Source organism: Lutjanus erythropterus, chromosome 19 (genome assembly GCF_056507025.1).
Source record: "Lutjanus erythropterus isolate fLutEry1 chromosome 19, fLutEry1.hap2, whole genome shotgun sequence".
Taxonomy (NCBI): domain Eukaryota; kingdom Metazoa; phylum Chordata; class Actinopteri; order Lutjaniformes; family Lutjanidae; genus Lutjanus; species Lutjanus erythropterus.
The window spans coordinates 8,053,091-8,110,213 of record NC_139335.1 but is presented as its reverse complement, the minus strand read 5'-3'; the positions used below and the strand labels follow the sequence as shown (position 1 = coordinate 8,110,213).

Sequence of the window (57,123 nt, the reverse complement as noted above, 5' to 3'; positions counted from 1 at the left end):
TCCTGTGTTTAATGATCATCCAGTTTAGGAAAAGATATTTGTGGGGGTAAAATTAATGAACTTTGAAAAAAATCTCTTCAGAGAATTTTTTCAGAATGGGCACAGAAATAAAAAAGCACATCTCCGGACGTTTTGTTATGCTTTTTTTATTAGTCCTGGAAAACATGTAAGGCATATGGTAACATTACACACTGAAGCGTTACAAGCTCTAGAGGCCATGTGGATAACATGGCACCACGCAGTAAACCCAGAGTCAAGCACAGAAGCAGCATCAATTCAAAGGGTTTAAAAAACAAAGTCGAGACGAGTGTTTGCAACCAGGAAGAAAAAATAAGAACAACACAAGGAAGGACAGAGTAGAGGAGAACTAGCTGAGAAATCAACCTGTTGGGTATGCCTTGTAGAAAATTACCAGTGGTGACTCAACTGAGGTGCGCAGTGGGATGGATGTGGAGTGAAGCATTCCCAGAGATAGGTTAAGGTGTTTCATGAATGTACCAGCTGGCCATGACCATGCCCATGCTGCAGGTGAGGACAGGGACTCAGGTGGCACAGGGGGGCAGTGGATTGGCTTCAGTTGGCAACTTGACACGACTGGAAGGGCATTCTCCTCCCTCACACCACGCCACTACACGACTACTAAACTACCGTGGAAAGAGAAGGTGAGCTGTACATAAACACATGCCTTATATTCTGGTCGACTACACATGCATCCTAGTACTGTACATGACAAGCCCAGCCAGGTTGTACTTCCGTAGCATCTCTGCAATGTTTCTGTGATGTTGCCGCATTGCAATACCTTCAAAACGACTGCTAAGGAAACAATAGCTGCAGGCAGATGTGGTTGTTTGGGTTCTCAGTGTGGATGAGTGAACACGGTGGCTCTGAAATTGGAAATAACCCACTGACGGAGCCTCTCCTTTTGACTTGGAATACTAAAGCTTACATCAAACATGGACGTGTGAAGGGAAATCGGTGTGACAGTTTGTGCAGTGAACTCAGTGAAACACAGTGAGACAGAATGATGCTGTGTGTGTTAGTAAATGCAAAATTAAGTGGTTTCCTCCATGAAGAAAACTGCTGTTTGGAATGACCTGAGAAACCAAAGGAAACAGAAAGAAATTCACCTCCAAGCTAAACAGTTGGCGTCTGTGAAGGACTTCGGCTATACAAGACGAGACAGACAGAAGAGTAGCTAGTGGAAATACTACACTCATTGTCTTAGTGCATTTCTCAGACCTAAAACTACGAGTGTTGATTAGTAATATCAAATCTATAACTGCAAATGTTCAGATTTTTTTTTGTTTATTTTCAGTTTGAAACACTGTTTTTCTCCTGTGCATCTCTGAGTTGCTAAGTACTCTTGCATAAGTGTCTGGAATGACTGGGAAACCATTTCAAGATGACAGACACGGCAGCTTCGCCGCGGTGGAAGTGCTCTCAGGCAGCAGGCCACCCGCCCAATTGATTGAGTTCATCTCAAAGGCATCTTAGCTCAAAAGAAGCAAGGGGGAAAATGTTGGAAGAAAGAAAAAGATCAAAATCTGTTTTCCACATGCTGATGCATGCATGCAGCTTCAAATTCCAGATGCTTTACTTGCCGTGAATGTGTATGGAGAGAGAAAGGGCTGATAATGGAGAGGCGTTTTTTTTGGCTGGCTGCTGCTGCTGCTGGACTGCGACTGTTGCACCAGCCAAGAGGCTGTGCGGATGCAGCACAGGAAAAAGAGGAACGTCTCTAATAATCCTTGAGTGAACTGAGATCGGTTGTAAAGCGGAAATGTTGTGTCTGGGACAGGCCGGGGCTGAGCTATGATCAGCCAATAAGCTGGGGTTTGGTGCAGCTGTGTTACACTATTGGCATCCCTGCACAGCTGTGTGAAAACATCTGCTCCCTCACTTGCTATACAAGCCGTTTGGAAACAAACTGAAAAAAAATCCATAGAGAGAAACACTGTGGAGCTTTGGATTTGGAAGGATTCTGCAGATTTCTGTGACTCTATATGTCTTTTGGTGGAGTTTTGAACCTTTAAATGCACCATGTCCGGCTCCTTTTCACTGTGATACTAATATTATGGTTGTAAACACTTTGATGGAATCGACCTGTTGTGGTCGACGTGATATGAGCTGGTAAAACACAGTGAAAAGGATTTAAATGCGGAGGGAGGCGCCTCGGATTGAGGTAAGCTGTGTGCAAGGAGAGAGGCACAGTGCAGGCCTACGCTGGAGCAAGACTGCAACCAATCAAAAACTACAAATTGTGTTAAACCTTTTGTAAACTGCAGCAAAAATTCTGTCAGCACCCATGAGCATTTTGGGATACAAATCTGTCACACTATGAGGACTCTTTTGCATTTTTCTTCAAGGTTGATGGAAATGCATCCAAAACCAGAATTTTCTTCTTCATATTTTTTATGCACTGTTAATATTCAAAGCATTGACAGAGGAATATACATACAATTTGGCACACATGGTTCGGACCAACAGAAAGACTTCATCACATTTAAAAGGAGTGCAGGTTGGCAGGTCCCCACATAAAGAGTATGAGCTTTGAACTTTAAACCCTTGGATAACAAAACAAAACAAACAAACGGAAATATAAAGGTAAAATTAAAATAACATATTAAGTAAAACATCCTTTTTTTCTTTTTTACTGAAGCGTTTGTTTCTCACATGGCACTCGGAACAGAAGCACCGTCCACAGGTTCACAAAGGGAGCCCAGCAGATTAGAACAGAACACTAACCAGAGGCTGACAGGACACAGTCACTCCCCACACCAGCGTGGCGGTCGCACTCCGGCCCAGTCCGCTTTCGCTCCTGCTCCACGTTTTACTTACCACGGTCGAGGATGGATGAATGCTTTGATTTTAGCTGCCACCCAGAAGAAGTTGGCCCGGGCAGGGACTGGCAAGCTTAAAATGAGGGGACCTTTACATGAGTGTGTGTTTGTGAGTGTGTGTGTCTGCGCCACCTGTGCTTTCACTGAGCCTCAGCAGATACACTGGGAGTAGATGATGGGAAACAGGCTGCAAACCTGGAGCAGAATCAAAGCCTGCGTGGGACTGGAGTGCGGCTGCCATGCTCGTAAGTGCATTAAGATCAGCGAGCAGAGTGCAAAATACTAATACCAACTGTCCTCATAACACAGGCCTCTTATCAGACAGGAGGGAGGAAGAAGGGAGGGTGGGGTTGGTGGGGGCTACATAATACTGTAGCTGCAGGAGTAGTGTGGGGGGGTATGTGACGGGGCAGGGGCAAGGGTGGGTGCTTTTAAAACCTGACAAACGACCTGAGGACACACACATCTTCACACACAATGGCACACCACACACAGCACATGAGGGAGGCCACTCATGCTAACACAACAACTTTTTTTCTTTTTTTTTTTGTTTTTTTTCAAACATTTTGTTTTCATTTTTTACAAAGTCACTAGTCACCATCTGAGTCTCAACACCGGGGCCGGGCTCACAGACAGGGCAGGTAGGCAGGTGGAGAAATGTCTAAGATCCTCCTACATGAAAGATTTAGAGTCCACCAAGTGGGATTTGTGATGAAATACTGAGGATTATGCTTGTTTGTCTTTATACCGGTGCAGAGATGGGCGGGTGATACTCAAGCCCTTGTGAGTTTGTGTCAAATGAAGAATATCACGTGGTATCATGTAGGGCTGTTCCCAACTAAGATTTCCCGGTTGAATCAGATTTGGCCGTTCAATATGAATATTCGAAGATATACATATATATATATGTCAAGTCATATCATGTATATATAAGCCTACATGAGCATGTTTTACCAGTAAGACTCATTTTAGTGCATTTGTTGTCATCTGTGATATGAAAACATCAGTTTTCCACACAGTAAAGTAAAAGTGCGCATCTTCTTAAAGTTCAGTGATAAATCAGTGTCCCACAGAGCATCTCTCTCCACGCTGCTTCACGCCATGAATTAAAGGCTTATTTCGACCAAACCAGAGTCAGCGATTGCTGGAATGGAGGAAGGGCGAACCAAGATGTTTTTTGTGAGTTTTATTTAATTTCTGTCGAGTTTGACAACGATGATGTCACAGTTTTTCAAAAGGAGTTTGGTTAGTTTGGCAAAAGCAATAAAACTGCTGTTTCTGGTTAAACAAAATGTATCTAACTCTTAAAAAAAAGGACTGTCTCTGTAGGGATCCTTGCCATAAAGTTGTCAAACTCTTAGAATAACAATCTGAACCTGTCAGTGGCAAATACAAGCACAAGCAAACAAGCAAGTGTCACCTGTTCTGCACGCTCCACTGGTGCGCTCTGGTGACGTGGCTGACAGCGTGTCACCTGCACTCCTTTTCTATCACTCTTCGCCGCTTCCATCACAGTTAGTTTTGTGGTTGTGTTACAAGCTGTGAACTTAGCTTGTAAAGTTTGCAGCCTGTCATGCTCTTGCATGTACAATCTTTCTAGTAGATAGAAAGTAGTTCTGGTAGATTCTAATGCAAAAAGCAAGTATTTCCAACATGAAACTGCTCACAAAAAGATCAAAGGTAGAATCTACTGGAACCACTTTGCTCCTGCAGTAAAATCAACCACAACTACTTTTGTTCTACTGGAAAGAAAACAGTTCCTACGCGAAACTGCTCACAACAAAGTCTGTGGATTATCATGAGTAACCAGTTCATGATTTTTGGAAAGAGACACTGGTGTTGAATTTGTCAAATGCCTTTTTTTTTGACACTTTGAGGATCACAAACCGAGTGCCATTTAGTCCTATTATATTCTGGAGAAGGCAGATATCTTCACAGCAGACATCTCCAAAACCCTGCAACTCGCACCAAAATGGTTTAGTTGGATAAATAGCATTACAGGCCAGATGAAAACATGGAAACATGTATTTTTGATTCTTTGGGGTGAACTGTCTCTTTAATAGTACGCAGGCTTCTTGGACTTTTATTGCACACATAGGAGCCTAAAACAATGTCGGCAAGGTGTGGCGTTGTGCTGTCTTGAGGGGCTGCTATAACCCCTACAGACCACCAGATGTCACTGTTTTTGCTGAGTTTGAAGCTCCAAAGCTTCAAATCTTTTTTGGCACAAATGGAGAGAAAGCCCCTAAGTTTCACAAGGCTTCATCCGCCCATCACTACACCAGTGAGACAGAAGTCATACTGGCCATAGTGGTTTTAGCCAGAATACTGCGAATTGCACGAACCGTCAATACTTGGATTTCAGTCTGGTTTGAACGAGCTGTTTGATAGTGCAATACTAACCTCGCCTCCTCATTTGATCATCTGAAATCCTGAATACATTCTACACCTGTTGAAATACCGGTCGACAGCACCGACTGTTGGCAGATTTAGAGTTAGGGAGGCAGAGAAGAGGGAGTCAGAGAAACAGACCACAGTGCCTTCTCTGACGAGCCTGACGCCTGTTGCTATGCCGACCATAGAGAGGGAAATGGAAAGAGGAGGGAGCAGAGAGAGAAGGAGGGGAGGCGAAGTATGGACGCCAGCTTGAATTGAATTCTCCTCTCTCTCAGGTCAGGGTGATCGACAGGCCGGCGGTCGCTGTGAAAGGAGCAGAATGCCACGGAATGCCTCGAGGAGGATCAGGGGAGGAAGAAAAAAAAAAAACCCCGATCCTGAGGGGGAAAAGGGCCGGCATTCACCTTCTTAACTTGCTCATTTTCAGACGCTTCACTGTCTCAGCATGACAGTGCCTCTTTCATCACATTCAGAGCGTGTATGTTTGTGTGTGTGTGTGTGTGTGTGTGTGTGTGTGTGTGGCTTGTTTGAACAGAAACAAATTCTCTCTTAATTGGCACTGTGCACTTCTTGCCAACAGTTGGTCAGCTAGAAAAATCTGTAACTAAGGAGAAGGAAGCTGAGCAATGATTTCTGCCTCCCTATTCAACGCCGCACAGAAAGGCTCATTGTGGGGGAAATTCATATTCAGGCAAGTCAGTGTAACAAAGGGACAGTTTACCCCCAAATCAAAAATTAGCACTAAATGTCCACGTAGATTGTTTTGGAGGGATGTCTGCCTTCTCTTGAATATTATGGAACTTAATGGCACTCGGCTGGTGGAGCTCAAAGCGCGAAAAAAAACAAAAAAACAAAAACATTTGAAAAACCTAACACCAGCATCTCTTTCCAGAAATCATGACTCGGTTACTCAAGATAATCCACAGACCTTGTTTTGAGCAGTTTAATGTTGGAACTATTTTTTTCCACAGTCCAAATCCGGCGAAAGCTTGCAAAGAATATAATTTGCACAATACAATTCTATGCTTTTTTTTTTTTTTACACAAAAGTACACAGTCTAGAAATGACACATCCCAGAATGCATCCGGATTTTGTTATCCGTGCAAAGTAAAGTCTTACTTCTTTTGCTACTTTGTATATTTAACTAGGGATGGAGCTAACGATTACTTTCATTGTTGATTAATCTGTCTATTATTTTCTCGATTAATTGATTAGTTGTTTGGTCTATAAAATGTCTGATCTGCGGGAACTAATTTCTTCAGGATTGCTCTCTATTAAAAAGAAAGTAGTTCCTCCATGAAACTGCTCACAACAAGGTCTGTGGATTATAGAGTAACCAGGTCATGATTTCTGGAAAGAGACATTGCTGTTGAGTTTTTCAAATGTATTTTTTGGTGCTTTACGAACCACAAGTCAAGTGCCATCTAGCCAAAATTCAGGAACTCACACCAAAACTATCTAGATGGATAAATAGCTCTACTGGTGCAAGGAAAAATATGTATTTTTGATTTTGAGGTGAACTGTCCCTTTAACTTTGCTGAATTTTTGGTGGGAGCGCATGCATAACAGAGCTGTTTCTCTCGCCACTGATGAAGCTAAGGCCGTATAAATGATAACCAATCATAGGCCACTGTCAGAGCAGTCAAACATCATGATCAAATATCTCCAGGGGAGCTGCGGTGCATCAGCCAATCACAGGCGTCTCTGACTCATCCTCGGTGACATAACTAAGCGTTGGACACTCAAAGAGTGCAACGTGTGGGAGGGTGTGGTTCTCCGATTTTTTCCTGCCTGTCTTTGTGCCTGTCTGTGGGTCCGGCCCGTGGATGGGGCAGGGGTGGGGGTGGTGGTGTTGGTGGTGTGGGAGGTGGGCAGTGGGTGGAAGTGGGGGTGGAGGGGGACTCAGCACAGTGAGGGGAGGGAGGAAGAGGAGGCGGCAGGTGGAAGTCAGAGCAGAACAATTTAGCACAGTGGGAGTTGAGGTGCGGAGAGGAGAGCATGGGGGTCGAGGGCGGGGCGGGGATTACAGTTGTCAAGGAAACAGTAATTTGCCCCGGGCCTGGACCCTACCCACAATCCTCCACGGCTCTCTTGTCTCCGTCAGAAAAAATTTTGCTCTGTTTTCTCGAGAGCTTTCAAGATGTTACAAATTTTTTTTTTCTTAGATAAAAGCAAGACAGCATGATGGAGGGCAGTGGGTGGAGCCAGGCCGGAGCAATCACTGCCAGTGAGGACTCAAGAGGGTAAAGCGGAGGGGAGGTGGAAGAGATGAAAGATCGACAGTGGTGTGATAATATTGTAATCTACCCTCCTAACTCCATCCCCACCCTCCCCACCCCATCCATCCATCTCCATCCTCCCCCACCCCACCATCCCATCCCACACCCCTCCCGCTCCCAGGACACAAACTCCCTGCTGGTCTGCTTGACTATCCATCCCTCCCCCTTCTCACTTCTCCTCCTTCTTGACCTCTTCCTTCTTCTCCTCTTCCTTCTTCTCCTCCTTCTTGGGCTCCTCCTTCTTCTTGTCGTCCTTCTTCTCCTCCTTCTTGGCATCGTCCTTCTTCTTGTCGTCCTTCTTCTTGTCGTCCTTCTTCTTGTCCTCTTTCTTGTCCTCCTTCTTGGGCTCCTCCTTCTTCTCCTCCTCGGGCATGGGCTCCGTGGTGAGGATCACTTTGCCGATGTTGTTCCTCTCCTGCATCTTTCTCATGGCGTCGCCCACCTGGAGGGGGAGAGACGGAGGGAGAAAGACGGTTATGTAAGGCAAGATGAATGAGTGAGGGAGATTTTAAATACACCTGTCATTGAGAAAAATCTTTCCAGGGTTTACAGTAGTAGACAGCTTCTCCTCCACCAAACCACATGCACAGCAGCTTCCTCACACTCTGTGTCTCTAATCTTCTGTTTTGATACCACAGACAGACTGGAGACAAATCTTACAGCCTCCTCAAACATCACTTTAATATGCAGTATATGAGAAACTACATTTGTTTCGATGAGACTTTAATAATCTTTGAGGGGAAATGAAATTGTTGCAGCGACAAAAAGAAAAGGAGAAAAAAAAAGGATAAGAGAAGGATAACAAAATAAATGAGGGGAACAACAGGTACTTTCAGTATTAGAATTTATTAAGTACAAATATAATGAAATACAGAGAGTAAAAGCTTGTTTTTCTTGTTTGTTTGTTTTTTTTGCATCATTTTATGTAATATCTCAATGCAACCAAAGAACACATTTATCTTAATTAAACCACACACTCCCTAACTCTCCACATTAACTTTTAAGTTAAAGGGAAAAACAGTAATACATTTACTGTAATAAATCATTAAATGACCACGATATGTCATCAGAGATTCAGGAAAAATGCTAAGAGATGTGAAATATCTATTCCGGTCCATAATTTGTGTTCTTATTTGCCTGTTTCACTTTAAGCTCAAATTAATTGTGGATGTTCGCTGAATGAGTTAGTGTCTGTTTACGAGTTCTAAGAAATAATTAATAATCTTTTAGGAGGAGCAGGTGTTTATAACGGTTTAATTGAACTCCAACTCCGGAGTTTGTTTTCAGGTTAACAGGTCAAGTTTATTCATGGTTCTTATGTGTGAATTCAAATATCATAAAATGAAGCTGTGAAGTAGCGACAGAAGTAAGAGCAATGAAACCATTCATGTTTGCTGTATTCACTCTTTTTCCTCTGATGGAAGAGGCCACTGCAGAATCAATCGATAAACCACTGCTGTCAGATAGTGTTACATCATGTTATTAAAGGACAGCTTCACCCTTTTTCAAGTAAACCCTAAATGTCATCTAGAGTTTCGGTATGTCACGTATTTTTTTCACGTTACTTCTTTTAGCAAACAGACTGATCGTGCCAGCAGGATGACGCCTTTCTCTACAGTTTCATTGTCTTATTACTGATGCCTCTTTTTGACCTACATAAGTTAACAAGTTCCAAAGTTACAGATGTTAAGTGAAAAACTACCCATTTGTGTTATTATGTCAGCAAGGAATAAATGTCCAGGGAAACAAAGAGTGGAATTTGCATTAGGAATGCAGTTAGGAGTGCATTTTTTGCAGGAGGAGGACTGTGGAACTATGACTATAATTATGTGTCCAAAAATGAGTACAGCTGTCCAAATAGTGAGTTGGAACCACAGACTTGAGGAAGCTCAGGCAGGCTGCAGGAACACTGCAGGAGCGCAAGATGAGTGCAGCATTATAATTTGACAATAACCAGTGACTACGAGTCCAACACTGTAAGTTGATCAGCTGTCAGTGTGTAATTTGAACCCTTCACTTCACAACATGAAATGGGCAAACAGTAACACAAGTTGTGGACCAGAATAGAAATCTAAAAGGTCAGCACCTGGGCTGTAGTGTTTGCATTTTCTCTTAATTTCTGATGACATATCATGGTCATATTATGATTATTACAGTGAATATATTACAGATTTCTCCTTTAATGAAGTTACTTTTGGGGACAGACGCTAATCAGCCACACCCCCATCAAATGATGGACTGACTAACTGGTTCCCAGTGACTGTCAATCACACTGAGAGGAGGAGAATCCCTGCCGGACCGACCCCGCCTTCCTCTTGACCACCAAGCTCTGTCCACTGTCTGTTCCTGCCTCCATCGCTTCCCCTCTCCCTCCTTCCTCCAATCCCCCTCTTTCGTGCGAGGCAGGCAGACCACCTAACGACCAATGCCACGGCAACAGGGCCATCTCCTAGCAACGTAAAGCCTGGCTGAAACGTGGCCCTGACGACTCAGACACATGGGAAAGCGGGGGGAGTGTGGGAGTTCGAAGTGAGGGAGGGTGGGGATGAAGGGAGCAACTGGTGTCCTTCAGATGAGGAGCACGCCTTGCCGAAAACCGAAAGAGAGGGACGGAGGAGGGCAGGGAGGGAGGGGTGAGTCAGTGAATTATAAGAATCATCTTCAATGTGAATGAAAGTCACAGTGAGAGCGTCTGAGGCTCTTTTGACGACTCCACCCACTTCCACCCTTCACTCTCGAAGATCTGTCAACCCCTCTGACTCCCGGGCATCTTGGACTGGAGTGTGCTATTTGTGGCTGCAGACATGACCATCATCCTCCTGGGTATCAGCGCAGATGTAGATAACGAACCACAGGAGGGATGCTAATTTTCATATATTATCCAAGAACGTTTATTGATTATTGGAGCAAAGAAACGAGAAGGGACAAGTGAGGAATGGCTGTGACGGATGGGGTCAGGGCGTGGCATTTGCACCCAGCTTGTAATAACTGATCGTTTATTTGATTAACTACCGGCCAACAAGCTTTTTGTCTTTGATGATGCAGAGCCGCTGTTTGCAGACATACACTCGAAACTTTACACACCCAACCTCTTCAAACCAGACTGAGATATACCTCTTTTTCTCCATGCTCTTTCCATGTCTCTTTCTCATACATCAGGGCCCCTCCCTAAGACAGACGCACACACTGACTAAAGGATGTCACCATAGCAACAAGAGAGAAAAAGCAAAAAAGATGCACTGTGAGGAGGGAGAAAGAGAGAATACAGCGAGATGGAGAGAGACGGAGAGGGAGTCAATAACCTAAAGACAGTCTGATATAAAGAGCAGACAGATGGAGAGGCAGAGAAAGGGCGTCAGATGGCGGAGAAAGACAGCGGGTGTTTCTCTCCGGCTGCAGTCGCACAGGCCAAAATACTGACCAGCTCCGACTTTGACAACAGAAGATGTCAGCCTCAGACTCCCTCCTTCCCTCGCTGTTTTTTTCACACTCTCTCCATTCATATCTGTCAGCAGTGTTAATTTTGTCAGCAACAATCTGACTCTGTCTGGCTGACTGAGTTATGTTGGAGGAGACGCGTCGCTTCTTGTGGACAAACTTCGTCTGTTGAGTGTTGAGCCTTACTGAATCTGAGAGAGAGCCACACCCTGCAGCTCCTGCGGATCCCGCTGCAAACCTTGCACACGCACAAACCCACCTGGCATTCACATGAATTCTGGGTGACTGGGTTGCAAGCGCATGTCATAAAAAAAAAAAAGGATGCAATTCAGGTGTAAAAGCAGACATGTCACAGTGAATCATGTGGACATCCACACTGAGGTGCACAGGGATGCTTTCAGTCACACTAACAACCAGCCAGACAAGGATCTGATCCGAACAAAGGCGAGACAATGGAAGTATATCTTAAGTCTAAGAAGACATTGAAAAACAGCAAGAAATGTTAAGAAATGTTTTTATGTGGGTAATATATGTTTTTATTACAATAAAGATATAGTATACTGTGATATAATACCTTTAATGGATTAGGGTTAGGTGATGTAGCTGAAAAATGCATCACAATAAAATGTTTCATTTCAGTTGATATAGATAATTGCTGATACATTTCCAGAGTGTATATTTGCCCTCGGGCAAGAAAAGGCAAATGGCAGTTTTTCAGCTATTTACACTGCTCCCAAGTCATCTGGCAGATAATGATGCAGCAGCTGAATGGGTTAAGTACAAGAGTGTCCCGTGGGAGGACAGAGTTGAAGTCTCATCTGGTCAACCCAGTAGATAGTGGTAACACTTCATTGACTTGGCTTTGTTTATTGTTTTGAATAATCATTATCTTTATCATTTTCAGTTTTCAGTTTTCAAATTGGCCAGGTTGGGTAGGCTGCAAAACAAATTGGTTAGGTTTAGGCACAGGAACTACTTGGGTAGGTTTAGGCACAAAAAGTACTTACTTACATGTCGGCAAAATGACTATTTTGGTTAAGTTTAGGTAACAACATTACCTGGTTAGATTTTGGCAGACAAACTACTTGGTTAAGTTTAGACAACAAGAACATTTTGGTTAGGTTTTAGCAACAAAACTACTTGGTTTGGGTTAGACAACAAGACTATTTTGTTTAGGTTTAGGTAGTAAAACTACTTGGTTAGGTTTGGGAAAAGATCATAGTTGTACAAATTGTCACACTGGCTATTTTCATCCTGGGTGCAAATAGTATTGCTGGCTCTGGACACTTGAGTGCTTGTTAATGTCCTGCTAGGCATTGTCCGTGACTGACATGTGGGTGCAAAAAAGATCAGGAGAAAAAGGGGTGAATTTACCCACTTAATGTTGTATTTAAAGGAACAGTTCTCATATTTATCCACTGACCTGTAGTGCTATTTATCCATCAAGATTGTTTTAGTGTGAGTTTCAGAGATTTGGAGATATCAGCTGTGAAGATGTCTGCCTCCTCTCTAATATAATGGCTCTAGGTGGCACTCAGCTTGTGTTGCTAAAAGCACACATACATTTGAAAAACTCAACAGCAGTGTCTCTTTCCAGGAATCATGACCTGGTTACTAAAGATAATCCTCCGACGGATTGTGCAGTGTGAGCAGTTTCATGTAGGAGCTACTATGGTTGCAAATTTTGTGCATTTTCCCAGATGAAGAAACTAACAGTTGATTAACTGATTAATAATCAATATGATAGAAGACTCAGATTAAGTTTTCTTATTCAACAAATGGCTTCACAAGACAAAACAATGTCAGATGAGGCACAATTAAGGCCATTTCTAGTCCATCTTTTAATAATTGATTAATACATTTTTTATCTGTTAAATTCTTAAGGACAGTTAATTGAGTAATAATTAATAACTAACATCCCTAGCCAATACATGTTACTATTGTTTTATTATCCATGGTATAGTACAACCAGAGAGATCATCATATCACCCAAAACTACTTGCCCCTCAGGTAAACAGAGAATATAACCAAGAAACATGTTAATTCCAGGTGTAAGGAGCCACAGTCAAACACAAACCTGCTCAAGGTGCCAGGTGGAGTCGATGCGGGGCTTGATTTTGCCCTCCTTGTAGAGACCCAGGATGACGTTCATGGCCTGGCTGATGAGCTCCATCTCCCCGTCCAGGTAGCCCAGGTGGAAGCCGCACACCGACTTGTTACCCTGGATGAGGCTTAGCGTGTGGATGGAGAACTGATGGTACCAGTTCTTGGCCACGGCGAGCAGGTTCTTCTTCTGGCCCGCTAGCATGTTAGCCGCGCCTGACAGAGAAGGAGAGACAAAAGCCAGCGTGTTTTTTGGAGTATTCTCTGGTGTATTTTTTAAATCCTAGCTGTGTGCGACTGATTAACTGATGATGAATTGCTGAGAACGCTGGTTAATTTTTCACTTTCTGCCTTTTCCACTTTGTTTTATTCTGACTATGCCCACTTAGCCCTCACCTGCTGCTTTAGTGGTGAAACAATCACTCAGTTTTTTAATTGACAGAAAATGACTTAATCTTTCAAGTCATTTTTCTAGGAAAATGCCAAACATTTACTGAGTCCTGCTTCTCAAATTCTCAAATCTTTGGCTTGGGTGATGTTTGATCTTTTAATTTCTTTTTTAATTTCTGACATTTTATTGGCCGAACATTTAAGAACAAAAATAAGGGCCTGATTAAAGGGTAATTATAATAGTTGTAGTTAACAATGAACTGCTGTGGACAGGGTCAGCAGCAAAATGTATTTTAGCCATTTCTAAAAGGTCCACCTAAATAAGTCAATATCAGTTTATGTGTGTGTTTGTTTGCTGTATTGTGTGACTTCTGCACCTTCAAAGGTTTAGTTTGGATTCTCTGAAGTCACACAATAACATAAACAAGCTCACTGATCGAGGCAGTGGTAGACCAACAACTCCTGTGTTCTGCAAAGTAAAATTACTGACTTCACCTATGGAGTTTGGTTGGTTTGGCGATGGCTATATTTGACTTATATGACGGCGGTTTCTCTTAAAAAAGGCTGTCTGACGGCAAGGTATAGCTTTTATTAAGTGCTAAAACATGTTTTTAGGTGTGCCAACTGCCATCTACTGTAGCTAATACACTGATTATTGATAGGTATCTTATACAACCCCACTTCAAATAATCCGGACTATCCCTTTAATTATTTGGCAGCATGTCGGCTCATGACCAGTCCCGTCAGACGCTTCTGTTCATTTGGTTTGCATCTGTGCTTCACCTGCACACTCACACTCTCACCTACGCCTTCCACCCTGAAAACCTTTTTAGCACTGTAGCTCTCGCTGTCAACACATCCCTTTCTCATCGCCTCCCCCTGTGTTCACACAGCCTCCTATGCTCTCACTATCGCTGCCCCTCTCTCGGGGGAAACAGGGGACACAAAGCATGCTCTGAGAGAGGAGAGGGACCCGGCCTGCTACATTCAGACACATTCCAGGTTTTCGTGTGGATAGAACGCCCATTGTTCCGCCATGCATACTTCTGATAAGCTGGAAGAGGAGCAGCCAGCACCGAGGGACCGGGAGGGAGGGTGGGGTGGGGCTGGGGAGGGGGGAGGTTCTGTAGGGGTGAGAGAGAGGGTGAATTGGTGAGGGTGGGGGGGCACCATGCTGGCTAGTGGGTTTTTGTGTGCCATGCAAAGGCAAGGCCCTGTTCTCCATGGATGCCGACCCCGCCCACTGCTGCATGCATGCTGGTTCCAGATTGGCATCGCAACAGAACAAGCGTAAAGGCCTTCCCACGGATGACACACAGCACACTGAGGACATGGACCTCTACAGAGAGGTCACACTGCCCACCAAGAAGCGGCTTCATTCTGTGGCAAGTGTGGAAACCCACGACTGTTTCATGATCTGTATTCATCTGATTAACAGTTCTACTCCAGGATCTGTGGAGTGACTGAAAACAGCAGCAACTGCTTTACCTTTCTAGAGTGAAGTGGAGCAATATTTAAAAATAACAAGTAAGTAGGGCTTTGCAACATGGACAAACTCAAATATCACAATATCCTTGACCATATACCTTGATATAGATATTTATCAATATTGCAGCAGTATTGTAGGGATGACTGTTGGTGCATCTTCTTGGCACCTGTTTTTATGTTTTCCCATCAGGATTTCCACCACATCGCAGCACTGAGACTGCTCTTGATAAGGTCTTCAGTCACATCCTCTTAAACGCAGACAATGGCAGATTTTCAGTGTTGGCATTATCAGATCTTGGTGCCCGCATTTGACATAGTCAACACTAGACCGACTCAAAAACTGAGTGGGACTTTCTGGCACAGTACTAAACTGATTTGAATCCTACTTAAAGGACAAGGACCACTTTTTGTCTATATCTGATCCCTAATGCTCCTTTTTGGGGCCTCCTCTCTCTGACCAAATCACAGATTGGATGTGCCAGAATTTTCTTCAGTTAGACAAAGATAAGACTGAAATAACTGTTTTTGGAGCCAAGGAAGAATGATTAAAAGCCGGGGACAGCTTCAATCAGTTAAAATCTACAAATTAAGCACGCACTCTTTGTGTGATCATGGACTCAGACATGAATTTCAACAGCCACATTAAGATAATTATAAAGTCAGCCATCTACCACCTGAAGAATTTATCAAGCATTCATGTCTCTGCAGGATTTGGAAAAACTTGGCCATGCATTTATCTTCAATCGACTGGATTACAGTAACTGTGTCTTTACATGTCTCTCAAAAACTTATCAGAAAGCTGCAGCTGATTCAGAACGCTGCTGCTTGTGTCTTCACAAATGCCAAAGAAGTGGTTTACATCGCTCCAGTTCTGAGGTCTTAACACTGGCTTCTGCCAAAGAACTGATTTTAAAATACTACAAAATACATTTCTAATCTGCTGCTACGTTATGAACCATCCAGACCTCTCAGGTCGTCTGGGACACGTCTACTGTCTGTCCCCAGTGTCAAAACTAAACATGGGGATGCAGCATTCAGTTTTTATGCTTCACACATCTGGAACAAACTCCCAGAAAACTGCAGGTCTGCTACAACTCTCACTCTCATTTAAACTGTATCCTAACGGCATTGTAACTTTTAATTTAGTGTCGTTATCTAACTTTTATTTTCTATTTAACTCTTTAAATTGTACTGAAATGCCTTTTTTATATTGTCTGACATTTTGTCTTGATGCCTTTTACGTAAAGCACTTTGAAATGTTTTGTAGAAATGTGCTACACAAATAAACTTGCCTGGTCTTGCCTTGCCTCTTACAAAATATTAACACAATGAGCAATGAGATTTTTAATAAACAATCATTAGTAATGTGGTTATAATGACTAACGGCTAAAGGCAAACAATAAAACAGCAAGAATAGTCTGGTAAGTTCAGAAAATGACATCATTTTGCTGTAATGCAGCCTTTAAAACGAGTAAAAGACTTATGCCATCTGAAGAAATAATAATATCCGAAATCTAAGATGATATCTAGCATTACAATATCAATATAATATGAAGTAAAATATTATTGTATATATTGAGCAGCCTTACAAGCTATAAAATAGCTACTTCATAGAGAACTTCCAGATAATAACGATAATAATATAGCTAATGAGGTTCCGTAAGAGTAAAAACTAGTTTAGGAATACCCTGTTCATGTATTTTTGTGAGCTGCTAGTGCAGGTAGCTAGTCATGGAGTTCACTTAAAAGATGACCTTCGTGCAGCTACCGTGCCGTGCAGCGCTGCCAACAAGCCTAATAAAACACATTTGGTTTTAGGCATTACATAAGCAGTCCTGGTAAATTTAAAAATGGACAATCTGGAGAAGCTTGGTTGGAGAGATTCATGCAGCCTGGGGGCAAGTGCTGCGTGAGGAGCCTTTTTTCCACCACAGTAACAGGACGGTTGTTTGTGGAGGCTGAGGATTAATTTTTATTGGACTTTGGCTCATAAAAGTGGTTCTGAATTGGTTGGTTGGTGAAACTGGCAAACATTCTGCCGAATTTCAGCTAAATTTACTTGGATTAAAGGCGCACCATGTAACAATTGCACATAAAAAATGAGTACTGCAGTCCAAATAGTGAGTGGGAGCCATAGATGGTACAACACATTAAAGAGAGTGAATTCCTATTTTAATATACAGTCTATGGTCGATTTTACAATAACAAGCAGCAGTTAGTCCCACACTGTAAGTTCATAAGCTGTTTATAACTGACAATTGTCTGTTGATGTAAAGCTAAGCTCATTATTCTGAAAAATAACCCACGGCTCCAAAAATACACAATCTGGAGTTTGAGTTCAATGACTTCCTGCCTTAGTGCCTGCCAAACTCCATTAAAATACTGATCAATTTAACTGTTATAGACATCTACTCCCTATAAAAGCTTATTAATAATTTCTTTTGACTCATAAACAAACACTTATTCCTTTGGTGAACATTCGGCATTAATTTGAAGTCTAATTATCATGGTAATTTTATGATTTGTTACAGTAAATATACTACAGATTTCTACTTTAACTCTTGCCTATTTCTGCCTCACTAACTCCCGTCTTGTATCACTGACCCTAAACTTTTTTTTACTACTTACCATAGGTGATAAGTTTGCCCATAGGCTTCAGCAGGTTGTAGGCCTTATGGGTGTCTGATCCTCCGAGAGGGTCCAGGATTATGTCCAGACCTGGAGCAGGAGAGAGAAGAAGGGGGCAGTTATCAGTGAGAGCGGCCTGCCAAGTCTCCTCAGCGGCCCCCTCCGCATGCCAGAGTTCACTAGGAGTAGCGAGCGTAGCCAAGTTGTGCCATGTTTACACGGAGAGGAACCCGTACGTATGCCAAGAGAGGAGAGGAGGAGAGTGGGGTGAGATTGTTTTATGTTTTCTCATTCTTGTTACTGATAAGACGAGAGGAGTAAAATGTCTCGCCATCATTGTTCATTCCAGTTGTAGATGGAGAGATTAACGATCCGACTCTGAGCTGGTGATTATTAACATCTGGTCATGTACAGTCTTAAGGTCTTAAATAAGGTCTTAGAAAAAAGGGTTCTTCCTGTGAAGAACCCATTTCTGAAGAGAGGGTTCATCAAGCATTCTTTGTAAGACTTCGGGTTCTATTAAAGTTGTTTCAAGATTAAGACTTGAGATCCTTGAAGAACTTTTTTTGTCAAGGGTGCTTTGTACCATAATATTAAAGGGGTTTCAGTAGAACCCTCTAGATGACTTTAAGATGAAGCCCTTTAAGGTCGAACCCCCTAGATGGGTTCCAGACAAAACAGTTGGAATATAAAAGAATTCTTAGAAATACCCCATGGGTGGGTTCTTGATAAAATCCTTGGAATAATAAAGGATTTCAGTCGAACCCTCTGGGTGACTCTGAGGTGAAACCCTTGGAATATAAACAAGTTCTAGGAAGAACCCCTCTTCAAGGATTGTTGAGATCCCTGAAAAACTCTTTTGGCAAGGGTTCTTTGTACCATGATATAAAAGGTTTTCAGTAGAACCCTCTTGGTGTGTTTTAGATGAAATCCCTTGAATACAGAAAGATTCTTGGTAGAACCTCTTTGTTGGGCTCTAGATAAAAGCCTTGGAATATAACAGGGTTGCAATAGAACCCTCTTGGTGATGTAAAAGGGTTCTAGGTAAAACCCTCTAGGTGGGTTCTAGACAAAACCCTTGGAATCTTATAAGGGTTCTTGGTAGTAACCCCTGGGTGAGTTCTTGTTAGCACCCTTAGAAGGGGTTAAAGGTTGCGGAACCATTACACCACAGAAGGTTTTTTTTGTAGAACTTCTCATAGGAGGTTCTATATGAAACATTTCACAAATTGTAGTATATTATAAGTATAACCCTTTAAATTGGGTCCTCAGCAAAACTCTACGAAAGGGTTCCAATTGGGACCTTTATAAAAGGTTCTACCGGGACCCAAAAAGGGTTGTGAAGCTGCAGATCGCTTATTTCTCAGAGTGCAGTCTGTGCCTTAATGATGCCCCTTTGTGCCAGAGGGGACTCCTCAGACTGGGCTGCCCCTCTGTGCTCTGTTAAACCTGCCTCTATTGATCGAGGGGGCTCACAGCAGGACTCTGTCTTGACCACAGCACAGATGAATTGACGGAGCGCCAAAGACGGGGGGAAAGGTAGCGAGCAGGGCTGCGCATTGATCCAGGCCCCTAATTAGATACATTCTGTCTCAAGTGTCAGCTCTCACTCTCGTCCTATCTGTCTCTGTAATGTCTCTCTGTCTCGCTCCACGCTACAAAGAACAGAGACGGGTCGGAGAGGCGACTATGAAATGAGCCTCCAGCATAATAACAGTCTCCATCCTGCTAGGAGCACAGCGGTTGGCCAAAGAAAAAAACAGGAACTGGACGTTGTTTCATTTTGCTGAAAAGCAGCGTTTTTTTTTTTTGTGCCCCTCTTCGCCACATCTACATAAAACTCTGCAGATGCATTATTGATGGCGATGAGAGTCCAAACTCACAGCTTAGAGAAAAATGACTCCCTACATGCTGTCAGTCTAGTGGACATGGCAGCCAGCTCTGCTGAGAATTGTGTCAGGAGAAAAAAAAAAAAAAAAAGTGTATGAAAATGTCTCATCTCACCGTCTGCAGTTGGTTCAACAGTGATCAACAAAGGCTGCGGTCACATAGTATTGCTTTGTTCCAGTGGGAATAAATCGATCTGGACGATATTACTGTGAACCAGGGGTCTCAAACTCAAATTGGCTTGAGGCCACTGATGGTATATAACAACAATATTTCTGGAAAGTTTTTAACTATTATATAATTGGTGGTAAATCTAAATTTACTATCTGCGAGAAGATTCAGTCCATTTCTATAGCTGTTTTTAATGGCTGCCACAAATCAGATGAAACAAGCCTCTGTTTACATTTTCCCAGCCAGTGAGTAATATGTCAGCCAGCGTTAGCCAGTTAAAAAGAAGAAGGATAAGATTTTTATATAGATAATTTCATTTTTACACAATATTTTGTGGTTATTAAGGAGGGAACACTACCACTTTTGTCCACAGATGTCTCTAAAATCAACAAATTATGAAGGCTTCTTGTTGTAACTTTTAAAACAAAAGTGCAAAAAGCAGTTTCTTCACATTTTTGCATTGGACACACACTTCTCTCTTCTGCTTTCAATGCTCATTTTTTCCCAGTATTGATACTTTGTAACCAGCTGCACTTTTTCGCTCTCTCTCCTCTCGAACAGCGAGTTGACACAAACACTGCTGCAGTGCCCACATAGTCCCGCCTCCTCTCACTTACTCAAAATGCTGTCTTCTTCACATCATTCACCTTTTATATTTATCTTTTAATAACAATCCAGAATTGTGTGCCCTCAATGTGAGTTAATTTGAGTCAATTTCAAGGTTTTATATCGAAATTAGAAAATTCCGGTATTGTAACAACATTAAAGGGGGCATTTAATTGGTATGAAACAACTACAAGAAAAAACATCAAATAAATCATTTTGTGGGCTGAATGGAAGGGGCCAGAAATGACCTCCTGGAACCCAGTTTCAGATCCCTGCTGTAAACCTTCTGGACTGTTTGCACTGGTTCATTTATTCTAATCCCTGCGCACACAAACTCCAAATTTGGAGCACTCATCCCAGAGCGGACTGTCAATTTTCTCACCTTTCGGACTGATCTTGCGGACTTCCTCCACATAGTCCTTGGTGCGATAGTCGATGGGATGCGTGACTCCGCCCTCGCTGATAGTCTCGTGCTTGCTGGCTGATGCCGTGCCGAACACGGTCACGTCCGTCACTGTCTTGCACAGCTGAGTGGCAGCGATGCCCACACCACCTGCAGGAAGAGGGACAGAGTTAATGAATATGATTTATGATTTGGTGAAAAGTGTAGGAATGTGCGAAATGGAGTTTTTTCAGCCAGTACTAATAAGATAAACCCTCACTTCATGTTTTTGTATTTAAAAAGAAGTTCATATAACCTCTAGTTTATGCTTACCTGAGGGCAAGAAAGGCTAAGATGTAATGACAAAGATGGATGATTTGATATTCTGAATGCCTACTTGTACGTGAGCACGAATAGGTTTAGCCAACAAAACTTCTTCAGGAAAGATCATGGTTTATCTCTGTCATGAGCCACATTGGCTATTTATACCCTCATGGCTACCCTACGGACACCTAGGCACTTGTCTCCTATTTTTTTTTCCTAAAAAAAAAAAAAAAAAAAAAAAAAAAAAAAAATACTGTATATACTTGCATTTTGCCAAAGAATTCATTTTAAAAGTTTTGACATAATCTGTCAAATCAGATTATTATTAGCCAGTATATATTAATTTCCCATTATAGGCCAACAAATTATCGGGCCCGGTATTTATCATACATCACTAAAAAATGTAGTCATATCATAATTTGAGAACATGACTTGTAATGGATTCTACTGCAAAGACTACTGGCAATTAGAGTTAAATAATTAATAGAAATTTAATGGAAATTGCAAAAATGGCCTACAATTGCAGGAGGTGCAATATTTGTTAAATGCAAAATGTATGTCAAATTACCATTTTCAATTAAATATTGCTGTGCTGCAGAGATGTCCTGACCTACACAACATATTTTACAGACTTCTACAGATCCCTGCAAAAATAACACCATGATCATTTTAATGTTTTTCAGCGAAAATGAGACTAATGATGTAAAAGTTCTCATTCCCTCTAGCAGCATAAATCATATTGCAATTGCAATGTCAGTCAAAATAGTCACAATTAGATTTTGTCTCTAAATTGTTCAGTCCTACTGACAATCATTAAGGCTTAGCTGAATATGTTTGCTCAAAGGAACACAGAGACCACCGTGAAACAGAACAGAACAGTCGCTGAAGGCACCTAAGAATTCCCATTCCACAAGCATTTTCTATGGCAGGTAAATGTGATTTGCATTATTTATTGTCCAAAACAAGCAAAGTCAATAACAGCGTGGATGTGTTTTGCTCAGGGGTATGTAAAGAGCGCATTAAACACAATCACATTACTGCGACTGGCCTGGGGAGAATAGACGCCCACACACAGATGCACAGGCGCTGGAGAAAGTCGCCATTGTAGCTCAAGTGACACATCAAATTTTTTGGTTCCCTTATTCAAGACAACCTGTCTGAAATTCCACAGGGTGAAAAATGTAGCTGAGGTATCTGTTTTGTTGGGAACGGAGAGCTGGATGACATTCTATCGCAAATTACATAAACACAGCTCCTTCTAACCGTGCCAGCTGAAAACAAAAAGTGCACCGTTGTCCAAGATAACTTTTAAAGACAAAGTGCTGTGAGACTGTGTGCCTCGCTGGATGTTTCGGATATCTGTGTTTGTGTTCACTGTATTTGAAAGTGTGTACATAGTTGTGGCAAATGCCTCAGCCAATGTTTGCTAAGGCAGCCAGCGCAAGAAGTAATAGGTTACTGATAAGCAGTGCCTTGTTTGAAATGGAGGCTGACTTGAGGACTTGAACTGAAAGGCATCCGTAAAGGTCATCTACGGCTGACCAAGCAAAGAGCACGTCTTATCTGATAGCGCAGAATGAAGCCACACAAAGCAACATGTACATTTACATCCAGTTTTAATGACATAACTGAGCTGCTGCACTGCCGGACAGGTTTGGATTAAATGACTGATGAAATTATGATTTGCTTGCTTACACAGGCAACCAAACCCAAACATTTAATAAGCACACCCTGTAAGATAATCAGAAGGGCAGGAAGCAGTCACATGCTCAAAGGAGGCTTATGAACACTTGATTAGACTCGTGTAAAAGTAACCGCACAGGAAGATGTTTCTTATCATGTCTGATGCTATCAGGCGATTTTCTTCCTTTATTCCGTATAAACAGAAAACACACAAGTGACACATCTTATTAAAGATGGTTAGTTGCATTATAACTTAACTATGAAATGTCAGCTGTCACAAGCTAAGAAAAACAGCCCTGTTTTCAGCTGTGTCACAATGCATTTTGAGAAAATCCAATGGATTTTGAAAAAAAAAAAGTTCATTTCAGAGCCAATGAAATTCTTCCTTGCTTATGATGCAGCAGAACATGGAAAAATACAGCTGTTCAACCGAGCGAGTGGAGTCTGGATCATATTTTATGGCGAAAAATATTTTCTGGTTTCCCCTCTGATGTCCTACAGCTGCTTAGCTTCAACTCTCAGTGATCTAATTACAGAGTTTCCTGATGAACAGATGGCTTTAGCTCACTTGTTGCTAAAGTAGCTAACCGTAGCTGTTAGCTGCTATTAGTGGCCGACGGGACTCAGCAGCCTCCCGATGAATATGACACAGCCTCTGAGACTGATAGGGACTACAGCACCGAGGTCGTACCAAAGCGGTGTTCCTGCTGGGTTTGCCTCCAGAACCCCAGGGTTCACGTTACTTAAGCTTGGTTAGCCCCAGGTTGCTGTGAGCCAAATCCAGCAAGAAAACTTTGGTACTGTAGACCATTTCCTGTTGTCACACTGGCCTCCGTTGGTCAGGACAGGAAGGGTCTGCTAATAGGACCGCTCTCCCTCCAAGTGTTACGTGCATGGACCAGAAATGCATGGCGGGAGAGATGTAACGCACAGCTTTATTGGCTACTGTAAACACCAATCAAGGTCTGCAACAAGTCCCTCCCTAGCTGCTTGTTTTACAGGAAACACATAACCAATAAGCAGTCTATTAGCCTTTTTTGGGAACTTTAATGTTGTGAAACAGTAGCAGTTTGGTTAGTTTTAGGCACAAAAACTATGTGAGTAGGTTTAGGATAAAGACCTTAAGACTTTTAATAACATTTTGGTTTCATACAGGACACAAACCCTGGTCTCCTGGGTGAAAGTCCTGAGTGTGTTTTAGCCATCCAACCTCCTCAATGTGCAGACTTTCTCCCACTAATACCAAAAATCAGTACTTGAGAGTTGAGAGTGAGACTAGTCCAAAGATTAGGGACATCCAGGAGGGATGTATGCATCCAAGCATGTAGGAGAAGTTACAGTGGCTACAAAAACTGGCAATGCCAGATGCCAATAGAGCCACCTAAATGAGAATGAAGGTACGCCATATTCTTTGGTTTTCTGACAGATTAAAATTGACCAAAAATGGATATATGTGGTTTTACTGGGCAGCTGCATGATTACAGTTATTTTATGAATTAATTTCCATTATAGCTAATAAAATACCTTTGTCAGAATGTGTATATCTTCTGTATGGGTAGAACATAGTACATTAGATGACTGATGCCCCTCTGGTCTCTTCATCCGAGCATTAAAATGACCCTGAGCCAGTGAACCAGTGGAATAGCACAATTTCCTCACTGACATCCTGGCAGTGACTCTCTAAGGCAGCACCATCACATAAAAACAGCACTGATGCCGGCCAAAGAAATGAACTGAGATGTAATGATAAGATCAATGCCAAATCAAATTATCCTCTTTTTTTAAGATCTGACCAGAAATCACTCAGCATGGGAATGAAAAAGGTTAATTTCAGAGCCTTTTATTTCAAATTGAAAGAAACCTCAGAGTGCTTTGTTACGGAAAACAGTCCCTTGATGTAAAAAAAGGTAAGAAAGACAATTTCTCTCCCCACAGAATCATTGTAAAGACCAAAAACGTTTGTGATGCGAGAGCTCACGTCCATGAGAGATGAATAGACTGCTCTGCATTACTATGATCACGCCTGCTGACACTGAGGGGAGATTTGATGAGAAAACACAATCAAGGCTGTTGCTGTTGGATGTGAGTGTTGTTGCGGCTGCGTTACAACAGCACCATCTCCTCTTGTCCTCAGTGAGAAACCAAGTTTGTGTTGCCAAGGAAACCCCGGCCAAATTGCCGGCAATGACTGAGCAAAGGGAGCCATTTTGTTTCATTGACTGCTCTTCCTTTGGGCATATAAGAGATTCACACAGTTTGAGTTTGATGGCAATCACAAGTTTGTCATCAGTTTATATTTGACAGACTGGTTAATGCCAGGTTTTGGATACCCAGCCACTGGTATGGATGTGTCACAATTTTTCTGTGTCCAGGAGTAACTTATAGACGAGGAACAGAGCAGTGGTTCCTGAACTTTTTCTGTCATGTCCCCCTTAAGAAGCCCCCAACTTTACAGTTATTATCAATCATTAAAAATGTCAGGGGAAGCAACTAACTAAAAAGGATCCCTAAATGTCCCTAAATCATATTTATCCAACTTAGAATCACTCTATATTTCTCTCCCGGTCCTGGCCCTCCAGTAATCTACGAGAAGTCTTTGAGTCATCACCCCTTTTCATCACCTAGTAGCAGGGAGAGTGCAGAGGCAGACGGGTTGTGTGGTTGAATATGTTAGTCTAGTCTGCCTGAGTCACTGATCCTTTATCTGACTGAGGTTTTTACAAGCCAGAATCTGTGGTCGCGACCATGGCTCTGAAATATCAGTTGCCTCGCTGTGCCGTGTATTAGTGGTCAACCGATATAAGTTTTTATAACGATATAAGTTAAGTGGCTGACGCTGATATTTAGAGAGCAGGGCGACCAATGGCAGATATATAACGCTGATATGAAAACAATTCTATTCATCCATGCACAATACAATCTAATATATGTGTTTTTTTTAGCAAGTTACATGCTTTAGATGGACTTTTTTATTAATAAATGAAAGAGAAAAATACATGGGTTATGCTTAAGAACTGAAAACGTGACTGATATCTGAGGGAAAGCTGGGTGTAACATGTTAGAAGCAATGCCAATCAACTGTATTATCTATACATAATAACATGTTATATATTTAACCCTGCACAGTGGTGCACTGATTAGCACTTTCCCCTCACAGCAAGTGGGTTCAAATCCTGATTCGGACATGACCTTTACGTGTTTGTATGTTCACCCCGTGTCTGCGTGGGCATCCTCCGCTTTCCACCACCATCAAAACCATGTATGTTAGGTCAGCTCTCCAGCCAGCGCTGGCTTAGAACTGGAGTTGGTCCCCAGGCGCTGCACAACGGCTGCCCGCTGCAACCTGGATCGATAAAATGAGGAGAATGAATCTGACTGTATAATTGTACTCTGTGCGGTTGTATATGTCTCAATAAAGTTGGCCTTGTAACAAGTAATGGTTTTAGATTAGATTTGCTGTCATTTAGGATGGAGAAATGTGATAACATTTAGAAAAGACGATGGTGTCTGAGAAGATTTAGGCAACGTTTACAGCAGGATGCATTAGAGTTATAGTACAGGGCTCAAAATGAACTTTTTCAGCACCTTCACAAAACTCACACGCTTTATGACCCTATCCCTTACACTACATGCATCTGTTTGGGTCAAACGTGTTTGTGCACAAGTACATGAGCAAGTGTTTACAGAATGTAGAAGAGAAGTTAAGAAAGGAGCGAAAAGGTTGCATTGTCTGAGTGGGGGTTAAGAGCTGCTTTGACTAAATGGCTCTGTTACATAGGAGCAACCCTCACATACAGGTGTGAAAAAGTGGCCAACAGGATGATGCATCCATTAACCCCATGTACTCACAGCCAGGCGCTCACATATTAATATTTAACTAACACTGCTGTCATAAACACAGTGACTCTCCTTCTGTCTCTGCTTCTGTTTCAGTCTGTGAGCAAAGTGGATAAAAACTGCTGCAGAAATCTTTATTCTTATCATTTTGCATTCTTTTCTTTTTTACTGAAACAAACAAAGAGCTGCTTTCCAGTAAGGCCTTAAAGTATGGCATAGATAATACTTTGAATAAAAAAGGCATTTTATACAATCAGATATCTTTGTTTCTTAAATTTTAGGTGTGTAAAATATATTTCCAGAAGAAGGTACCTGTTTCTGAATCCCGAGTACAAACTCCTGATCTGCCGTCACAAGACTGCTGAGCTGTGCCAAGAACCCCTCACTGCCCCCCACCTCACTTCACACACACACACACACACACACACACACACACACACACACACACACACACACACACACACACACACACACACACACACATCCATACATACATACTCAGATCACAAAGGGCAGAGGAGCCGTCCTGAATGGCTGCTGGTATCAGCTAATCTTCACAAATATGCACAGAGATTAAAATATGAGCCTTTCATTAAGCCAGTGATTCAGTTCCTGTTGTATCCTTGCAGTCCTGATTTATAGTTTCTCCCTTTATATTTACAAATCCAATTCCAAAATAGTTGGCACTCTGTGTAACATGTAAATAAAACCAGAATGCAGTGATTTGCAAATCATTTTCAACTTGTATTCAATCAAATACAGTAAAGAGACAAGATATTTAAGGTTAAAACTGATCAGCTTCATTGGTTTTTGTAAATACAAACTAATATGTAATTTCAAAAAAGTTGGGACAAGAGCAACAAAAGACTGGCAAAGTTGTGAAATGTAAAAAAACCCCACCAGTTTGGAACAATCAAAAGGTAAACAGGTTCACTGGTAACAGGTGATAGAAGTTTGATTGGATATTAAAGGGGCATCAAAAGGCTCAGTCATTCACAAGCTTGGACAGCGGTGTTCATCACTTTCCGAAAAACTGTGTGGGCAAATAGTCCAACAGTTTAAGAACAACGTTTTTCAAAACAAAATTGGAGAGCACATAAGAGACAAGGCAGAAAACCAACACTGAATGCCCGTGACCTTTGGCCCCTCAGACGGCACTGCATCAAAAACTGCTTTAAAACCCACATCACTGTATAAACGATACGACATGGACTCAGGAACACTCTGGAAAACTGGTGTCAGTAGAGTCCACATTTCAGATTGTTTTTGGAAATCATGTACGTCTTGTCCTCAGGGCTAAAGACAAAATGAACCATCCAGATTGTTACCATTGCTGCCTTCAAAAGCCAGCATCTGTGATGGTATGGGGGGGGGGGGCGTTAGTGCCCATGGCATCATGGGTAACTGAAAGCTACACACAGGTTTTGGAGCAACATATGCTGCCATCCAGAGGCAGAGGTGTCTAGAGGTGTCCCTGCTTATTGCAGCAGTGCTACTACTTCGTAGTAAAAGATTTTAGGTACTAGACTGACCTGCCTGCAGTTCAGACCTGTCTACCACTGAAAATATGTGGTGTTTTATGAAGTACAAAATATGACAACAGAGACCCTGAACTGTTGAGCACCTGAAGTCTGAGAGAACATTTCGCCTTTAAAATTCTTTCAAAACAATCAGTCAGGCATCAAATTCAGAATGAGTGTATATTTACAAAAAACAATCAAGTTAATGAGTTTAAACATTAAGTATATAATATTCAACTGATTATAGGTCAAACCATTTTTGCAAGTCATTGCATTCTGTTTTTATTTGTTTTACACAACGTCCCAACTTTTCTAGAATTGGGGTTGTACTTCTTTAGATTAGAACCATCAGTAGGTTGGATGTGATTTAAGACCATCCACCAACACTTAGCCGTTCCTCAGGGAACAGAAAGCAGCTTGAGCAAATTCTTGCTGCTAACTACATTTGTTCTCCTCGAGATTCAATTGAATTGTTTACATTTGTAGATTAGGAATTGTCAAAAAAATCGTCAGCCTATCTATATTGTTTTTCTCTCCCTGTCTGGAGAAACAGGACACACAGCAGGGTTTTGTCCTCCCGTGAATCCTTACATACTCGCATTTTGGCACAATTTGCACTTGGCTTCCATAACATGACTGTGAGGAGCGAAGAGGAATTTTCCCCAAAACACAGAGGAATCCAGACTGACACTGAGGCCACTGTTATTGCTCCACACCCAGAGTTCAACAGCAGGGGCGGGTGGGGACATCACAAATGTTTTTCAGATTGATAAGAAAAAAACACGAACGGGATAGATATCACGTCCTCCTCGTCCTGATTGATGCAGGTTTCTCTGTGACAGCTCGTGTTTCTTGTCTCACATCATCTCACAGTGTTTCTCAATTGCGCGAGCCGGGCTATAATCTCAGGTGTGAGTCGGGAGACGGATGGTGGCCATATGGCTACTGTCAACACCGCAGAGACGACTTGTCTCTTGTCTCTGAACACCGTGTTGTTTTCTTGTGTGAGTTCTTCTGCATTTTATTCCACATTTCCTCAAGGACTCCCGTCTTCCTGAACCTATCATTAGCCTGTGGTGGTAGCGGCCGACAAAGGAATGAAATACAAACGTGGACCCAGGCATCTCCTCTTACCCAAACTCTGCATCCATGTTACAACATCGACAAGCCGAGCCAAAGAAATGATTGTTTTATTGCCGCTCTCTGCAGCTGAGCTCTGATATGAGTCCTGTACCGGTGCTGGGAGCCGTGGTTGGCTGTTTGTGAACGTGTACTTTTGAGGTATTACTCTGCATTATGTAACCCTGGTGTTTTTTTCTGGGATGACTGTGTATGTGTGTGCACACACACACTGTGGGCTTGAAGAGCAGTTTAATGTGCTCTCTCTGATGGCGAATTTCTCTCTGTGCAGCAGAGGAAGCCCATTTTTAGTTACTGCGAGAGAATTAAAAAAACATCCTTTGCTGGTGTGTGAAGGTGGTCCCCGTGATTTCCTGAGTGAGACTCTCACACTGCCAACAAACACAAACAGAAACACAGCATGCACAAATACACATCATGTGCATCAGCATGCAGGGTTGGGAGGGTTACTTTGAAAATGTATTAGAAAAGTTACTAACTACCTGTTAAAAAATGTGGTCAGTATCCTAATCCAAGTATCACAATATTAAAGTAATGCAACTTGATTACTTTCTGTTACTTTTGGATTACCCCAGTGCCAAATATGGTGTAATTAATGTAGCTGTGCAATATCTCTGTTACATGCAATCTCTTACTCCCAAAACCTGTCAATATGTGTCTAGGGCTGCAGCTAACAGTTATTTTCATTGCCGAATAATCTGTCGACCATTTCCTCAATTAATCAATTAGTTGTTTGGTGAATTTGGACATTTTTTTTCTTAAAAAAGAAAAATTTAAATGATTAAACGATTACCAAAATAGGTGACTGATGGTGATTAATTTAATAGTTAACAATTTGTCGATTAATCGACTGATCGTTGCAGCTCTAGCATGGGCACAGAATACATTTCCAACATAAACCACTTTCTTTCCTGCCTGGTTGCAGAATGAAACACAAGCTGGTGCACACTCATCCTGTTATGCTGGAGATTCACACACACACACACAAACAGGTGTCCTGACACAGGTTTCACATACACCTGCGACTGTATGTGGTGGTTAGGGTGGGGGTGGGTGGATGGGGTCATTTGTCAACGGCTGCAGCGATGAGAGCGCGAGCGAGCGATGTGATTGGCGGGCTGGGTCGGAGGTTGCCCTGGTTTCCCTCTCCTATCAGTGCAGCTGATCTGCCGCTGGCGATGCCAGGCCTGGGGAACACAGAGACGGTTCAACCACGCAGCCCAGACTCCCGCTTAGTGGTCAGACTGAATTAGCATTCTCTAAACTAGGGTAAGACCTCCCGAGCAGACAGACCGGGCGGAGACGAGAGGAGAGGAGAGGAAATCATTTTCAAGGCACATCAGACTTTTATCATGGCTCCCAGGAACAATGGGTTCATAAGAGTAAGAGCTGTAACTACACTTGAGATAATTCTTAAATAGCAGGGGACTTTGTTAGCTGGTAAATTATGAATGAGAGTAATAATCTGTGAGGGAGTCCTGGGGGTAATATGATACATACAAATCTATATTTCTTTCACAGATGTCTTGCAAACCTCCAGAAACATTTTTATATTTTTCAATCTCATCTGCAATCAGCTGTGCACTGACGCCTGAGGCCCTGCCTGCAGGTCTGACAGCAGTCATGAAGATTTACACCAGGATGGAGCTCGCATTCACCAAACCCAAGAGATCCAGCCACCTGTTCCACTTGCTTTAAGCATTTTCTGTACACTTATAACAACACTATACTTAGACCCTAAGCTACAGAGATGTTCACAGCCAGAAATGCACCTTCCCTGTCAGACACAGCTAACGGAGACAGAAATTAAAGTCCGTGTTCATGTTTTGCATAGACACGACTGACAGCTACAGCACTTCTAAAGCTTAAATGGGTAGAAAAGTCTGCCGGTTGAATCTTCTGCATAATAGATGAGCAACTGCATAAGAAAATGTCTGGTTCTCTGATGAAAAGTCAAATGTTCAATGTTCTTGCGCAGATAAAAACTTAAATAGGACGGTCGCCTGTGAAGCCCAAGGATAACTAAGAAATGTCTGTAGCTTGAGCCAGAGACAGTGAGTCAAAGCCAAACATCGGGAATCGAAACCTGACAAAACATTCAACAGTTCAAATCAGCTGCCTTTCAGATCCAGAGTACAGATGTTCTCCCACCATTTTTTCCCTTCCAGATACCACTGTGTTAAAAAAAATGTGTAATATTATTTTTTAAAAGCCATATACTACCAACACTGTATGGATTTAGGTAAGAGGAGAAAGACAAATGACTGAAAATGAGAGTCAGCAGAACTGTCTGCCACATAACTGTATAAAACTTGAATTAAGGGCTGCCACTAATGATCATTTTCAATGTCCATTAATCTGTTGATTATTTTCTCAATTGATCGGGTAGAAAAATGTCAATCAGTGTTTCTCAGATCCCAAGGGGACATCGTCAAATGTTTTTGTTTTGTCCACATTTCATAGATATTCAGTTTACCATCAGAACAGAAAATATTTATATTTAAGATGTTGGAATTTGAGAATCTCGACTTTTTTTCCCCTAAAAATTACTCAAACCAATTAATCTGTTATTAGAATAGTCGGCGATCAATTAACCGATTAATTGTTGCAGCTCTACTTAAATTAAAAGCACAACCACCTAAGTAGACAGACAAGTAGACAGGAAATCACCAGGATTGCATCTAAAGGCAAACTTCAAACTCGTTTCAAAAATTCAGTTATCAAGATAAAAGTTTGAGAATTTATGCCCTTCATCTTGACAACCTAACAAGACACGTGAAGAACGAGAAAAAACTGGCAAAAAAAACGAAGGGTTGCCCCCCTAATAATTAAAACTAAAGGCCATAACATAAATCTGTTTGGTTTCATTGTTAAATTATCCAGGAGAGCCCCCAGTAAAAAAAAAAACACTTGAGAAACAGCAGCTCGACTCGATTACCATTAACAAGGATTTAACTGAGCTGTGACTGCTGTCAGCATCACTCTCAACATGCAGCTGGAAGCCTCTCACATCAAGTGTTTACAGATAATCCTCAGTGTTACCTGCTGGAACTCTGTCCTACGCACAGACACTCCTGTAACAAGCAGCTGCTAACCTGCACTTTTAGAAAGAAGGGTTCCAAAAGGGTTCTTTCTGGAGGTTCCACCCAGAACCATATGCTTCTGAAGAGCCCTTTTTTGAAGAAAGGGTTTGGCGCAGATTCTTTGCACGGCGGACCTTGAAGGTTTGTTGAAATCGTTCAAGAACTATTTCTTTGTACCAGAATATGAAAGAGTTCTCGTTAGAACCTCCTGAATAGATTCTAGATAAAACCCTTGGAATATAAAAAAATTCCAAGTAGAAACCCCTGAAAGTGCAAGCTAAGTGTTTCTTGGTAGACTCTTATTTCTAGCACTGTAGACCTTAAGCATCTACAGTCCAATTCGCAATTATGCTCTTCAACAGTACGAGAAGCTCCAGTTTGAATGCAACCGCAAACTCTGTCAGCGTTGGCGCCAAAATGTCACAAAGTTATGACGCACGGCGGGAAGCGTCTGAGGCCGTGAAGCAGAATCATCAGATAAACTGATGACACAGGCTACTGCAGCACCGCCTAATTAATATTATGCATTCCACATCTGCAACACAATGTGTGACACTTGACGCTGGCCTGCATTCACTGGAGAACTCATAAATAAAAACGAGGTGGACGTCATCGTTGGATGCAGTGGAGCCCCATATGTATGCAGGAATGTGTAGTGTGGGTGTGGTGGCGTGGTGGCTGGCCAGGGTTCATAAATATTAGGACCAGTTCAGGGAGAGGTCAGAGGAAAGGCTGTTGGCCGGGCACGCTGGACGACCCACTGGATACATCCAAATGTCGTTCAACTTCCCCCCGCCCAAGCCCTCCGGGGAAAACAAACGGGGAAAACGTGTGCACGTTCCCCGATGACGAGGGATCGAGCACGGATATGGAGGGGTCATGCCGAGAGAGGGGAGGTTACGCAGGGCCGGAGGGGGAGGAGGAGAGCGGAGGATGCAGATGTGCAGTGCGGTGGAGAAGAGAGGCACGATGGGAGGAAATACAACAAGCTATTGTTTGGAGAGAGAGGACAGGAGCGGACCCACGAGAGAGGCAGCTGAGGACGATTCACTTACACACACACACAAAAACACACATAAAGGCATGACTGACTATTAGAGCATAAGCAGCAGTCAGGCGTTCTGCACTGGTCACCTGATCATGATGGGTAAAGGTCACCATACTTTAGTGGAAATGATGTTCTTTATGGAGAGAGCTCCTAATGAACTGACATTACCTGCAAACACGGAACAATGGACACGCAAATGGCAAGAGGATGGATACCCATCATCCCTCTGTGTGGGCCCTCTCTATATGGTTCAACAGGTTATAGAGAGACATTAGCAGTATTTAAAGTAACTATAAAGGGTATTTAACTGGTTATGAAAGAGACTCTATTTAATATTGATGTCTCTTTATGACCTACATAAGTAAACAAGACTATCAGAAAGATGATTATTTCTATATAGCTGTTCTTAATGGCTGCCAACGGGTCAGATTATCCTTAAATTAGATGAAATGAGCCTGTTTTTACATTTTGTTCCAGGCAAAGTTATAGTGAGTAGAACCTTAGCCACTTAAAAAGAAGCAGGGGAGATTTTTATTTAGGTAATTTTATTTCTGAGGTTATATTTTGTGATAAATACAGTGGAAACTTTGCTGCTTTTGTCCACAGGTGCCAGTATGAAAGTTCCTTATAGTAGCTTTAAGACCAACAAAGCTGCAAAGTTTTGTTGTCATTTCTGTTTTACATTTTACCCAAAACAGTATTACACTTAGTTTGACACTTAGCTTAGCTTAGCATAAAGACTGTAGTGAGAGAGAGAGACAGCTCATCTGGCTCTGACCTACCAGCACATTAAAAGCTCACTAATGAACGGTTTATATCGCACTTGTTTAATCTGTACAAAAATGATAATTCATCATTTATCAGGGGGTTTTGTGCCAGGCTTTTCTTGGTCCTGCCCACTAACTTCCTGGGATTTCTGCTGGTTGCCCGGCAACCGATCCTGCTCTGAGCCAGACAAGCTGTTTCGCCCTGTTTCCAATCTTTATGCTAAGCTAAGCTAACCAGCTGCTGGCCGTAGCTTCATATTAATTTTCCAGACGTGGGTGGTAGCCTATCAATCGTCTTATTCAACATTCAGGAGAAAAGCAAATGTGTTTCTCAAACTGTCAAAAGTATTCCTTTAATATTGACTAAACAAAAATTGTGCAATATTTACTAAATCTTGTAATTCTATTTCTCCATTTTAAAATTTTAAAAATGTCACTTCTGTCTAGTCTGTATTTATGACACCTGTTGTCCATCCAGAAAAAGAAATATCTCTCCTGTTTCTATCTTGTGTCTCTTTTGGACCATATAAATAAAACTGACTTGATTTAATAGTTTTGTTTTATAGAAAAAAAAAGGTTATGACTCTGTATATTTATGATAGTGTCACAGGCCTGAGAACCATTCTGCACATCCCAAAAGAACTTTCAGTACCTGTTAAAGGTGATGATTTAATATGAATATTATTAAATTTTGTAATCATTTAGAATTAATTATCTAGTTCCAGGGGCTTTGGAGAAAAAGTAATCTAAAAGTAATTGAAAAGAGGATGATTGTTTTCCTAATGTGATTAAACCAGTGGATTATATCCTTATCACGAGAACAAACAGGTCAACGACAAGACAGACCAATTCGGGATGAACCCCTCAAGCTTTTACTGGAAAGATGCTCTGATGAAAGGATTTATGAGAGCAGGAGAAGCATGTTTAATATATGGCTGCTGTGATAAGAAGCTGTTGATCTAATATGTCAGAGACTGCTTTAAATCATAATTATCACACCGTTTACCCTGTGACTGAGGGTGTCTTCTTAACACCGTGACTCCTCGACCCTGTTAATCCTATGCAAAAGCTCACTATTTTATCTTTGCGTAACATAAACTGATCTGGCAGGAATGCAGCGTTGTGCAGGCACGTCTGGCTCACAAAATCACTGCTGTTTAGTCTGATCTCTGACACCACATGCAATCGTCCTGTGAGACAGTGTGATGAGGTGAAGTAAAGCCACATACTAATACTACATGTGGTTAAATGGAGTATGGGCAGGGCCGAGTAGCAACAGAATACTTGTTAATTACTGTTTCGTAACCAAAACACAATACATGCCCTGTATTCTAATGTGTTACTTAATGTGTTGGTTTTGACTCCAAATACTCTGAAGGAGATCAATTCTTCGAAGACATTTAAACTGAAACAAGGTTTTTTAATTGAGGCAACAGTGGTTTGGTCCCACATTTTCATGTGACGCATTACAGTTAAACAAGTGACATCTTGAATGGGCTAGTTGTAAAGTCAGAAGCAAGTAGCTGCAAGTAATCAGAGTACATTACAGAGGATGGATAACATGAGGTTCCCCGAGATGAAAGGAAAAAAGAAAAATTCCCTTCATTCTCCTCCATGCATTATACTATATATATATGTATGATATTATAGTATGTATAGTTTTATTATTATTTTCAGTTGCAGTTTGCTTATGTTTAGGCAACAAAACTGACCGAAATAGACATTTCAAAGGAGGATGTTTCCTTAATTTCTGATGAAATATCGTGGTCATTTTATGATTTGTTACAGTAAAATATATTACAGATTTCTCCTTAAAGTTCGCTGAACCCAGGGCACTTGGTTACAATACAGTTGCACTGTTCAATGCATCTTAAAATAACTATAATTTACAAAAACACTTTATTTAAAACTTTGTAAATCACCACTGTTTGTATCTGGCAGTTGTGGTGCCTTTGCAGTAGGTGCTTCACTACCTGTTGCTCGGCGAAGACCTGCACTCCACTGAATATTTTCTTCTAATTGATTATTTTTCCAGTTGGACATGCGGTTGCCAAGGTGATGCCTTTTGGGAAGACTTAGTTTTGTCAAAATATTGCTAAAACAACCAGTTTCAGTAGTGAAATACATCCAGTGAGGTCCCCCTCTCTGCAATTTCCTTCATAATATTAAAAAATATCAGACATGAGAAGACAGACAGAAAGGCACAGACACACGATCACAATCTCCCCCATCTCTCTGGTCACAGCAGTCACTTTCTCTCTAATCAGAGAATATCAAGAACAGTTTTTGACAGACTCAGGAGCTGGACCCCCCACACACACACAAGGCTACCAGCACCATGTGAGCCGTGCAGCCCCACAGCACAGGGCGGCAGCGTTAAAGAGAAGGATGTGGATGTGTGATCTCTCACACTAACAGCTTTTTCACAAAAGGTACTACTATCATGTGTGATGCATGAAAAGTCTCAATAGAGCAGCGTTGTAGAGCCCCGCAGCATGATAATGATTTACACATGCAAAGAATGACAGAGTGCAGTGAAACAGACTGTTAAGCAAATGTTTTTGTCATAGCCTCAGTTATGTGCTTTTACAATCCTGATGTCCGGACAGCTGGCGAGCCAAGACTGGCAGCCTGCCTCGAGAAACCAGAGACGCCGCCTCAACCAAACCAACGGGGAAAAGTGTCTTACACCACACACTTCCACTGCATTCCTCCTATAGCAAACATACTCTTACAAGCACAGATACTTTGTTACTGTACTTAAGTAGACTTTACAGTTATCTGATCTTTACTTGAGTATTTATTTTTCTACTGTTGCTCATTTTAACACAAATATCTGTACTTTGCACTTGTTACATCTTCAAAACTGGCTCTTTAATTTTACTGCATTTGAGGGGAAGTGAACGGGACAATAACATATAGAAAAGACGATTTCTTTGTGCATCGATCAGTGCATATCACATACGGCATATGTAACTTGACCAAAACAAAGAAAAAGACACAACAAGACGAAAGCATTGTAAAAGATGCAACAAGATGAAAATGATGTAAGAAGACGAAAACTATGTAGAAGTCGTAACAAGACAGTTACATGACAAGATGGAGACATTTAAGACATACCAAGACAAAAAATATGTAACAAGACGAAAACAAGGAAAAAGACAAAATAACAAAAACTGTGCAACAAGATGAAAATGGCATAAAAGACATACCAAGACAAAAAAAAAAGACAACATAAAAGACGTTGCAAGACAAACCCATCATAAATCGTGACAACACAACAAAAACAACCTAAAGCATGCGACAAGACAAAAACGTTGCCCAAAATTTAAAAAGACAAAAAAGACACAACAAGGCAAAAACAATGTCAAATAAGAAAGAGACAGAGAGGTTGATTTGACAGTGGAGAAAAGTTCAGTTAACTTTGCAAACAGCCAGTAGAAATGTCCCTCGGGGGGCGAGTTTGAGTAAATTTCAGGGCCTGTACTTTTTCACTTTTACATGACTAAAGAGTTGAATCAGTGTCTGTACTTCTATTTGAGTAAAGAATGCGTGTGTTTTTACAGGGATGAGTGACATCAGCCGGATGATATGATGAGCGCACACATTTTTAGATTCCTCTGTAGACCACCGTTCCCACAACGATGTCATCACTCAGCTGGAAACTGAACATTTAACGATAATCTTACACATTCACTCATTTTCAGTTTTATTGTGTCAATGCCAAAGGGACACATCCACCTGGGCTGGCAGAGCTCTCTGTCATTTTTTTTGTCTCCCAGGCTCAGGTTTCATTATGTGCTTGCTTCTTCTTCGCCATCTACACCCACACATTGTCCCAAATGCCGAGGGATCCCATTCTGACTCCCTCTGCACAAAAAGAGTGGGAACCGGAGGAAAAGTGAGAGCTGTACAGCGGCAGATAGCAAGAGGGAACAATTTCTTTTGGCTAATGCACTCCCATTCTCTCCAGCTGGCGTGATTGTGTAAACACAGCAAAATCAAATGCTCTCAGGCTCGGTGCATCACACCCCAAAACAGGTGCTTTTACTCCCTCAATCCCCGTCTTTCTCCCACCCACTCGCTCTGAACTCTGACCTCGCTGTGCAGGTGGCAGGTGCTCCAGTATTAGAGGGTGCAAAACACTGAACCATATCTCATACTAATGAACAATGGGACCTTCTCCAACAGCCATAATTCATATACAGAAAAAATGCATAAACAGGAGGTGCAGAGAAGGAAGAAATCAGCCACTGTAAACATTCAAGGGCGTTTCCTCACGCTTTGAATTTCTGTGTTGAGGATTTCAGATTTATTCTTTATAAATATGCTCCAAAGCCTGGTGGTACATTACTGAATTCATTTGCGTGGTTGCAAATAATAAAGCAGTTAGCGGAGTTGAAAGCTGGGCTGATACATACTAAGATCAAACAAATTAAATGTGGTTTTCAACTGCGTAATTACAACATCAATTTAAAATGGAAGTCTGAATCATTGGCGGTTTTTCATAGATACAACAGCGAACAGGGTGAAACTGTTTGTGAATTCATTATTCATGAATTTATACTGAATTCAACAATCTCTGAAGTGTATGACCTTTCATTGAGAGTGATGCATGCATTCCAAACTTAAAAACAAAAACCTAAAAAATAAAAAGGTTTTCATGTGCTCAGCGTGCATGTATAGTGTGTATCCTTCTCTGTATTAAAACAATATTACACGAGAAAGAGTGCTGTTGTACTGATTAAGATGACAACAGCTGTGCTGATATTCAGTACAACATGGACTTTCATGGACTGGCTCTTGTCCAGTCAGATGACTTGGTCAGAACTACCTGTTGTATAACTGTATTTAACACCTTAACCTTACCTGCAGCAGCGTGGACGAGGACGCTCTGGTTGGGCCGCAGGTTGCCAAAGTCAAACAGCATCATGTAGGCAGTGATGTAGTTGACGGGGAGGGCTGCTGCCTCCTCAAAGCTCATGCCCTCTGGGATGAGGAAGGTGTGGCTTGCCGGCACCACCGCCACCTCCTGCCACAGCCCGAAGCGGTTCAGCACCATCACCTTATCACCGACCTGGAACAGAAGACAAAGGACGACTGAGATGGAGGTAACACAGCTCTCTGTCTGGACCTGTTTCCTGAAAACAATATAACCTAATGCAGTGATTCCCTGGCAGGGGATAGTGGAGCAGTGAAGTAACTCAAATAATTTGACCAAAAATCAACTTTAAAAAATCTACAGATATTCACAAAATGCTGTTTAATCTGGACTTTGGAAACATCGACACTTCACTTTATGAAAAAGTTTGCAACACTAACTATATCTACTTTTTTACAATTAATAGTTGAATAACAGCCAATTAAAATGAACATATTTGTAGCATTTTGTCAACAAAACAGGCTGGTAATCACAGGAAAAGTGGTGATAAGATCGTTTTCAATTGTCCTGTAAATGAATCACATAACACTGGAGCTGGTCGTATTACGGCTCCACTTAAAGGAGCGATAAGTAACAACTGCATGTCCAAAAATTAGTACTGTGATCCAAATAGTGAGTTGGAGTCATAAATGCTATTCTAAATACGTTGAAATCCTTTTTAATATAGTCTATATTTGAAGCGAGCTGTTCTCCCTGCCCCCTCCTCCCCAAACTTGAGGAAGCTCAGGCAGGCTGCAAAAATACTGCAGGAGCGAAATACGAGTGCAACGTTGTAGTTTCACAATAACAAGTGACAAAGAGTCCTACACTGTCAGATGATCAGCGGGTTATAGCTGTCAGTTATCTTCCTGAAAACAAAAGCTGACTCATATACACACTTACACATTCGCCAAACATTCTGTGTTAATTTGAACTCTAATTAATGTTTAACAAATTTTCAAGTTTATTACAGACTTCTCCTTTAAGGCTAAATCTTTGCTTTCTACAGTTACTTGTTTTTGGAAGAATCGTGTCTCGGGGTCAATACTCTTATCTACAAGGACAGCATTACAGCAATGTGGTCCTAAAGGGAGCAAATAATCAGTTTATAAAACTATTTTATCAAATTAAAGCAAAGTTCTGGTGTGTTTTAATTGATTTAGTAAGTTTTTGAGTTTGAATAGGATTCACTGGCAGTTCAATACCCCAGGAGGCTTCACTGTTAGAGCCTCAAGTGTTCTGGAGCGTCCTCCCATCCGCAGCCTCACGGTTTCTTTGGCGCAGTGGGAATGAACCGAGCTGTGCAGCAGGATTAGTAAAAGTAGCAGGCTTATTGTTTTACTTACAACAATGGCAGACCTGCAAACATGTCCACCAAGCCTGGAAGAGTTTGCTCTTGAGGAGTGCAAGCAAACATGGAAAGTGATAAACCACAGCAGAGTGAGAGTTGTGACTGTATTGACTTTATGGAGGGAAATAATGACGCTGCTGAGGAAATCAGGGCAAAACAAGGAAGTGGTTCTTTTTTTTCTTTTTGTTTAACAGGTTAGATGGTCAGGATCAGTGCCAAAGTGCGATAGCCGTTTTCCGATTTGTAATGCAGTGGCTTGCGTGGACATGCAAAGCTGTGGTTTTCATTCTTGAGCTTTTGATAACCAAGTCACAGCATATATTTGACAGAGAAGGAACAAAGAAAGGTTTGGAAGATGATGAAAAGAATAATGGCGCTAATATGCTTAATATGTGGCTTCAAGAGACATTTACTCAGATTTTTCTCTTAGCTTTGACCATAATGGAAATTAGGGCTGCTCTGTAGCACTTCACTAGTACATTAAGAAGATGCTTTGTCACATAAGTGTGATTGCACTTGGCCATATTGCAATTTAAATAATATTTCAATTAACCGTGCAGCCCCAATGGAAATGTCATAATTGCTCTTTATATGATAGAGTATGAGAGTATCATTTAAGCCATTTCTATTTTTCTGTGCCTGGTTGCATAAAACTACTTAAGCTAAGGTTTTCCTTTAATTTTCCTCTAAGGATGCCCTTGGAAAAAAAAATCAGTGGCATAAAATCAAGTGTTTGCCCTTAGCTAAGTACTGCTAGAAAGTCCCTAGTCATCATTTCCCTCAAGAGACTCATAACAGTCTCATAAAAGCTAAATAATTTGTTGAACATCAGACAACAGCTTAATTTATGGTGACTGAAGATGAGTAATGAGCAGCTTGTTAGAGTACAGATTTGACACTGGCACTCGCAAGTTTCTAACTAGCTCACCAAACGTTAACACAACTCTGTCTCATATATACACCAGCTTTGTCTGAAACTCACCAGTTTTTATTGATGTTTGTCTCCTTTCTTGCAGTAATTTTCATATTTCATCATAACTACATTGGCTTGTTTCTCAGCAGATTTCTCGCTTCTTAACACATCCTCTGCTTGTGTGTATTTTTTCTGGCTGCTGGTTAAATTTACTTTGAATCATGTGCTTTTTCTTTCCATATAAATCGGGAGAACAGACATCATCTTGCTCCTTTGTTTTCTCTTTGTTGTCCATTTTGGAGAAGCTGGCTAACACACAACGAGCTATTATAGTTATTATTTTACTTTTCATCCATAGTTCGGTTAGGTTTAGGCTCAAAAACTACTTGGGTAGGGTTATGAAAAAATCATGGTTTACGCTTAAAATAGGCCCTTACACAACAATCACAGCAGAGTGGAGTGGGACTAGGAGGATCAGTCTTGGGGAAAAAAAAAAAACGCATGCTGTCTTGTAAAATTAAAGAATGCTGAGTGAAGTGTAACCATGGTAACTGAAGTGTACACGTGCTGTATTATGACAGTAACTGCTGTGAAAGCCTGAGTCCAAACACTTAGGCAAGGAGACAACCTGACAGGCTTTATGCAACACTCCAAAGCTTAAGGAAATATTTTACTTGGGGGACAAACTTAAGTTTGAAACTTAAGGTGGTTTACGCAAACGGATGCAGGACTTTACAGTGAGGAAGTCACAGACGTCATTCAGCGTGGCACGCGCCACAATCGCCAACTTTTCATTTCTGCTCCCAAACTATCCTTATCAAAGCAGCTCTTTTCAGAGGGACAAGCCTCGATGAAAACGTAACCCCGGCGCCCTCACCTAACCAATCAGGAGTGCTCACTCGAGGGACACAGGAAACAGAGACAACTGCAGCATTATAACTCTCTTCCTGTTTTCTTCCTCCCCCTTATCCACCCCTCTCGACACGGCTCCCCCTCCCTCCCGCCCTGTTTCCATTCTCCCCACTTTTTCTCTTCCCTTCTTTCTCTTTCACTTCCTGACTCTTTTTCCTCTCAACAACTTTAGAACATCTTCCTTCCCCTTCTCCAGTCTCCCTCGTCTCATCCTGTCTGCGTCTCGGTCTCGCCGCCTTCTTTGACGCTACCTATTTCTTCATCCCTCACTGTCTTATTCCATCTTTACTGTCCTCTTTCCTTTGCAAGGAGTGTCCCGTATCCCCTCTTCCTCATCAGCGAGACAGGACAATGGGGCCCATCTTCTCCCCTGGCCTCTCTCCACTCATCAGAGTCCCTGCCAGATTCTTCCCCATGGCTGAGCATAAGACAAGCTCTCTCCTCCTGGGAACAAACCCTCTCCACCCGGGCCTCTCTAATGGTCTGGAGGGAGCCATGCGCCTCGCTGTCTATCCACTCCAATTAGAGAGATCTCCCTCTCTCTTTTTCTTTTCATACCCCAGTCATTTGGTTTATTTTCAAACTCTAGTTTCACTTTTTCATCATGGGCTACTTTTCCTTGCTTTCCCTTTGTTGTTCATGCTGCCAACCATCTCCCCTTTTTTTTCCGTTTTTGAGTCAATCTCATCATCCTCACTGCTTTAATTGGGGGTACAGTGTGGCACAAATCGATAGACGGGGGAGTTCAGGCTTTTACAGGAAACACACACACAAATATGACTCACACACATCGCCTTCAAATGCATCTGCAGCTATTCTTCAGCGCCCACGTTAAGCATGTGAGTTACTGTCAGTCACACAGATTCTAGGCAGGAACATTCAAGGCCGAGCGAATGAGCCTTGTGACAGTTCTGTTACAACATCTTCACACTGTGACACACAAACACACACACTTGCATTTCCTTTCTTAGCCCTCATGCCACTGCTTCAAATGTACTCACAGTCAGGGTCAAGAGTGTGGGGGAGTTGAACAAAGACACTTCCAGTTAACTGTATATGAATGGACTTAATCAGATGGTGATTCAATTTTGGGGTATGCAGGGCCTCCAAGTCAGCTGCTTCATGGCTCTGAGCTTTGATGATCTCAGCAAAAAATTATCACAGAAAAGAAACGGGCAAGCAAAATTCCTGATGCTTGGTTCTGACTCAGGTTGAGGCCAAACATAAAGGTTAAACGCTACCACACAGCCTGCATGGCTCCAGTAAATGTAATTAAAACAAAATATAATACGTGCCTGGTGTCGGCGTAGGTGTTATTGTGCTTTAACACGGTTTGTTTGATGTTAGCATAAAGGCCACGCCCTGCTCATATTCAGCATCATCTGAGACAGGACATGCTGCGTTTTGCACTTGACTGCACCTCTGATTATGCAAATCTGCATAACATAATACCGTTATTCTTCATCTTTATTCTGCAGCTTGATTCATATTAGAAGCCTTGATGCAACTCTTTGACAGGGTTGTACCAACAAAGATTAATTCATACAAAGATTAGTTTAGCAAAATTAGGTTTAAAATGAGTAAATCCCGATTTAAAATCCAGCATAGTTCTGTTGCACAATTAAAACTTATCTCAGTTTAGTAAATCCAAGTTTAGTGATTATAGATGAAATCTAATTGAGTTTAATCAGTATGGAGATGCTTGATTACCCACATTAATACTACTTTTTATATTTAAGCTTACATTTGTACCTATTATTATTATTCTTATGTTACTGCCATTTGTGGAGCAATCAGGCACATGTATTTCCTTTGGGATTAATAAAGTTATATCTAATCTTATTTTATCTGTCAGGACCTTGTAAGTATAAATAGGAGGGACATGATTCACTTTTGGCTGCAGAAAACTAAGAAAAAAATGACATTGTTTGCTAGCTGACTAAAAAACTAAAGATACATACAAAGTGTAGATGCAACAATTCAATTTTATCTGGGTTTAGAGTAAAAAGAGAGGTTTAGATGTAATCTTTCTTAATTTTAAAATAGTTTAAAAGTTTGGTGCAACATAATCTAATGTTAAACCATGATTAAATCAGGTTTAAAAAAATAATCTTTTTTGGTGCAGCCCAGCCTATACTTTCAACCACAGAAATTTCCAGAATTTATCAGGGAACACCACAGTGGACAAGTTTGAGGAGAAAAATACAAAACAGAGAAGTTGGACTTCTTTTTTTAGCAGCAGCTTATGGCAAACTGTCAACAGGCCGTGCAGAGTATGAAGGCAAGCTTAATGTCGTGATCGTGGCGAAAAGGAGATGTAGGATGGAAGAGCAGGACAGGGAAGAGAAATAGATAGACAGGACGGTGAGATAAAGGGTGGGATTCACTGATCGACAGAGGAAGAATCAAGAAAAGGAGAGATGGAGGGAGGCAGGGAAGGAGGGATGGAGGAAATACCAGAATGACAATGTGGGCCAGAGGGAGGTAATTGAGAACATATGGGTCAGATCCTACCAAAACTCACTGAGGGAGAGCATGAAAAAAAAAAAAAAAAAAAGCTGGCCAGCAGAAGAAAAAAGTGCTGATGTTTGGTGTCAGGGGAGTTTGTGATTTGTAATATTTCCCCTCTTCCCTCGCTTACTCACTGTTACACTTTTCCCCGCACTCCCCCTGAGGTCATTTCGGGTGAGGGCACTGTAGGCTTACTTCATTCAGCTCCATTGTCCCCTCCAGGGAAGCCTGTTTTGTGGTAGTTATTGAAATACAATGCGAGGCATGCAGTGGATAATAAATAATTTTTAAAAACAGAAGAGCCGCCAAGCTGCAAAACGATAAACAAGCCGAAGACACTGAGGCTGGAGGGCAACAATGGTGCAAGTGCCGCCTTTATCAACTTTGCAAATGTATAAATATTAGAGCATGACTCAGTGAAGAGTTTTAATTACACTGTATTCAGGGATAAGTGAAATATTTCTGTACTGGTGCCAAGATTAGGGGGCGTAAGAAAATACTGATACACTTGAGTACCAAGATATTGTGTTTTGTGATACTGCATCAATTCTCAAAAACACAGAATTGTGTTATGGTGATAAAAGGTTACAAATTTTATTTATTTTCTTAAACTATCGGTTAAAAGTGCTAACAATTGATTAATCAATTAATCAATAACAAATAATAAGATACTAATAAGATCATTTTCTAATATTTTTTCTCATTTTAAGTTTAAGTGTTTTTACTCAACAAATGCCTTCACCAGAAAAAAACTATGCCAAATGAGGTACTCTCTATCTATCACTGTTCTGATTGCATAAAAGTTAACTTTTTTATTCAGACTTTCTGCATATGTTGTTGTGTTTTTTAGACTGTAACAGTTTTTCCTAAAATTATATAACCCCTGCATCATGATACATATCGCCAGATTCTTGACGATACCTTAGTTTTGATACTAAAAGCGTATATTTTCAATCCCTTTGACCAATATAAACTAAAACTGCAACTAGTGATTATTGTCATTATGGATTAATCTGCCGTTAGTCTATAAAATCTCAAACAACTGTGAAAAATCCCCATCAGGATTTTCCAGAGCCCAAAGTGACGTCTTCAAATTGCTTCTTTTGTCCAACCAACAGTCCAAAACCCCAAGACTCTTCGTTTTCTTACATAAGCTACAAAGAAAAGCAGTAAATCCTCACATTCAACAGGCTGTAATCCAAGTGTTTGACATTTTGGTACCACCTTACAATAGGACTACCCTTATAAGTAAATGAGTTATATAAGGTGGTAACTGCTTTATAAATCATTAATAAACAAGTTATAACACAGTTTTCACTGAGGCTCATTACTGGCAAGTTCCAGGTACTGCTTATCTGACTAATGAATTATTAACAGTTTTAACTGGCAAAAGGAGCCTTATTATAAAGTATAAAATGTTGCTTGCTGAAAATGTCGAGGTAAACAATATTGCCAGAGTCTTTGTGTATGAATATGGTAATTTCATATGTTAATTCCATGAAACTTTTTGACTATTAAAGACATGCTGACGATGGTTAAAAGCTTGGTCTATGAAATGGCAAAAATTATGGGAAAATTATGATTAGTGCTTCCCAAAGCCCAAGATGACGTCCCCGTTTTTCTCTCCAGCCTAAAGATATTCAGTTTACTGTCATAAAGGAGTAAAGAAACCAGGAAATATTCACCTTTAAGATGCTGGAATAAGAGTTTTAACTTTTTTTCTTGAAAAATACTTAAACCTATTAATCAATTATTATTATTTTAATAGCTGACAACTAATCCATTAATTGTTACAGCTCTAAATGTTAACACTGAAAGCTAAAAAGTGTAATGAATAATCTAATTATGAACTATTTCTTAGGGTAGTCTTATTGTAAAGTGGTACTGACATGTTTGCATGAAAAATGACTGAAACAAATAATCAGCCAATTGATGGATGGAGTAATTATTGCAGCTCTAATATAAACATGTTTTTCTCGTCAAATAAAAAAGCCAAAGTCCTCAGACGCCATTTATGTGTGTGAAGAAAAGCAGGCACTCACATTAGAGAACTTCATCGCAACGTCGGAAAGATCAGATGAAAATCAATCTCACTTAACTGCTGATGTTTATGTTGCATTATGTAATTAAAAGGCATGTTTGTGTGCATATTTTTGTGTACACTGTATGGGTAGCACCCTGTCAGACACACCCATTATTGCGTGTCTTTGTGTGTATAAATATGCGTGACAGAGAAACAGAGGTAGCTCGGCAGACAGACAGATCGAGCTGCAGTGAGTGATGATGAGCCTCCCAAAAACTCTGTGCCATCGCGGTCAGCACATTCCCTGTGAGTTCGCTGCCAAAAGATCTCAGAGATCTCCATCCATTAGCAAGATTGGCTCTTAATTCTATAACCTGAGGGCTGCGAGGGGATGTAGGAGTGTGAGGCCTTGATGACAAGCGCATGTGTGTGTGTGTGTGCAGTGAGTGACCTTTAAATCCAATCTACATTACTGACAATGTGGAAAGAAGCTATAAAGTCATTTAGAAACACGAGGATCTTAACCTTCTGTGATGTCTGGCTGCTGTGGGCTGACCTACGGCAATCAATTAGACGTTTTGTACATAAAATGTCAGAAAATGTTCAAAAATGTTGATCAGTGTTTCCCAAAGAAACCAGAATAAACCAGAAAATATTTACATTTAAGAAGCTAGAATCAGAGAATTTTGACTTAAAAGAAAAAAAATATTCAAAACGATTATTTATTATTTATTATTATTATATTTTTTACTGTTGGTTTTGTTGCTTTCATTTAAGTTATTATCAAAGTTGTTGGTATATTTTCCAGAAATTCATTGGGCTTCTGCGCAACGAATAACCTGACACCTCAGATGGTTTGTTACAAAGAATCATCTGAGAAATCATCCTTAGAAACAGTTTGAAAAAGGGCAGGCACTTTCCAAAAAAAAAACACTTGGCAGGTGATTGGATGAACCATCTGTCTATCATGACTAACGCACGCTAACTTCAACCACTCAAGTCGAAGCCGGTCAGTAGAACAGTGAAAATATCTTTCCACTGAGAAAACCCTTCAGTGCCGTTCATTGCTCTTCTTTCAAAAAAAAAAAAAAAATACTCTCCAGTTCGGATATAACTGATGCTACTGCAGTATCTACGCTAACCTCTTCAGAAGCCACCACTGTTTGTTCGAGACAAGTCGCTTCCGGATGTATCTTGCTTTCATCACACCTAAAACCACACCCGTAGCTGCCCTCCTAGGATGCTGATTGGCTGCACACCTTTTGGTGCAGACAAACGAATAACTAGAAGCCGAGCAAGATGGATGCTCATATCACACAAATCAAATGACTAATTTATTTTCATAGTTGATGAATCAGTCAGTTTTTCTCTTGATTGGTAGATTTATAGCTGTTTGCCTATAAAAATGTCAGAAAATGGTGAAAAACGTTGATCAGTTTCCTGTAGCTCAAGGTGACGTCAAGTGCCCACAACCCAAAAACAGGACAGTAAAGAAACCAGAAAATTTTCACATTTAAGAAGCTAGAATCAGATAATTGTGACTTTTTTCTTGAAAAATTACTCAGTTAATCAATTATCAAAATAATTTGTGATTAATTTAATAATTGATTAATTGTTGCAGCTCTACTAATATGACTAGACTGTACATTACTTCATGATATTGTATGGGATGATCTGGTGGGGTGGGTAGGAGGAGGTTTGGGTGGTGGCGGGGGGGCGCAATGTATGTCTTTGTTTTATATGTGGACTCCAGGAAGAATAGTTGGTAGCAGCTAACGGGTATCATATTCACAATAAACAATAAACCTATCACCGCTCATATTCCTCCCATTAGTCTGCACAGACCCCGCGTGCATCCATATGGACGCACACTTGACAGACATATGTGCCACTCCCAGCCAGATGCACTCATCCTGCACTTGCATCACACATGGTGTTCTCCACAGATATTATCAGCCTGATGTGAGGAAAATGTGATGGTCTTAACAACAAACAGCGTGAGTCATCGCTGGCTGATGTGTAACATTTTGGCTTTGTACTTTAATTGCCTTACAAAGGCGTCAACGTGCTGATGCCATGCAGCCAGGAGACAGACATATAGACAGGCCTGTGACTCATCATGCAATGTCAGAAAGCGACAGATAATTCTCTTTCAAACACCACTTCAATCCCTGTGGCTGCACATTAAAGAAAAGTCTGAGATGTTTTATTTATTAGGCTTGGTTAATTGACTTGGCTTCATGGTCTGAGAACTTTAATCCTGATATATTGATGACTGTGTTGACAAAGAGGGCGAGTGATGATCTTGTTTCTCACATCATGCTGTCTGATGCGCCGCGCCTCGCCCTTTCCTTTCCGCTCGGTGAGTCTGTGCGCCACCGTCGCTCCCGGTAACAAAAGGCGTCGGTGACTCCGGTCCCCGCCACCGGAGTCAAGTCAACCACATTAACCACTGTGACATGTGGCCATCGCCTACAAAATAAAGTCCCTTATTATAGTTAGACTGACTAGGATTTGTCCGAGCTGCTCGTAAACGCACCGTATGGATACCAGGTCATCAAATACTTACTTCCATATATTGTTTGTTAAAGAAAATGCTGCATGTTTAATTTTTAATTAATTATTGAAACAAAGCACTGGGAGTGATTAATAAATGGAAACTGGCTATTCTTTCATCCTGAAATCAGTACAGCTGCATTTAGAGCCATGAAGGCCCAAACAGAACTGAAGACCAGAAAACATTTTGCACAGGCTGTAATAATAATTCAACATGTTTTACACACTCATCATTACTTTTAGACTAGGGCTGCAACTAATGATTATCTTCATTGTCAATTAATCTTTCAATTATTTTCTCGTGTAATTGCTTGAGCCATAAAATGTCAGAAAATGGTGAAAAAAACCCAAAGCCTACGATGACGTCCTCAAATGTCTTCTTTTGCCCACAAACCAAAAATATTCAGTTAACTGCCACAGAGGTGCAAAGAAACCAGAGCATATTCACATTTAAGAAGCTGCAATCTGAGAAATTTTACATTTTATTTAAAAAAATAACTCAAACCTACTATAAAAATAGTTGGAAATTAAATTGTTAATGATCAATTCAGCGTTGTTCTTGCGTATATATTTAATTTGCAGAGGTAAAGGAAATTCTTAAACTCTGACTGTTCAAGGCTTTAATTTTGAAGGCACAGCAGTCTGGTTTCCGGTCTTCCTCTCGCTAACTTGACGCAGCCTCTCCGCGCCTTGGCACACACGAGAGAGCGCAACGCAGCGTAGGTGCTGCAAGGGTGCAAAGCATCCCGCGGATTTGCATGTTTATTTAGACTTAATGCTCACAACACACACTCACGCTGGTGCGTCTGAACAGTGAATCCATCTGCAGATCAGTTGGTCTCTTCTCTTCTCTTCTCTTCTGTTCTGTGGGTGAAGTTGCTCAATCTGAAGTGCGCACAGTGAAAAGCAGGGAGACAAGAGGGGCGACGCCTGCTGCTGCTGCTGCTTCATTGTACTCAACTCGTGTCATTTAAATCCACTGGGCTTCCTCTACTAATATTTAATATAAAATGAACACACTGGCACAGGGTTTTAAGCTGCTGTCTCCTCATTACGCATGAGTGAATGAATGGATGACAGCTGAAACATTAACAAATATCTCTTAATTAACCTTTTATTGTGTTAATTAGCTGCTCTAATAGCCTTTAAGCATCAAATGCATAAAGTGATGAGTGTTTAATTCAGTGTTCAGCGCTGACACCACTCCCTGAGCAGCGAGCACAGCCTGACACGCCCATATCCAGATGTAGCTGCTGAGCACCAAAAATCATCATTTTAACAATAAAGCACGCGCAGTAAAATGGGATTTAAAGTGGCGAGGAAAAAAAGCTTAGATGCATGTGTGCTTACTTTTCTGTCTGTTACTTCTTCACCCACAGCCTCCACCACCCCGGAGCACTCCATTCCGGGGGTGACCGGCGGGGACGGCAGCCGGTCGTACAGCCCCTGTCGAGCCATCAGGTCCGCGAAGTTCAGCCCGCACGCCTTGACCCGCACCAGGACCTCGCCCGCCTTGAGCGCCGGCTTGCCCTTCTTCACCTGCAGCTTCACTTTATCATAGCCGCCGTAGCCGGTGAGCACCAGGGCGCGGTAGGTGAACGTCTCCTCCTCGGGGACCTTCTCGGTGGTCGCCGCCGGGGTGGCCGCTGCGTCTGCGGTGGCGGCCGCCGGCGCGGACTCCGTCTTGGGCGGCTCGGTTTTGGGCTCCTCGGCGGGTTTGGTCTCCTGTTTCTGGTCCACGGCGTTTTGCTGCTGGGCAGGTGCGTCCTCTCCAGACATCGTGCAGGGAGCTGTGAGACAGTGATGAGTCTAGAAAATTACTCAGAGGCTTTTTTGTGCTTCTGTTGCCGTGGATGGGCTCGATAGTTTTCTCTTTCTTTGCAAATAAAAGAGAGTCAGAGCTTCTTTTTCTGCAGTCTTGGATGGAGAGAGACACAAACCCCGACAGAGTGGGCTGCTCAGTGGCCAGTGGCTGTCAACGCCGCGCTCTGACAGAGAGTGTGAGTGGGACGAGACAGAGGCAGGCTGGAAAATACGGAGAGCTGATGAAACCCAGGGATTGGCTCCTGTGATTGGGTGGGTTTGGCTGTTTGGGTAGGGCTATAAGATAAGCCTATATTGCATCAAGCAGAGAGGTGATTTGCAAAAATGTTCATTATAGCTAAAAGGCAAATAAAGCTGAAGCCAACCCAGCAAAAAAACCCTTCAAAATCTGTTGATTACTGCAAGTCACCACACACTTATTGAAGGCATAGTATTCAGTAACCTCTTTCAATCATCTCTTGTGACCCACTAGAAGTCTGAAGTGGTGTCTGTCTCTGCAGAGATCCTGCCCTCTGCCTGCATTTTCTTATTATCTCATATTTCGCTATGTTCAGGACATTTCTGGTAGAGATGGAAAGCTCGACTCTTTTAACTGAATTTAGTTTGAGTGACTCAAAGAATCAGGTTTTAAGTCACTCGAGTCACCAAGTCAGAGGGACTCAATTTGTAAAGTTTACAGCCTGCTATGCTTTTTAAATAAGTGCACCAGATAATATAAAGCTATATTTATGATTCCCATTATTTATAATTATTTACTGACATGTTCTCCCTGTGCATTTTTGTAACCTTCTATTTGCTTAATCCTGTTATCATAATGCACACTGTCTAACAAAAAAAAAGACTGCTCGACTTGAAGAATCTCACTCAACTGAAAGGTCTCCGACTGATGTTCCAAAAATCTGACATTCATGAAGCAGCCCTGGTAGTGACCAGTGGTTACACTGGTGACTCTGTTTCTCTGCCCTGCTCTGTGTCTGTGAAAGCTGCAGACACACACTGGCAGAGCAGACTGAGGATTGCTTTGGCTGTATTCACACAAAATCCAGTGTCGTGCAGAGGTGTGGCTGCGTTTAGTTGCTTTAGGACATAACCACTGTGAAACAATAAGAAAATAGGAGGACCAACTTTGAATGGTGCTTTTAATCAAAAACCATCCTGCATATTCTGCCTTTAAAGTTGTTGTCATGTGTTCCCAAATAAGGAAACGCACATACATAGGGGGCCACAGCCAAATGTTATAATAGGTTTAATGATGCCTTCAGAGACCGTGGAAGTCACTATAAACTCAACGCTGTATTTTGATATTTAATTCTTTAGCTGTCAGAGACTCATCTTCACAGTACGGTGCACTCCTGCCCCTCACAATTAATGAATTCATTCATTCGGCAAGTTTTTGCTTATTTCTGTCTGTTTACTGCTGCTTGTTGAACAGTGAGGTTTGTGGTGCTGGAACAGCAGGGGCCGGAGGAAATGTCTGTTTATACTGCCTATTCTACAGTAGGATTTGCAGGAACTTTGGGCCTGCGTATGGCTCATTGTTGTAACTTCCCCGTGCAGGCAGCTCAGAAAAATATGAGTTTGTGTTGAGGTCACGCCAGTTTTTGATTAAACGATATAACCTGCTTTGTATTATTCAGCGTTGGCAGAGGGAGCCAGAGGCACAGGGCAGGATGACCTCTCCATCAAAAGCTGCTACACACGGGACGGGGCCGCTCATAAAGTATTTTGGAGACAGTCTTGGAGGCAATAGAAACAAATAGTTAAACTTTTGTGATCATAGATGCAACTGCCAGTGTCCCTTTTATTTGTCACACAAACAGGCTTTGGGAGTAATGGATTACATGCAACAGGATTACATACTTAAGGTACAAAAAAGGTGACTGTATTCCATTAAAGTTACAGAAAAAAGACATAATCAGATAGTTACATAGACCAACTGCTAACAAATATCAAGTTCGCTAAGCATGTTAGGACTGTAGGTGCTGATGCTGGTGATCAGGATGGTTTGTGGTAAAAACAGAAGCCTCAGAATAAGTTTCTGTAGTTTAACTGAAGGTTGAGTGTGTAGTATAACATTTGAAATAGCATATTATAAACCTACAGCATAAACACAGTGCAAAACATAAAACATTATAGAAGTCCAAACTATTTCACCATATGTGGTACTACGATAATCCAAAAGTAACAGAAAGTAATCAAGTTACATTACTTTAATGTGGTGATTTGGATTGCATTTCAGAGGTAACTGTATTGAATACATTTTTAGAGAAACCTTCCCAAGCCTGCACACAAAGAAACCAGAGTCTATTCACATTTTCCAGCTCTTCACAGCTGAGAGAGCAGCCCAGTGTCCATTCAGGGGGATGTGACCACAAGAGGAGTGGTGAGACACCTTGTGGCCGTAAAGTGCCACTCAGCACTCCTGAGGCCAAAGTCAGCAATGTCCTGATCAATATCCCACAGGGGCGTAATGATGTAGGATGCAGGCGTTATTGATCTGCCGCTTTGACACAGGCGAAATGTTAAAAGGCAGATCGTCTGCTCCTCCTCACCGACCGCACTGAGCCACTCTGAGCACACATCAGTATGCTGTGGGTGCTCGCAGAGTGCCTCTTCTCCTCATTAGCTCTGTGAGGACCAGTATGATAATCTAGCAGCAAGGCTCAGTCAGGAAAATGACTTGGGCTGCAGGTTGGAGTCTGACAAAAGGGATTTAGAAGAGAAGCATGAATGCAAAAGCTTTCTTTGTGTGTTTGAAGCCAAGAAGAAAATTTCAGAACATGTTCCAGCAGCTGAAAAGGGTTTGAAACAGTATTCATCACAGGAAATGGCTGCGGTTAAAGGAACACAGGAATAGGACGCAGGAACAGAGATGTACTGCCGTGGACACCTGGTGTAGTTTGGAGACTTCCTCTATTGTCTAAGTAGGTTACTGAATGCATAATGCTGCTCAGCAGTGTAATTTGGCCTGGATAAAGTACTGTGTCACCACTCTGCCAGGCAAATAGACTGAGTCTGCAGGGAGTCTGGACGGTCTCTGAGGATGTGTGTGTCTGAAACACACACACATTTTCACTTCCATTAAACCTGGGCAAATTCTGGGATTTATAGCAAATCTACAGAAATGAGCTATGACAGATTGTGTAAATCCTATGCATGCTATCTGCAGGAATTATTACTGCAGATTTGAGAACTATCAATATCTTCATGCTCAGAGGTTACAGTGACTTATCTGCTTATTACTGAAAGTATTGACGTGTCATAGTGCATCATTAGTCTATTCAGTCTGGTTATCTTCTTCATACACACAGTAAATGTTCTTTTTTTCATGCATTATTACAGTATCCGTGAGCAAGATGCTGAATCAGTGCTGCTGTTTTGCTTAACCAGTAGTTCCCAGGAGAGCTGCAACGATTTGTGACAAATTGATTAGTTGTCAACTATTAAATTAATTGCCAGCTATTTCGAAAATCTTTTTGATCCTTTTTCTTAAGAAAATAGGTCCAACGTCTCTGTTTTTGCTTCTCAGATGTGAATATTTTCTGGTTTCTTTAGTCCTCTGGCAGTTATTGTCATTGGGTTGTGGACAAAAGGACATTTGAGGATGTCGCCTTGGGCTTTCTGACATTTTACAGACAAAACAACAAATCATTTAATTGAAAAAATGATCAACAGGTTCATCGATCATGAAAATAATTGCTAGGTGCAGCCCTGCTTCCCAGCCCTTTTGGCTTATTATCCTTTTTAAGTAACATCTGTTTGTGATCCTCTTTGGGTATGGATTCCCAAAAGTTCAAACAAATTGTGCTTTTGCTTCAGATAGTTTCATCTGAGTAGATTTTAGAGGCTTGAAGAAGTAAAAGAGTCCAGTGCTTCACATTAAAGAGCAAAGACTGAAAACAAGTCAGAGAAAAATACATATTGATGGAGCAGAAATATGATTCTTTGCATTACACAATCACTTTAGAAGTCTGGAACGACTGTTTTAAATCTCTGTTCAAACTTAAATATTTCTTCACATTCTGCTGATAATTTTAGTGTCACTGTAATTTTTGAATGCTTTAATCTAGTTGTACATGTTATACCTTAAAGTAAGTGTTTTAAAGGGATAGTTCATCCAAAAATGAAAATTTAGTCATTATCTACTCACCCTCATACTGATTGAAGGTCAGTTTTATTTTATTAGTCCACAACAGAATAAAAACATAAAATGCCTCCATACTGCTCATCTGGTGTAATTCAAGTCTCCAAAAGCCCTACATGCCAAGTTGACTAATAAAAATGTTTTTACGCCATGTTTTTAGCCTGAATCTTCACTGCACATCCTTAGTTTGGAGCCACGTTCATGTGCACATGCACACTGTCTGAACTGTGTGCGTCTGGTGTTTTTTCCAGTTGTTTTTTATGTTTGAAAACTGGTCGCCCGTCACTTCCATTGTTTGGGAGATTCTGCAGCGCTGTTTTCCTGTGAAACTCCAGTAGTGTTTTGCAGACTAAGAAAATAAACCTGACTCTCACTTGGCATGAGGGTGAGTAAATAATGAGTGAATTTTAATTTTGGGGTGAACTATCCCTTTAATGCAGGGCTTTTACTTGTAACATTGCTGCTTTACTGAAGTGGGGCCAACAAGATCTGGTAATTCCTACACCACTGACTACTAGAAGTATAAAGTAGCATAACATGGAAATACTTATAATATAAGTGAAGAATAAGTACTTGAATAATGTGCTTTACAAAAAATTTTTTCTCATCCCACCAAATTTATGCATAAATGACATAATCCATTTCAGTCATCACTTATGACCCCCTAGAAGTGGTGGTGGTGGATGTATATGCAGAGACCCTGCCCTTTGCCTGTATTTTCTTATTTTTTCTACTTATTTTGCTGTGCTTGGGATGTTTGACAAACCCAAAACGCTGGTATGTGACGTCCTGATGTGTTTGCTAACAGCTCGGACAAATCCTAGTGACTTTAGGTTTAAATTAAAATGCTGCGTTTGGAAGAACTTTTGTTAATTTCTTAGTTAAATCTATGGGATCGATCAGTTCTGTCCTGGCATGTTTACAGAAACTGAGAGCTCCAAAGCCACAAGTCACTGCATCCTGGCTTCTCACCAATTCTCTCTCACTCTGATCATTTATATATTTGTTTTTTTTTCCCATTTACCCTCCCGTTGAGTAATCTGGCGCTGCCATGTCTGCTCTATTCACGCAGGGGTGTAATGTGTTTATTGGTTGAGTAAAATATCCATCAAAGCATCTTTTTGCACAAAAACATTTGGCACAGTCACACGGTAAAATAAAGGCAGAACACTACACCCACCTGCTGGCAGACGCAGCAGGCTGTGCTGGATAGTCAGCATGAGAGTGAGTGTAATCAACCCACCATAAATGTAAGTATTAATGCATTTATGTACGCACAAATGCTTTTTGCAAATATGTATGTGTATAATATATGAGATGCAAACCTCAGAGGGTTTTTGTGTTCATTAAGTGTCATTAATTTAAATGGGTAATGGAAAATGCCTAAGAACAAAGTGGTGAACTCCAGCTGAGACCTATAGATTTCTTCTCAGTTCACTAATGAAAAGATGATAAAGTATTTTTGTCTGTGACCCACAAGGTCTGGGGAGGGTGTCATGGGCTAAAATATACACAAGCCTGCTCTTGTGGTGACTGCATACTGCCACCTGCTGTTCACTTGACACAGAGACATTTTCTCACTTATCTCAAATCAAAGTTTGCCCGGGTTTGAGATGTCTGCATCTGAAACTTGTACAACTCTTCTTCTTCTTTGTGCCATTTCAAAAACTCTGCAGCAACAACTTCCAGAAACTCCAGAAACAAGTATAATCCTCAGAACATGCTGTCAGCCATTTTTATATAATTTTATACTTGAAAGGACTTGCTGCTCTAAGCTCCTGGAAGAATTTACAACACACTTCAAGCATCCACAGTATTTGGTCCTCTTGGGGCATCAGGAACACGATTGTCAATCTCAGTGGTGGGACATAAGTTTGAGTTATACTTTACTTGACTATTTCCATATTATCCCACTTTACACTTCTACTTTTCAGACATTAATATTGCACATTTTACT

General features: G+C 41.4%; 1 protein-coding gene across 1 annotated transcript; it reads right to left on the bottom strand.

The window, feature by feature from the left end:
* Positions 1 to 6,476: 6,476 nt before the first annotated feature.
* vat1 (vesicle amine transport 1) lies at positions 6,477 to 51,390 on the bottom strand. Its single transcript, XM_084744879.1, has 6 exons — positions 50,549 to 51,390; positions 38,881 to 39,088; positions 20,610 to 20,780; positions 17,564 to 17,653; positions 13,032 to 13,273; positions 6,477 to 7,958 (listed from the first exon to the last, which is right to left on the bottom strand). Exons 1-6 carry the CDS (start codon positions 50,975 to 50,977, stop codon positions 7,686 to 7,688), a joined length of 1,413 nt encoding a protein of 470 aa, XP_084601005.1. The 5' UTR covers positions 50,978 to 51,390; the 3' UTR covers positions 6,477 to 7,685.
* Between the last annotated feature and the right edge of the window lie 5,733 nt (positions 51,391 to 57,123).

Excerpts from the sequence above, each read along its gene's own strand:
- vat1 (XM_084744879.1), bottom strand. The coding sequence starts at position 50,977 with ATGTCTGGAGAGGACGCACCTGCCCAGCAGCAAAACGCCGTGGACCAG. Across the intron at positions 20,781-38,880 it reads CCTCGTCCACGCTGCTGCAG|GTGGTGTGGGCATCGCTGCC; the intron begins GTAAGGTTAAGG and ends CTCTTCCTGCAG. Across the intron at positions 7,959-13,031 it reads CCACCTGGCACCTTGAGCAG|GTGGGCGACGCCATGAGAAA; the intron begins GTTTGTGTTTGA and ends CTCCCCCTCCAG.